General features: G+C 41.1%; 7 protein-coding genes across 8 annotated transcripts; 6 read left to right on the top strand and 1 right to left on the bottom strand.

Moving 5' to 3' along the window:
* Positions 1–9,109: 9,109 nt before the first annotated feature.
* Positions 9,110–12,294, top strand: penkb (proenkephalin b). The gene is made up of 3 exons (XM_038996972.1): positions 9,110–9,246; positions 9,562–9,702; positions 11,206–12,294. The coding sequence occupies exons 2-3, from the start codon at positions 9,565–9,567 to the stop codon at positions 11,830–11,832; spliced, it is 765 nt and encodes a 254-aa protein (XP_038852900.1). The 5' UTR covers positions 9,110–9,246; positions 9,562–9,564; the 3' UTR covers positions 11,833–12,294.
* Positions 12,295–16,540: 4,246 nt separating this feature from the next.
* sdr16c5b (short chain dehydrogenase/reductase family 16C, member 5b) lies at positions 16,541–27,939 on the top strand. 2 transcript variants are annotated; one of them, XM_038997760.1, is made up of 7 exons: positions 16,541–16,669; positions 17,359–17,699; positions 21,599–21,730; positions 22,997–23,096; positions 23,259–23,403; positions 24,424–24,549; positions 26,986–27,939. In XM_038997760.1, the coding sequence occupies exons 2-7, from the start codon at positions 17,379–17,381 to the stop codon at positions 27,077–27,079; spliced, it is 918 nt and encodes a 305-aa protein (XP_038853688.1). In that variant the 5' UTR covers positions 16,541–16,669; positions 17,359–17,378; the 3' UTR covers positions 27,080–27,939. The 2 variants fall into 2 exon arrangements, with proteins under 2 accessions (XP_038853688.1, XP_038853689.1); XM_038997761.1 differs by lacking the exon at positions 16,541–16,669 and adding an exon at positions 16,858–16,991.
* A 1,053-nt stretch (positions 27,940–28,992) lies between these two features.
* chchd7 (coiled-coil-helix-coiled-coil-helix domain containing 7) lies at positions 28,993–33,095 on the bottom strand. The gene is made up of 4 exons (XM_038996971.1): positions 33,013–33,095; positions 32,012–32,079; positions 31,788–31,886; positions 28,993–30,589 (listed from the first exon to the last, which is right to left on the bottom strand). The coding sequence occupies exons 2-4, from the start codon at positions 32,063–32,065 to the stop codon at positions 30,485–30,487; spliced, it is 258 nt and encodes an 85-aa protein (XP_038852899.1). The 5' UTR covers positions 32,066–32,079; positions 33,013–33,095; the 3' UTR covers positions 28,993–30,484.
* Positions 33,096–33,463: 368 nt separating this feature from the next.
* plag1 (pleiomorphic adenoma gene 1) lies at positions 33,464–42,549 on the top strand. The gene is made up of 3 exons (XM_038997759.1): positions 33,464–33,591; positions 38,077–38,439; positions 38,667–42,549. The coding sequence occupies exons 2-3, from the start codon at positions 38,189–38,191 to the stop codon at positions 39,883–39,885; spliced, it is 1,470 nt and encodes a 489-aa protein (XP_038853687.1). The 5' UTR covers positions 33,464–33,591; positions 38,077–38,188; the 3' UTR covers positions 39,886–42,549.
* Positions 42,550–46,198: 3,649 nt separating this feature from the next.
* Positions 46,199–47,206, top strand: mos (v-mos Moloney murine sarcoma viral oncogene homolog). The gene has a single exon (XM_038996970.1). The coding sequence runs from the start codon at positions 46,199–46,201 to the stop codon at positions 47,204–47,206; it is 1,008 nt and encodes a 335-aa protein (XP_038852898.1).
* Positions 47,207–48,456: 1,250 nt separating this feature from the next.
* Positions 48,457–50,368, top strand: rps20 (ribosomal protein S20). Its single transcript, XM_038996969.1, has 4 exons — positions 48,457–48,587; positions 49,407–49,506; positions 49,706–49,779; positions 50,147–50,368. The coding sequence occupies exons 1-4, from the start codon at positions 48,585–48,587 to the stop codon at positions 50,327–50,329; spliced, it is 360 nt and encodes a 119-aa protein (XP_038852897.1). The 5' UTR covers positions 48,457–48,584; the 3' UTR covers positions 50,330–50,368.
* Positions 50,369–51,813: 1,445 nt separating this feature from the next.
* Positions 51,814–58,539, top strand: zgc:56231 (uncharacterized protein LOC406257 homolog). The gene is made up of 18 exons (XM_038997245.1): positions 51,814–51,945; positions 52,377–52,487; positions 52,690–52,809; positions 52,952–53,090; positions 53,806–53,990; positions 54,112–54,199; positions 54,309–54,488; positions 54,637–54,748; positions 54,840–54,902; positions 55,592–55,738; positions 55,951–56,116; positions 56,453–56,629; positions 56,772–56,911; positions 57,172–57,337; positions 57,555–57,699; positions 57,894–57,970; positions 58,096–58,215; positions 58,312–58,539. The coding sequence occupies exons 1-18, from the start codon at positions 51,814–51,816 to the stop codon at positions 58,537–58,539; spliced, it is 2,496 nt and encodes an 831-aa protein (XP_038853173.1).
* Positions 58,540–61,414: the final 2,875 nt, after the last annotated feature.

Here is a 61,414-nt window from a genome sequence, read left to right as displayed (position 1 = left end):
CTCTTTATAGGGACTGGTGAACTAAAGGCCGGAATCAGCAATGTATAGCCTGCATGAAGCCCGGCCCCCTTACAGGAACAAGGGGCTCTGGCAATGGCTGACGTAGTACCCTGTTTGGCCATAACCAAATGTGGGGACACTGTTGTCACAGTAATGTTTTTGTGGAGGGGCGCATTGGCCACTTAGACCCGTGCTAAGGCCCCTCAATCCGGGGGTTACCCGAGCCAAGTGCTCGCTTCCTCAACTCCCTCCAACTGGAATTGGAAATAGGAATGGGGTTGCATTAACGCTGTGGGAAAGCTAGTAAGCTTAATTCGCTGGAAGTTATGCAGGGGGTGTCCCCAACGAACCTGGGTGAACCTGGTCGCACTCTCTCTTTGAGTAGCCTCCCGTAACCGGCGGTAGAGTACACAAGAGCCAGGTTGAGCACAGGCAGCTACTGCTTAAACCAAGCCCAGGCAGACAAGACATTTGCTTCGACCAAAGACCCAATCCATTTCTGCATCCCGTAACTCAGACGAGGTATGGGCACCCGGGAGAGGAAGTCACTATCAGAAACACCAAGCCCCCTCAAGAATTATACACGATTGTTAAGAAAACCTGCGCCATGGACTTGGGGAACAGTGCCAGCCGCGGGCATGTCACTGAAACTGCCACCGTCCCCTAGTCCCGAGCACAAACTGATTCAAGCGAGGGCAGTCAGAGCACTGAGCCGAGACATACAACACAACAAGCCTAAGTATCTTTTCATTCATTTGGGCATGGTCGTAAACCCAAACCCAGCTTGTTAGTCTTCGTTGTTTCGGTCGCGTTAGCCATCTTGCTCATTGCTACAACCAGGGCAAGCAATCCAAAGAATAACTAAGTGGTTTGTGGTTAGGAAATAATGAAGAAACTCCAGCACACAACGTCAAGGGGTGAGCACGCTTTACCACAATTGAACAGTTTATTCAGTGCAACGTCAGATGTTTGTTTTTGGCGTGAATCATTCCTGCTCACATTGAGGTGAAGAGTGGAAGAATTGAAGGAATGAATCCAAAGCTCACGGTTCCATTGTGGCGCGGATTTCATTGGCCTTGTCAGGCGTGATTTTAATTTTTCAATCGAAGTTGCGAGAGTGCGACTCCCCCTTAGCTGTGTTGTACCGAGAGTACGGACTTAAAGGGAACCACAACCTCCCCAGGAATATCAAACTGATCTGTAATTATGGTCATAAAAATTGGATTCGCTGTTGCTTTTAACCCTGGTGGTCACTGACTCGTGAATAGAGTAAACAGAGCTCTACTTTTGTGATTTCTGAGGTTGTTTTATGCAGAAAATGAAAACACCGGCAATTGTATGACATAAGAGAGTTCGAGACACTGCGATTATTCAAAGATAAATAATCAGTTGTGGCATTTGATGTACAATGAGCTTGTTCTTTGCTCCTGTACTGAAATACATATTTTCAGCCCTATTGTCCTTGCCTAGAAGGAATTGAAGCATGTAGATGAATCTATCTACTCTCTCGTACCATCATTCAAAGTGTTAACATTAAGGTTATAGTTTGAGTCACTGGAGCCTACATACAATGGAGTTTGCATCAATTGCAGTGCATTGTATTGCACACCTTTTAAAACGGCATCTTAAATCAATATGGCATCTGAGTGGTCTATTATTTTCTCAGTGGTTGCTCTGACTGCAGGCTTTACTTCAGATGAGATTGATTTGGCGACATAAATGACTGCTCTATTACTAGAGGCTGGGCCATGTGACGATGGCACTATCCACTCCGCGAACCACTATCTACCGTCATTGGTCATTTCAACTCCATCTACCCATGCACCAAGAAATCAACAAACTTTTAGGGGACCTCTGTGGGCTGTAACGAGACCTAGAGGCTCAAGATATGCAGCTCAGATGATCCACAGGGATGATTCTATCTGTCTATCCTCAGTCTACGTCCTCATCTCAGTATTCATAGTAAAAAAATACAGTTTCAGCATTAATCTACTTAATATGCTTTCTTTATCGAGATAAATTGAAGACATGTTTAATTAAAAGAGGCCTGTGTTAGAATTGGAGATTGTAATCGGATGCTGAGATAATAGCTTTGCCCTACAGGAGTACAGTCACTGACATCTACTTCCTGTCTGAGAGGACAGGTCAATATCCCTTATAGCGAAATGGCATGGAATTACTAATATTCATGTTATTACCCATTTTAAATTAGTCTGTGCATCACTGCTGTTTTGTCATATGTGTCACATTGGGAGATGCTATCTGCGCTGGGATAAAAAAATATTCTGATATGGTCAGGCATTACAGTGAACATTTACACATTGGTAGTTGTCCTAGGGGAGATATACCACAGTATAGTCATAGACATAACTGGTTAGGCAAGTATTAAGCTAGACCGTGTTTGAGATGTGCTGAAGTAAAAATTGGTTGTATTTCAACAAATTAAAGGACACTGACGGGAAAACAAATTAACCAATGATTTGTAATTGGATAATTCAGTACATCAATAAGCAGCATATAGACTGTTCACCAATTCATTTTACAGTAGTAGAACATCAACTCTTAATAAATGTGAGTACATGAACGTGATGCACCTTCTTATGGAGTTTGACATTTTACACATACAGCGAAATGTTGCTCCCTCTTTGGATCATCAAGTATTTCTGTTGGTTAATCAATCAATGTTCTCACCTTTTACCGTGAGCTTACTTTTTGTCCCAAAGGGGCTCTTGTACTGCCTGTTGTGTCTCCTCAACAAACACAACAGCAATCTCCCGCTGAGCCAAACAAACTCTGTATTGCGCGAGCAGAATGCATTTGGAAATAGTTATTTCAATCCACCCTACAGGAGTGTCTAGGTGGGATGTTGGAAATGTAGGCTGGACCAGGAGCACCTTACTTAGTCTGAAAGTGTGTGTGTGTGTGTGTGTGTGTGTGTGTGTGTGTGTGTGTGTGTGTGTGTGTGTGTGTGTGTGTGTGTGTGTGTGTGTGTGTGTGTGTGTGTGTGTGTGTGAAGCCTTACAAAGTAATTTTTTTATGACTTTGTAAAGCATCACCTATAGAAGGTGTATAGAAAGTATTTGCAAACACAGTGTAGTATGTTTCCAACTTTATTAGTCCTGCCATTTTTTTTAACATGCTGCGCGATGCTCCTCGGCGCGGGAACAAAAAGTATAACCACGGTCCCAATGGGCACACACTAGTTGAATCAACGTTGTTTCCATGTAATTTCAATGAAATTAAGTTGAACCAACGCCAGTGGCACTGTTTCCCCTACTGGCGTTTTGTTGCATTACAACCTGTAATTTCAATTGATTTTTATTTGGATTTCATGTAATGGACATACACAAAATAGTCCAAATTGGTGAAGTGAAATTAAAAAAAAAATACTTGTTTCAAAAAATTAGAACAAATAAAAAATGGAAAAGTGGTGCGTGCATATGTATTCCCCCCCTTTGCTATGAAGCCCCTAAATAAGATCTTGTGCAACCAATTATCTTCAGAAGTCACATAATCAGTTAAATAAAGTCCACCTGTGTGCAATCTAAGTGTCACATTATCTGTCACATGATATCAGTATATATACACCTGTTCTGAAAGGCCCCCAGAGTCTGCAACACCACCAAGCACGCGGCACTATGAAGACCAAGGAGCTCTCCAAACAGGTCAGGGACAAAGTTATGGAGAAGTACTGATCAGGGTTGGGTTATAAAAAAAGATCTGAAACTTTAAACATCCCACGGAGCACCATTAAATCCATTATTAAAAAATGGAAAGAATATGGCACCACAACAAACCTGCCAAGAGACGGCCGCCCACCAAAACTCATGGACCAGGCAAAGAGGGCATTGTGTACAGTGTCTTCAGAAAGTATTTACACCCCTTGACTTTTTCCATATTTTGTTGTGTTACAGCCTAAATTTAAAATGAAAACAACAAAATTGGTCACTGGCCTACACTCGATACCCCATAATGTCAAAGTAGAATTATGTTTATTGAATTTTTTACAAATTAAATAAGTATTCAACACCTTTTTTATGGCAAGCCTAAATAAGTTCAGGAGTAAAAACTTGCTAAAAAAGTTGCATGGACTCACTCTGTGTGCAATAACAGTGTTTAACATCGTTTTTAAATGACTACCTCATCTATGTACCCCACACATACAATTATCTGTAAGGTCCCTCAGTTGAGAAGTGAAGTTCAAACACAGATTCAACCACAAAGACCAGGGAGGTTTTTCAATGACTCACAAAATAGGGCACCTATTGGTAGATGGCAAAAAAATAAAAATAATCAGACACTGAATATCCCTTAGAGCATGGTGAAGTTATTACATTATTACACAGCACCCTCTAGATTGGGTGTAATAAGCACTGAGACAACCAACCTGAGAGACAACCAACCCCGGTCTCCCTTTACTGTACATACTGAACAGATTCAAATACTGTAGCCATAATACCTTGCTTTACAAGTCCTTGTTACATTTCTAAGCAAAATGCCAGGTAAACATGGTGATATCTGAACAATTTTTACTTGGAAGGCAACGGGGACTGCATGGGCCCTTTTCATATCCATACAAATCAAGTACTGGTTTAAAATTGACTAAAGTGGGGGTGAGTGCAACTCGACATTTAAAAGCATCCCCCCTCTTCGAGTGGTACTTGCTCCATGGCTGTGATTTCTATAAATTCCAAACAGCAATATTGATTTCTTTGCTCTCCTACAGTACATGCTCTAAAGCATTTTGTAGATTTCATAAATAGCTTTTATAATATATCAGCAGGGAATTCAGCAAGGAAAGGAAACCCCCCCACCCCAACGACTTACAAAAAATATAAATTGTAAAGCCTACTTTGGTAATGTATAAGTTTGAGCCTTGAGTTCTGTTTGTTCGGACCATAATGGTGATAAGAATTACAATCTACAGTACAGTACATTTGTTTAGTAAGCAGACCGTTGGTGATGCTTTGCATAGAGTGGTTTTGGAAACACTACAACAATCATGATCTTATGCTTCTAAAGCTGCTTTTAAATTGCTTACAGTAGCTTAATGTATTTTCTTTTTAGCATGGTTCAGCACTAGCATGCTTCAGGTTGCTATTTCTACATCTAATATTGAGTGACAATGCAGAATAGGGAGTTAATGATAAAATAATCAGAATTATCATCCACATTGGTATACAGTCCCTTCAGAAAGTATTCATACCCATTGACCAATTCCCACATTTTGTTGTGTTACAGCCTGAATTCAAAATGAATTAAATAGATAATGTTGCTCACCCATCTACACACAATACCCCATAAGGACAAAGTGTAAATATGTTTTTAGACATTTTTGTAAATTCATTGAAAATGAAATTAAAATATTTTCACATCCCTGAGTCAATTCATGTTAGAATCACCATTGGCAGCGATTACAGCTGTGAGTCTTTCTGGGTTAGTGTCTAAGAGCTTTGCATACCTGGATTGTACAATATTTTCACATTATTTCTTTTATATTATTCTGTTAAGTTGGTTGTTGATCATGCAGGTTGGTTGCTAGACAGCCATTTCAAGGATTGTCATAGATTTTCAAGCCGATTTAAGTCAAACTGTAAAGTGGCCACTCAGGAGCATTCAATTGCCGTCTTGGTAAGCAACTCATGTAACGGTAGTCCTCTTCCTCTTCATCCGAAGAGGAGGAGCATGGATTGAACCAAAACGCAGCTTCTGAAGTTGACATATTTATTTACAGAAAAGACGAAAACACGAACTTCACTATAACCTAACAAAACAACAAAACGGAGTAGACAAACCTGGACATGCGAACTTACATACAACGCAGAACTCACGAACAGGAAAATGACTACACAAAAGACCGAACGTACAAACAAACCGAGAACAGTCCCGTGTGGCGTAACATACAAACACTGACACAGGAGACAACCACCCACAACAAACAGTGTGAAAACACCTACCTTAATATGACTCTCAATCAGAGGAAATGAAAACACCTGCCTCTAATTGAGAGCCATACCAGGCAACCCAAAACCAACATAGAAACAGAAAACATAGACTGCCCACCCAAACTCACGTCCTGACCAGCTAACACATACAAAACTAACAGAAAACAGGTCAGGAACGTGACAACTCACGTGTATATTTGGCCTTGTGTTTAAGGTTATTGTCCTGCTGAAAAGTGAATTTGCAAACTGAAAGCAGACTGAACCATGTTTTCCTCCAGGATTTTGTCTGTGCTTAGCTCTATTACAAAAAAAGGTATCCCCAAAAACTCCCTAGTCCTTGCCGATGACAAGCATACCCATAACAGGATGCAGCCACCACCATGCTTGAAAATATGAAGAGTGGTACTCAGTGATGTGTTGTGTTTGATTTTGCCCAAACATTACGCTTTGTATTCAGGACATAAAGTACATTTCTTTGCCAGATTTTTTTCAGTTTTACTTTAGTGCCTTATTGCAAACAAGATGCATGTTTTGGAATGTTTTTATTCTGTACAGGCTTCCTTCTTTTCACTCTGTCATTTAGGTTAGTATTGTAGAATAACTACAATGTTGTTGATCCATCCTAAGATTTTTTTCCTATCACAGCCATTAAACTCTGTAACTGTTTAAATTCCCCATTGGCCTCATGGTGAATTTCCTGAGCGGTTTCCTTCCTCTCCAGCAACTGAGTTAGGAAGGATGCCTGTATCTTTGTAGTGACTGGGTGTATTGATGATACACCATCCAAAGGGTAATTAATAACTTCACCATATTCAATGTCTGTTTTTTTAAAAGTTTTTTTTTTACCCATCTATACTCTTTCAAAACAGGTGCTAAGTTGAACCATACAGGGTTCTTTGGTTTGTCCCCATAGGGTAACCCTTTTTGGTGCTGGGTAGAACCCTTTGCAGAGAACCCTTTTACTTAGGAGGGTTCTTCCTAGAACCCTTTATGACCAGTTCCACCAGCCTTTTTAGCCTTTAAAATCTAATTACTCATGACAATACATTACATATATCATAAGGCCTTTATTTGAGGGCCTAATTATACCTTAAACAGTGGTGTTAGGAATCTCCTGGTTTACAGGCCACATCAGGCATGTAAGTCACATTATGCTGCCTTGCAAAGTGATCTGTAATTCCTATTGGAATCCAGCCAGAATTAGGCTGTCCAACAAGTGGAATTGTTAATCACTTGCAACCTGTATTCAGAATGACTGACAGGGTAGGGTGGATTGAACACTGAGACTACCTCAATCAAATAAACTGGAACAACCATCTCAGTAACAGGTGCAATATATCCAATTACTAACAGATTGGATTATAGAAAACTGTATGTTATTTATCTTGTGTAGCATAACAATCAACCAATCAATGTACATGCAAAAACACAGTCATTACAGTAAAACAAACAATTCTGAAAATCTCCCTGCAATAGAGCATGCTGGGAAACATTATATATGGTTCTATGTTTAACCCTTCTTGCCTTACAAATAATCATTCTTTCCTTCCAAAGAATCATCAAAGAACCCTTTCTTCCAAAAACGGTTCTTAGGTTGTTAAAGGTTCTAGGTAAAACCCTTTGCGTTACAAAGAACCTGTTTCTTCCAAAAAGGGTTCTTCTGATCAAAACAGTTATTGGTAGAACCCTATCCCTCCCCAAAGAGCCCTTTTGGAACCATTTTTTTCTAAGAGTCTACCAATAGATGCCCTTTTTTGCAAGGCTTTGGAAAACCTCCCTGGTCTTTGTGGTTGAATCTGTGTTTAAAATTCACTACTCGACTGGGGGACCTTACAGATAATTGTATGTGTGGGGGTACAGAGATGAGGTAGTCATTCAAAAATCATGTTAAACACTATTATTGCAACACATTTTCACTCCTGAACTTATTTAGGCTTGCCATAACAAAGGGGTTGAATAATTACTAACTCAAGCCATTTCAGCTTTTCATTATTTATTAATTTGTAGAAATTTAAAAAAGCATAATTCCACTTTGATATTATGGGGTATTGTGTGTAGGCCAGTGACACAAAATCAAAATGTAATCCATTGTAATTGTTGGCTGTAACACAGCAAAATGTGGAAAAAGTCAAGGGGTGTGAATACTTTCTGAAGGCACTGTAAGTAGTATGGTTATGTGGAATTTGCATCGTTCCCTGCTGCTGATAGCTAATCCAGGTAACTCCTAGGCCCTGACATTTTAGAAAGAGTTGATTCTGCTGCTCTGTATTGTAAATCAAATCAATGCATTGTCACAGCACATGTTGCTGTCCAGGCATCACTAGGCTATGGTGTGGAGAGGTGATTCAGTCAACTTCGTGTCGTGACTTAGTCACTGGTGGCCGATGGCGCAAAAGTAGGCCTAAACAAACAAGCTGAGATTCAGCACCACTGATGCAGACAGCGACTGAATCGGGATTCGAAAGTTCAGCACCACATGACAGTGAACATAGCGACCGTCTCAGGTCACTCCAATGACTCCACACTGTGAGAATCGCTGGAAAGAAATCATCCAGGGGATTAAGGCCTAAACCTACTCTATGGATATTATGGATGGTTTACATTGGCTGAGGCTTAGATCAGTTAGTGGTTAAATACAAGAACAAGTAACTGGCACTTTTGGAAACTAAACTCATGGACTGTGTTTATAAACACAAGTATCCATTGATATGGCAATTAAAAATTATCGCCTACTAAGCCTGTAGGCCTACAGTATTGTGTAATCTGTCACAACTACATCACATCTATAAACATACAATGCAATATAAGTGGGAGATCCCACTCACCTTGTGATATTAGTTCCAGTACTTATCTACATAAATGTTACTTACCATTATGCTGAGCACCTCACCTGATGTTGTGTGCGTCATTTATTATACGTCAGGAGGAGCTTTCCCTTGACGATGAGGGATCACTTCACTGTTGTTGGCCGGTCTCCTATAGTACGGCATTTAAGGGGTGTCTGGTCGCTCAAGCACGACAGAGAAGTCCGCGCATTTATAACAAGCCCACATTGAAACGTTTCGATGCTCCCATAGTGACTGAAGTGGCAGGTGCTTTCCCTGCGTTCTCTTCCAAGATTCGAACTCAGAAATTAAAGTGATAAAGTTTGTTTTAGGGCTAAACTAGCCACGCAGTGACTGACTATATAGTAGTTCGCTACATCCAACAGTTTTTTTCCCTCGATACAACTGCAACAGAAGAACTTGGAACATCAGCATTATTTTTGAATTAGTAGGAGGCTACACGACAAACGAGAAAGGTGAGTTAATAATTGTATTCATTTTATTTTGTCTCTGAGCCAGAACAGTCTAATGTTGGACTTGTAAGATACTTCCATTAATGTGTCTAATATGTCCATTCATTTGTCTAATATGTTCATATGCCTAATTTGTTTAGGCTAGTTCATGTCTAATGTCTAACACAACTAGAAGAAGAAGAACAAAACTCATTTGTGTATCAGGCTAATATATTCTACATTTAGTTTAAATTCATATAAGCCAACATAGTTTAGACGCGCAAACTTCATGATTTGGAAAGCATCGATCATTTAATTGCTCACTCTCTTGTTTCGCAGCCCATGGCGGTATCAATGCGTTCCTTCTGGACGCTGGCTTTAAGCGCGTGCCTTGTGTTGACGGTGAGTGCGGACTGCGGAGCAGACTGCGCGTATTGTATTCACCACCTACAACTTCAACAGACAGACATCAACTCTTTCGTAAGTAGGCCTACAACTAAAACACAATATTTTTTTCATTTTCAGAACATAACGTTTGTATTAATAGGGAATTACTGAATGTCCTCACTATTAGGCTATCTGCACGCGGGTTTCTCAGAACCTTTTTCGTAGAGCTGCTTAGATTTCCAAGAATTGGCTACCTACCACACAATAGATTTCAAACCATAGATGAATGTACATCACAATCATTCGCTGGTTTTGTGATCAGGCTATTTCCACTGTATTGATTACTTGGAAATTGAATAAATAGACGTATGATTTAATTATGACACCTACAATCTATAAGTTAATTAATTAAATGACATTAATTATGGGAATCAGCTGTAAAATAGATTGTGGGTGCAATACACTAACTAGAGCGAGTCAAAAGCAGTGGGCAAGGACTTGTTAGGAATAAACGACTTGAACCACAAACCACCATTGACTCTAAACATTTGACAAATTGTGTTTCAGCTGATAGCATTGATGGCTATTATTTTTGTAGCATACAAAGAAATACATTGTTTTGTAAATGCATATTTATTTGCCAAGGGAATCTTGGCATGCCAATAATTATTTTGGAAACAATGCAAGTCTGTTAAGTTAACATTTAGGAAAATGTTGATTTAAAAACAGTATGGCTACTGTAAGTGTACAGAGCAACCTAAATCATATGCTTAATTTTTGTTCAATTATTTGGATCTAAATTGTGCCAAGAATGACATGCAAACCGGCATGATTTCTCAAGACTAACCCTAATCCATTTGAATAGGAGAGTATGGACAGCCTAGTTTGAAATAGTGTACTTTCTATTTTCCACCACTAGATTGCAGTTAAGTATCATCCTTCACATGAATATGGCTCACTTTGACTGACTCTGTAGAACTATCATCTGCATTATGTCATAATGTTGTTTTCAATTTACCAAAGTAGAATTATAGCAGATGGGGCATGCCCCCCCCCCCCAATCGCCTCCTAAAGCTTTGCCTGAGGCAAAGGAGGAGGTTGATGGTGGAGAGAAGCAATGTCACAGACCATTAGAGATTGAGCTTAATAGATGCTCAGGATTGATTTGCTTCTGCTAAATGTACTACGTGGAATGGTGGAACACTCAAGGCACTGTGGTGTTTGTGTGGAGCCCCCAGCCTCCCAACTCCCATGACCAATGGCACTGTGCTGGGGGATTTAGAGTGACATTTATCACCCAACAGAGAGCACTTAACGTCTGATTGGCTGTGATCATTGGGTATCTCTCCATCAACCGTACTGTAGTTCTACCGCAAACCTGAGCACTGTGCTTTTCAAGTGGATAATGAGATTTATGGGTTATTGGAAAGGAGAACCACAAAGAGACAAAGATTTCAAGGGTGGACAGTTGAAATATTGGATAGAGGAATAACCGGATTTATCATCCTATGTGATCAAGTTAAATGTAAAGAAAAGAGTTTCAAAACACTGATCATTTTATTGCCTTATGACTTCTGATCTCGATCTCTCCCCCAGACATGTACGTTAGAGTGTGAAGGAGCTCTCAGCCCCAAGAAGTCCTGGGAACTGTGTGAGGATGTCCTGCAGGCTAGAAATGGCGACAGTCCAACAGAGGGAGACAAGGCTACCACAGAGACCTCCAAGCTGGACAACAATGACCCACATCAACTAGTAAAGAAGTATGGCGGCTTCATGAAACGCTACGGGGGATTCATGAAGAAAACAGCAGAACTGTACGGTCCTGAACCCGACGATGTCGACCACGGCAGGGAGATCCTGTTCAAACGCTACGGTGGGTTCATGAAGAAGAGTGGTGAGCCAGAAGACACACTGAGTCTGCTCCGGGAACTGGTGAGGAACGTGGATGGCGGCGTGGAGAAACGCTACGGAGGCTTTCTGAGGAGCGCCAGACAAAGCTCTGACTTGGAGAACGGTATCCGAGAGCTGCAGAAGCGCTACGGCGGCTTCATGAGGAGGGTGGGCAGGCCCGAGTGGAGGGAGGAGCAGAAACGCTATGGAGGCTTCCTCAACAAGCGAGCCTGGGGGGAGGAAGAGGAGGACGAGATGGAAAAGGAACGCGTCGAGTTGGAAGATGTTCCTGATGTGGTAGAGAAGAGATATGGAGGATTCCTGGGATACTGACCTTCCTAAATACCTGCCACTGCTCAGTCATGTTCTATTTTCTTGTCTTGCCTGCATTTTTACAGGTTTCTGTATGTGATTGGCTGTAGTAAACATACTGAAGCCTACATGGTTATTTTAGTGGTGTGACATACTGTAGTATTCACTCTCCATCTCTAAGAGACTTCCCTAAGCACTTCTCTGACCTCTGACCTCTGTGTGCAGTAGGCTTTGTGAGACTCACTATTTTCTCATTGTAGTGACTGATGTGCCCAAAATAAAAAGCTTCTCAGACTTATCAAACCGAATAAATAGCCTACAGTCAGAATAAGATATTTGCTAGACTGGAATACTTTTTCACACATCTTGCTTTACTGTGGTTAACGGCTGTCGATTTTCTAGATGCATCTATTTATTTCATTTTATTGAAATCCTTGTAACCGCCTGCTTATCTGTATGTAGAAAAAATAAATTGCTCTAACTGCAGAATAATGTGTTTGTCATGAATAAATATGTCTTATTACTCTGAATCGATGTCAATTTATTTACTTAACAGTAAAGATTTAAGGCCAATTTATGTGGTTGTTCCAAAATTCATTACAAGTAAACATTTCAAATCAATTTGGTTAAAATTCAAAACAAACAATTCAAACAATAAGTAATCAATCCAACATATGCTAATCAAATCAAAGGAAAAACAAGCAACAAAAAATCAAATGCATTCAATCACAAAACTGGTAGTAATAATCAGTCCATCAATTAGTTAGTCAGGGGCAGCAGGTAGCCTAATGGTAAGAGCGTTGGACTCGTAACCAAAAGGTTGCAAGATCGAATCCCCAAGCTGACAAGGTAAATATCTGTCGTTCTGCCTCTGAACAAGGCAGTTAACCCACCCTGTCATAGAAAATAAGAATTTGTTCTTAACTGACTTGCCTAGCTAAATAAAGGTAAAATAAAAACACCAAAAAAGTCTGTTGTGGTTGACAGTGTCTTTGTGGTGGGGGCTGGCAGTTGCTGGATGGAGGTTGTGGTTGGTTGGTGTTGGGACTGGGAAAACCTGTGTTGGAAACCAGGGTTTGATGCTGGGACTGGGGCTGGGGCAGTTGCTGGGTTGGGGTCTGTAGAAGGGAGGAAAGACAACCTGAGGAGCAGGCAGACACACAAGTGAGCCCTAAACCCAGAGGTCAATGGTGGTACTTCCCTGCGGCCTGCTAGATCTTTGGTCCTCCCTTTGCGCCTCTTCTGGTGTGGTGAAAAGTTCCTGGTTCTGGTCTGGTTCTGTTAGAGGGATAAGTGTAGAGGGTGGAGGGTATGTCCATCAGCCTGGGTTGGTGTTGGAGGAGGAGCAGGGCTGCACGCTGGAGGACAGAGGAAACTAACAGGGCCCAGAACCACTTGGCCATAGCACACTCACAAACAGATGGTAGGTGTACCTTGTGCCATCCATAGCTGGATTCCCTAGTGGGGAGGCAACCATGAAGAGCCGTCTGAGGAAAGTCTTTCTGTTCGGAGTGTGTTGTCAGGGTCATGACGGTGGGGTCCAGGTCTGATCATTTCGTTGCAGGGGTGGGGGATATTTCTGGGATGTCTTGATGCATCATGTTATGGGTATTCTTGTCATCGGCACGGACTAGGGAGTTTTTTTATAAAAAGAAACGGAATAGAGCACAGGCAAAATCCTAGAGGAAAACCTGGTTCAGTCTGTTTTACAACAGACACTGGGAGACAAATTCACCTTTCAGCAGGACAATAACCCAAAACATAAGGCCTAATATACACTGGAGTTCCTTACCAAGATGACATTGAATGTTCCTGAGTGGCCTAGTTACAGTTTTGGCTTAAAACGGCTTGAAAATCTATGGCAAGACTTGAAAATGGCTGTCTAGCCATGATCAACAACCAATTTGACAGAGCTAGAAGAATTTAAAAAAGAATCCTGTGCAAATATTGTACAATCCAGGTGTGCAAAGCTTTTAGAGATTTACAGAGAAAGACTCACAGCTGCAATTGCTGCCAAAGGTGATTCTAACATGTATTAAATGTGAATACTTATGTACATTTCAGTATTTCATTCTTCAATACATTTGCAAAAATGTCAAAAAACCTGTTTTCACTTTGTCATTTCGGGGGACTGTGTGTAGTTGGGAGAGTCTTTACAAATATTTAATCAATTTTGAATTCAGGCTGTAACACAACAAAATGTGAAATAAATCAAGAGGTATGAATACTTTCTGAAGGCACTGTATATTTGTATCAGAAAATGTATTCTAATTAAACTGTCATAAAATAGTAGTAGAATTGTATATGGTTCAGGCCAGTGAAATACAAATTACAAAATAGCTATTGAAGTATTTAAATACATATATCAAATACATGTAACAGAAATACTGCCCATCGTTGGCACCAGCTACCTGCACTGTAAACCTGCAACAGTTTACTAACCACTGTACTTCCAGTAAGGCACTGTAAATTCTAGAAATACAGTATGTTGCTGTAGTTAGGTGTTCCAGTAATATGCTGTAAAAGAATGAGTGACATCCTCGATTGAAACGCTACTAGCATGCATCACTAACGAGCTTGCTATTTCACACTGGTTACACACACACAGACACATACACAAAGGGGTAGTCATAGCAAGATTAAAAGACAAAGCCCTAATGGGGATGAATACATTGTGTCAACATTTGATGGCAGAACAGATGGCTTCTTCCTCAAATTAGCTGTTTGAGGGATTTGACATGTTCGACTCATATTGTCAAAATTGTAACAATGGAAGTTGAAAGGCAAATGTTTCTTTATTGTTGAGAACTAAATAAGCCTATTGTTGAGAACTAAAGAAGACAAAAGGAGATGATTGTGGACTACAGGAAAAAGAGGACCGAGCACGCCCCCATTCTCATCGACAGGGTTGCAGTGGAGCAGGTTGAGAGCTTCAAGTTCCTTGGTGTCCACATCACCAACAAACTAACATGTTCCCGAGCACACCAAGACAGCCGTGAAGAGGGCACAACAAAACCTATTCCCCCTCAGGAGACTGAAATGATTTGGCATGGGTCCTCAGATCCTCAAAAGGTTCTACAGCTGCACCATCGAGAGCATCCTGACTGGTTGCATCACTGCCTGGTATGGCAACTGCTTGGCCTCCGACTGCAAGGCACTACAGAGGGTAATGCGAACGGCCCAGTACATCACTGGGGCCAAGCTTCCTGCAATCCATGACCTCTATACCAGGCAGTGTTTCTCCCTTCTTTTACACCGCTGCTACTCTCTGTTGTTATCATCTATGCATAGTCACTTTAATAACTCTACCTACATGTACATATTACCTCAACTAACCGGTGCCCCCGCCCATTGACTCTGTGTCCGTACCCCCCTGTATATAGTCTCGCTATTGTTATTTTACTGCTGCTCTTTAATTACTTGTTACTTTTTTTTCTTATTCTTATCCATATTTTTTTTAACTGCATTGTTAGTTAGGGGCTCGTAAGTAGGCATTTCACTGTAAGGTCTACACCTGTTGTATTCGGCGCATGTGACTAATAAAATTTGATTTGATTTGACATGATTTTTCATCCATCCAACTTCCATTGTCCTCCAAGAGTTGTGCAGTAGTGGGAATAAATAGTCAACCAACAATCATCAACAATTATTTCATATTTTAAAAACTTAACTATGCAGTATTAGTTAACAGTTTATAAACTACTTGTAAACACCTTAACGTAAAGTGTTACCGAGGTCCCCCACAACTCCCAACACCCACTGACCTTGCATATTACCAGCACAGTTGAGTAGCCTAAACATCTAGGGCTTGAGAATACAATAGCAAGGTACGGGGAGGCCAGTCCAGCTCAACATGCAAGCAATAAATCAATAGATGTTCTCACAAAGAAACCTCAAACTACACACTAGTAAATATTATTGAATACATGGAAAATAATAAAAAACAAACCGGTCAATCTTTATTGTCCCCAAACATGGTCTAGGCTCCTGCTTTATACTAAAAGGGCACACTTTTTTCACGCCATTTCGATACAAAGTTATTTTTGTAGCAGGTTAGGAGAATATTTTTATAAACTCTTTTCCTAACCTTAACATCAGTCTCCTAACCTGCTATGTTCATCTCCTAACCTGCTGCGTAAATTCTCCTAACCTACTACAAAGGTGGCGTGAAAATAGTGTTTCCCTTATACCGTAGTCATAAATGAGAACATCAGCACAAACATCACATTGCTTCCTGTGTCATGATCATTGTCTTGGTTTTAGGATACAAATAGATCTTAATTGTCTGGGCAGTGAATATAAAAGTACTTGAATTATTCATGTTAATTGATGTAATTAATAATTCAGTTATTTTATTAGCTTTAGATGAAGAAAAAACAACTGAAGCTAAGATAGCATATGAAGTCTATATACATACATACATTCATGAGATTTGATTGATTTAGGATTATTGTCAAAGTAATTTGAATGGTAAAGTGTGTGTGTGTGCATTGTGTGTGAGAGGTGGACGGGCGATACAATTTTGCAACATGGACTAACATTGGCTACAAGATTGAGTGGACAACGGATTTGAAGTGGACGGTGGACAGCGGTTCCTTTTGACCGTAGCTATACACTGATTTTCTAATGCATGCATATTTGTTGGTCCTCAGCACAGGGCATCATCATGGGTAATTTTGCCTATGAGTCGCACCAATGAGTCGCTTGTGGTAAAATCGTCATCTCCCCACAATGCCTCTTACTAGGTCAAAGTTAATAGGTAGCCGCGACTGGCTGTGCCGATTTGGATGCGTTTAGCGCGCAGAACACAGACAAAGTGTTTGAAGAAAGTGAACCAATATTTAGCCTACAGATTAAGGTAAGTGTATCTTTATATTAAACTGAATGACAACTGATTAAACGGGCCGTTTCTAATATAGGCTGCTTCCATCAACTCATCACATAGAGAATGCTGAGCAAATGGTTCATAGGAGACGCGCCCTGCCTGTGTGCGGTTTAAAGCCATAGCCTGCGCTACGATATAGAATTGAACTTTGTCTCGAGGTAAACACGGTGTCGGTCCTTACTACCTCATTGTGCAAAGGTCGGAAAAGTAGTCCTATAATAGGATAAGCGCTATTATTTTTGTTTACTTTGATGCTCAATATAGGTTTCTAAGACTTGTTCTCGTAAGGAAAGGGGTAAGTTTAACGCTGTGTAGCCGTATTTGAAGATATCAACTGAATTAGAAAACGTAGTATTTGTTGACATGCTATCATCCTTATTAGTTTTCTTATTCTAAACCGATTCTGACATTGAAGATCGAGGGAAAGAAACCAATCAACATAGAGGGAAAGAAAGCAATCAATTGTAATGGTTTTACCTTTATTAATTCAGAATAAGGCCTATGGAAACCCATAGGCTAACAACAGACCTGACAATGCTATATCATTTTGGGAAAAGAGAGACAGTTGTTTTTCCATGAACCATACCACCAGAATAGATTATAGCCTATGTATAACGCATCATTTAAATTTTAACTCAACTTTAATTCATGCGGTTTGATAGGTACTCTACTAGTCTTTAAGATGAACTTCGCTCTGGAGACGCTACAGGTGCTGGCCTTGTCTATATATTATAACTTGGAGGCACTTGTAAAACTCGTCATCCCTTCGCGGAAGAAGAGCGTTGCGGGAGAAACTATCCTCATCACAGGGGCGGGTAGCGGCATCGGCAGGCTGATGGCGCTTGAGTTCGCCTCCATGGGCGTAACGCTGGTGCTGTGGGACATTAGCCAGGATGGCAACAAGGAAACGGTTCGACTGGTGAAGCAAAAGGGCGCTGCCAGGGTCCACTCATACATCTGTGACTGCAGCAACAAGGCAGAGGTGTACTCGGTGGCTGACCAGGTGGGTTTTATGCCACCTGGTCAGGTATATGGTCTATATACCTGGCCAGGTATGGATGTTATCATCCATGTTCTACCACTTTCCTACAGCACATAATAGTTTGAAGGTCTGTAGTATTTTTTGACAGGCTACAGTACCGTATTTTTCAAAACATACTGTACACTGATCTTCGAAGTTGTAACTTGAGCTGTTGCAAATATACCGCAAAGCTCCTTCCCGAAAGCATGCAAATGTATTTGAGTGGGAAGATATTTACATAAATAATTGATCAACCCAATGTCTATAAGGTACAACAACTCAAAGGGCCTTCATGCTCTGGGAACACATTTTGAAAGACTCCCACACATTCCATGTCTGCTCTGTTCAGGTCCAGCTCATGATTACAGCTCAGATCCCACAATATTCACATTGCTGTGATCCAGTGCATAGCTATTGGTTAGATACTGGAGATCACAGTCATACTCTGCTACACTCTCAGAAAAAAGGGTTCCAAAAGGAGTTTTTGGGGGAGGGATAGGGTTATACCTAGAACATTTAACATCCTAAAGAACCGTTTTTGGAAGAAAAGGATCTTTGATGACTCTTTGACAGGCAAGAAAGGTTATACAGTTGTCGGAAGTTTACATACACTTTAGCCAAATACATTTAAACTCAGTTTTTCACAATTCCTGAAATGTAATCCAAGTAAAAATTCCCCTGTCTTAGGTCAGTTAGGATCACCACTTTATTTTAAGAATGTGACATGTCAGAATAATAGTAGAGAATGATTTATTTCAGCTTTTATTTCTTTCATCACATTTCCAGTGGGTCAGAAGTTTACATACACTCAATTAGTATTTGGTAGCATTGCCTTTAAATTGTTTAACAGGTCAAATTTCGGGTAGCCTTCCACAAGCTTCCCACAATAAGTTGGATGAATTTTGGCCCATTCCTTCTGACATCGCTGGTGTAACTGAGTCAGGTTTGTAGGCCTCCTTGCTCGCACGCATTTTTTCAGTTCTGCCCAGAAATTTTCAATGGGATTGAGGTCAAGGCTTTGTGATGGCCACTCCAATACCTTGACTTTGTTGTCCTTAAGCCATTTTGCCACAACTTTGGAAGTATGCTTGGGGTCATTGTCCATTTGGAAGACCCATTTGTGACCAAGCTTTAACTTCCTGACTGATGTCTTGAGATGTTGCTTCAATATATCCACATCATTTTCCTTGTTAATGATGCCATCTATTTTGTGAAGTGCACCAGTCCCTCCTGCAGCAAAGCACCCCCAGAACATGATGCTGCCACCCCTGTGCTTCACAGTTGGGATGGTGTTCTTCGGCTTGCAAGCCGTTATGGCTATGTCCCCATGTGCAGTTCCAAACCGTAGTCTGGCTTTTTTATGGCGGTTTTGGAGCAGTGGCTTTTTTCTTACTGAGCAGCCTTTCAGGTTATGTTGATATAGGACTTGTTTTACTGTGGATATAGATACTTTTGTACCTGTTTCCTCCAGCATCTTCACAAGGTCTGTTGTTCTGGGATTGATTTGCACTTTTCGCACCAAAGTACGTTCATCTCTAGGAGACAGAATGCGTCTCCTTCCTGAGTGGTATGACGGCTGCGTGGTCCCATTGTAACGGCTCTCGTTTGTTGAATGAAGATTGGACCAAGGCGCAGCGTGGTAGGCGTACATCGTCTTTTTATTGATGACACCAAAACAAAATAACAAAGACAAAAAATGAAGGTCGCGAAGGAGGTCGCGAACCCGGGTGTCGACGTTGTTCCTCCCTCGCTGCCTCCGTCTGCTCCCATGGAAGGAGATCCATTCCGGCCTGGATCTCCTCCCACGTCCAGGATTCTTTCCCGTCTAAGATGTCCTCCCATGTCCAGTCCTCCTGGCCACGCTGCTTGGTCTGTTTTTGGTGGGATCTTCTGTAACGGCTCTCGTTTGTAGAATGACCGGACCAAGGCGCAGTGTGGTAGGCGTACATTGTATCTTTTTATTGATGACACCGAAACAAAATAGCAAAGACAAAAAATGAAAGCGAACAGTTCTGTCAGGCACAGACACTAAACAGAAAACAAGATCCCACAAAACCCAAAAGGAAAAATGACAACTTATATATGATCCCCAATCAGAGACAACGATAGACAGCTGCCTCTGATTGGGAACCACACTCGGCCAAAAACAAAAAAATAGAAAACATAGACTTTCCCACCCCAGTCACACCCTGATCTAACCAAACATAGAGAATAATAAGGATCTCTAAGGTCAGGGCGTGACACCCATGGTGTTTATACTTGCGTACTATTGTTTGTACAGATGAACGTGATACCTTCAGGCGTTTGGAAATTGCTCCCAAGGATGAACCAGACTTGTGGAGGTCTACAATTTTCTTTCTGAGGTCTTGGCTGATTTCTTTAGATTTTCCCATGATGTCAAGCAAAGAGGCACTGAGTTTGAAGGTAGGCCTTGAAATACATCCACAAGTACACCTCCAATTGACTCAAATTATGTCAATTAGCCTATCAGATGCTTCTAAAGCCAAGACATAATTTTCTGGAATTTTCCAAGCTGTCAACTTAGTGTATGTAAACTTCTGACCCACTGGAATTGTGATACTGTGAAATATAAGTGAAATAATCTGTCTGTAAACAATTGTTGTAAAAATGACTTGTGTCATGCACAAAGTAGATGTCTTAACCGACTTGCCAAAACTATAGTTTGTTATCAAGAAATTTGTGGTGGTTGAAAAACGAGTTTTAATGACTCCAGCCTAACTGTATGTAAACTTCCGACTTCAACTGTACATACAACCATATATAATATTTCCCAGCATGCTCTATTGCAGGGAGATTTTCAGAATCGTTTGTTTTACTGTAATATCTGTGTTTTTGCATGTACATTGCTTGGTTGATAAATGTTATGCTACACAAAGAAACATAACATACAGTTTTCTATAATCCAATCTGTTAGTAATTGGATGTATTTCATCCGTTACTGAGATGGTTGTTCCAGTTTGGATTATTGAGGTAGTCTCAATATTCAATCTTCCCTACCTTGGCAGTCATTCTGAATGCAGGTTGCAGGTGATTAACAATTCCACAATTGGATATCCTAACTCTGGCTGGATTGCAATAGGAATTACAGATAATTTTGCAAACCAGCATAATGTGATTTGCAGGCTGATGTGTCTTGTAAACCAGGAGAATCCTAACACCACTATGTTAGGGTATAATTAGGCCTCAAATAAAGGCCTTATGATATATGTAATGTATTGTCATAAATAATTACATTTTAAAGTCTAATAAGGCTGGTGGAACCATTCATAGAGAATTCTAGGAAGAACCCTCCAAAGATAAAATGTTTCTCGGCAGAACCCTTCACAGACGGTTCTAGGAAGAACCTTTAGATTATAAAATGTCTCTAGGTAGAACCATATACAAGGGGTTCTTTGAAGAACCCTACATAGATAGGGCTCCTGAGTGGCGCAGTGCTAGAGGCGTCACTACAGACCTTGGTTCGATCCTGGGCTGTATCACAACCGGCTGTGATTGGGAGTCCCATAGGGCGGTGCACAATTGGCCCAGCGTTGTCTGGGTTAGGGGAAGATTTGGCCGGTGTAGGCTGTCATTGTAAAATAAGAATTTGTTCTGACCTCACTTGCCTAGTTAAATAAAGCTTACATTAAAAAAATATATTAAATAAAGAACCCTCTGCAAAGGGTTCTACCCAGCACCAAAAAGGGTTCCCCTATGGGAACAAACCAAAGAACCCTGTGTGGTTCTACTTAGCACCTTTTTTCTCTCAGAGATTAGTGGTAATCTGTGTGATCTATGTGTGGTAGATTTAGGCCCAGTTCCATTTATGTTCTTATCCTGTTACTTCTATACAGCATGCTATATTATGTGTTGATTGCCAGGTGAAAAGGGAAGTGGGAGACGTGACAATCCTGATAAACAATGCAGGCATTGTCACAGGGACGAAGTTCATGAATGCCCCCGACAGCCTGATTGAGAAGTCTATGGAGGTCAACTCCAATGCTCACTTCTGGGTGAGTTGGAATTTTATCATGAACATTTTGTATTTTTCTACGACAAGTCAAATCAAAATCAAATCTAATCTAATTTAATTTATCAAATGCCTCATATACAACAGGTGTAGATTAACAGTGAAATGGTTAAGGGTCCTTTTCCAACCATGCAGAGTTAAAGATATGATATAAGAAATAGAAAATAGGAATAGTGACACGAAGAATAGCACACAGTGAATAATGAAAAACAATAACATGGCTATATACAGCGAGTACCAGTACCGAGTCGATATGCAGGGATACGAGGCAATTGAGGTAGCTATGTACATATGGTAGGGGTAAAGTGACATAGATAATAGACTGAGCTGTAGCAGCAGCGTATGTGGAGCAGTAGAAGCAGCGTATGTGGTGTGTGTGTGTGTGTGTGTGTGTGTGTGTGTGTGTGTGTGTGTGTGTGTGTGTGTGTGTGTGTGTGTGTGTGTGTGTGTGTGTGTGTGTGTGTGTGTGGCGTCAGTATGCATGTGTGTGCATTTTATGTGTTTGTGGGCATAGTGCGTGTATGTGTGTGTTGGGGTGTCAGTGTAAGTATGTGTGAGTGTGGTTATAGACCAGTGTGTGTGCATAGAGTCAGTGCAAGAGAGTTAGTTAAAAAAGGGCCAATGCAGGTAGTCCGGGTAGGGTTAGGGTTGGGAGGCTTGGGTGTTGAAGGTGTTCAGGGTCCTGTTGGTTCCAGACTTGGTGCACTGGTACCGCTTGCCATGCAGTAGCAGAGAGAACAGTCTATGGCTTGGGTGGCTGGAGTCTTTGAAAATATTTTGGGCCTGACACCGCCTGGTATAGAGGTCCTGGATGGCAGGGAGCTTGGCCCAGCGATGTACTGTGCCGTACTCACCACCCTCTGTAGCACCTTGCGGAATGGGTGCTTTGCAGTTGCCGTAACAAGCGCTGATGCAGCCAGTCAGATGCTCTCAATGGTGCAGCTGTAGAACGTTTTGCGGATCTGCAGTGCCATCTTTTCAAGTCTAAGCGTAAAAGGATAGCATAGAGAATGATAGATGGCCTAAGCCCGCAGGATGTGCCAGAACAGCCTATGGAAATAACGCTAAACGTAACACAACATGCTCATATCAATATAGGTGTAAGATAAACATAAAATTAAAAAATACTTAGACAAGGAGAGACAAAGAACATGTCCAAATATCAGTGCGCATGGGGTATTTTTGTATTATATGCATAGCATTTCGCCAGCAAAGTAATTCTCAACCATGATCATCTGTTTTCCCCCAGACTTACAAGGCATTTCTCCCTGCAATGATAGCCAGTAACCATGGTCACCTGGTGAGCATCGCCAGCTCCGCTGGACTGATTGGAGTCAACGGCCTGGCAGGTTAGATATACTCATCTCACTCACTACCCCTCTAAAGTGGGATATAAATATTTTACCCAACATCACATACCCATGTACTGGTTAGTTTGTGTTAACAAAAAGTGTGAGTGTGAACACTCAGAGTAATGCATTCCCATTCCTCTACTCTCTGTCTGTGCTCAGATTACTGTGCCAGTAAGTTTGCGGCTGTGGGCTTTGCTGAGTCTGTGGCGCTGGAGCTGCTAGCGACAAAGAAAAACGGAGTGAAGACCACCATCGTGTGTCCCTTCTTCATTAACACGGGGATGTTTGACGGCGCTATCACCAAGTGGGTCCACCGTTCTGACACACACACACACATACCCAGAACACGTTTTGCTACCATAAGCTCTATTAGAGGAAGTGCTGCGACTGTAGACACAATATGGAAATGTGTACAATGTTGCACTGCGCTATGTGTAGTAGCAGTGTGTAGCTAAGCAATAAAATGCTTGCTCTGCTTCACTTTGCTAGGAGGTGAAATTCTACTTTGTAACTGTCTTGAGCAGTAAATGTATAAGATTTAGACCAGGGAGTGAAAATACAATTATTGTCTAGGCCGGGGCCTCGCCCTACTAGTTATGTGACACCACCATAGATGCCATGGAGCCAGCTCTACCTGGACTGCCTAGGGCCATGTCCTTAGATGTCGCTAGTGATCATGGCCGTTTGAGTGGTGTGTGTGTGTGTGATGTCAGAATGAGTTACAAAAATGCCAGCGTCCCTCAGTCTTGCTCTTAAGCTCTTTGGGCCCTTCCATTTTCTCACTTTATTATTCATGCTGCTTGGTTCAGCTTTTTACTGGCCACAGAGCAGAACAATGCCTACCACATCCTGTTACTCAGACACTCAGACACACACACTGTAACATTTCTGAACAAAAATCAGGACCTAATCACGATGAGATTTGAATGAGATTGTAATGCTCTGATGTTGAAAGTCCCCACACAAAAGTCCTGTTTTTATCAAGTTGCTACAATGGTTTTTAAAAAATGTATGGGTTCCTTTGAAAAAGTAACAGCCCTTGATTTCCAAAGAGATATTTGTTCTCCAAAGTGTATGGGTTTTATGTCTTTTAAGGAATAGACTGAAGGCAGAAACTGATTACAAAGTACAACGTTCATCGTGGCATAACATTTTGAAGGATTTGAAGTGAAATGATAAAGGGGCTTAGACAATCATTTTTGAAGGCGTCAGTGCATGCAGTGTGTTTTTAGATGTAGATTCACACTAGAGAGTGCCAGCCCATTACTTTGAACTGTTGATCAGTGAGAGAAATTATTTGTTTGGTTTTGGGTGCTTCCTGCAGATGGCCCGTTCTCATGCCCATCCTGGAACCTGACTATGTGGCCAAAAGGATCGTCTGTGCTATCCAAACTGACCAAGTGTACCTGTATATGCCTCGGATCCTCTACCTCGTCCTCGCCCTCAAGAAGTAAGAACTGTACCAAACACTATGCAGGATTTACAAAATGGACCCCCAGGCCCTAGCCGCTACCTCCCCAGCCTCAGTTGTCTTTTAGGTTTAGATGTAATCAAACAGGTTTTCTATATCTTTGTTTACACAACCACAGCAGTCATGTGTCATATAAAAAAAAAATCAGCATCTACCTGTGGAGGGGGTCTAGCTGCTACTAGTACCCAAAAGCATTCTGCATGTTCGACTACCGGGTAAAACAGATACATTCCATTCTACTTGAAATATACTAATTGAAAGGGGGATACCCAGTCAGTTGTACAACTGAATGCATTCAACTGAAATGTGTCTTAAAAGTGTATTTATTTGTATTTATTAAGGCATTATTATGATCCACCCAACACTGCCTTTCAAACCTTTGTAATCAGCAATGACCTAGATTGTTGACACAACAAAAATGTATGGAGAGGACGCAACAGATAAAACTGTTGACACTGTGGACTGAGAACAGTGGTGTAGTGAAGGGTGAACTCACGTTAACGCAGTTCACGCACATTTTTTATTTTGACAAGCGGATACCCAACCTTTGTGCAAAAAATGCATTGAAAGTATAGGGAGCGTTACTTTACTTACCGGGCTCAATTAACCAAATCCACATTGCAGTATTTTTACATCAAAATAGAAACATGGTGGTTAAATAAAACAGCAGAATGGTTTAGGGACCTATGTGTGCGCAGAAGCAAGAGTTGGGTCAATAAAGCCATTGCATGCATAAACATTGTTGTTTGTCCCTAAACTGGACAGACACCAACCAGATTGATCCGGTACGAACGCAGATGAGCAAGCCTTCCTTGTGTCAAATGGTGTGGGGGCTATAAGCAAAAGTGCAAATATTTCTATCACAGGGACTGAGATTGAGAGTGGAGTGAGAGAAATTGAGAGCTGGAACACGTTGTTTGTGGTGGTGCTTGTCTAAACACTAGAAATTGCTCTAGAGATCTGAGTGATTAATGCAGGCCTGCCACAGAGGATACTTGACCTGACAGCTGCCTAGGTGGAAAGGTGCATGTGTAAACAAAGAGTGGAGAGGAGGTTGCGTGAGAGACAGGCGGGTAGCGGGCAAAAAACGCACACGCAAACACACAAATAAGTGCACACACGCATCACACACATACTTACAGTACACTCGACCGCACGCACATACAACTTTCCGACATGTACATGAACTCGCATACACCCATCCATGTGTACTTATTTCACACAATAAACATGAACACGCTCACAGAAACAAGGTGACATACACCACACGATTACATGTCAAAATAACTGTCTATGTACCTGTAGCCATTATGTCATGTTTATTTAGTGTTTAAGGATGTGCTACGAATGCTTTGGATAGTAGTTCATGTTAATAATTTATATCAAACACTATAAACACAGGCATTGGGTTCAGAGGTGGTAGGGGAAGGTCATAACACGTGAGTGATTACAACACAGCCCAGACAGGAACTGAGAATGTAGACAGGCATTTTCTCTATCACAGACTGCTTCTCTGCTGTAACATTGGGACAGAGTTGAACTTTTTAGTAGGACTATGACCCCATTGCAAGAGGGGAATAATATTTCAACACACCCCCACACACACTTGCTAATCTGAGCACACTGTTTTATCTAAGGATTCACTGACATTAATTCTAAACTGCATCTGGGCCCTTCAGTACCTTCATACAGGCGTAAAACTCCCACTCTTAATGGTGCATTTTTTAAGAAATCCTATTGCTAATTACCTATTGGAACTAATTTAATGAAAATGTATTCCTTGAATTTGATTGAAGTGCCAAAAATGCATAAATTGGAGAGATGATTAACTCACAAAAGAACCTGGATTCTAAGGTGGACATTTAGTCAGTTGGGCTTTAGCTGGAAAGCCCTCCATGAATGAGAGCACCTCAGAGAGAGAGAGAGAGGGAGAGAGAGAGGGAGATAGGAGAGAAAGAGAGAGAGCAAGAGAGAGAGATGACAGAGAGAGATGACTCACCTCCTATTCCTCCTGTATCAATTGTAATCAAGCTCTACTTCCGTATGGAAATCTGTATGGAAATCTGCACACTGCCACAAAGCCTTTGATGGTTCCTATTGTAATTTTTTCCGAAAAATGATTGTAAAAGTTAATGTGGTGCATGATCATATGGAGTCCCTAGCATTTATGTCAGTCATAAAGGCATTTTATGTTTGATTATTGATGTTTGAAGTGCAGCAGTTCTTCACAGAATGGCTTTACTGCACATATACATGACGTACAGTATATGTACATGACTATTCAATTATTTTGTTCGGTATTTATTGGGTTTTGTGCGTTTGGAGAGAAAAAAAATAGGTCAATAATTCACAGCTGCTGTGAAGGTGAATAAATAACCCCTGTCTCTTTTCATCACGTGTGTTCTCTTTTCACAGCATTTTGCCCACTAAGATGGGGCTCCTCTTGGGAGACTACCTGGGGGCATTCAATTTCATGGATGCATTCAAAGGCCATGGGAAAAAGGACTGAAGCATTCAATAAGTGCTCAGGGGGGGGGGGGTCTCAATCCATTTCCCGCATGAAGTGCTACAGTTTACAACCCTTTGTGAATCTAGACTACATTTTAATAAGCTTTTCTGGCTTTTATAATGGAAGTAATATGCATATCCTACATACCAGTGGCTAACTGCCTATACATGTACATATATGAAATTCACTGTAGAATTGAATTGTTAGTGCACAAATAATTATCGCCTATGAAGGATGTTTTAAAGAGCCATTGACAGTATACAGAGATGATGCACTCGTATGAAACTATGGTTACTAATTCTACCATATATGTTGGTACCTTTTGTTTTACTATTGTGTGGGAATACAGTATGAAGTAAATGTCTGTTCTTTTACGTCCAATGAGATTTCTGTCCTGAGAGTCACTTGAAATGTATTCATTTACAAAAGCTACTGCTTTAAAGTGGTTGTTGAATGATTTCTTGCTTTATGTATTTTAATCGAAGTATATGCATTGTTAGCCTTAATTATATTATAGTCTTATTATGTAGCTTGTTCAAAAGTATCCGCATCAAAAATGTAGTTGGGATATATTGCCATGGCAGTAAAGCTGCTAAGAAACTTTAATAATATGCCAAAGTACACTTTGAAGGTTGCTGATGTTTCAACTCGTTATTTGATAGTATGAAATTATGGACATATCATCATTATTCATTTACAGGTGCAGCCATGGTTATCTTTTCAGATAATCACAATCGTATATCATGTCTTAATGATTTACCATGTATACCTCATATTAATCTTTGCTTGCTGGAAAGTTAAATGTTTGGAAAGCTTTACAACTGTCTGATCGCATAATAAAATACATGATCTCAAATTAACATACATGGTTTATCTTCTTTATGCCATTGAAAAAAAGTAGGACATCTGTTCAAAGTAATAGATTGGCACTGAGTAAGAGACATTCTTTGCTTGATTGCTTGTTCGATAATGAGTGCAACTTAATCGGTATTCTGAGAGCCACAATGTTGTAGTGCACATCTGCTGTGTGCAGGGGATTGTTGATTATAGGCATCATCTCAACATTTGCCATGGAAAAACACACTCTAGGAATCAGCAGATCAGGTGGATCCTCACAGTCTGACAGTGGTCAGTCACCATTAAAACATTAAACAACCGTACTTATCATTCGCCGTTTCGAGGGGAAACCAACATTGCTGTAGACCTCTATAGCCAGATTTGAGAAGGCAGGGTAATGTGTGGGTGGCTCCGTCAGTAAAGCAACAGCACCACCTAGTGTAAATGGCTCTGAAACACTAATGCAAAACAATAGCACTGGCATACAACCGACACTACATGACATGATGAAAATGTGTCGGAATACAATACAACTGAAGCTTTTCAAATGTGTTTTATTGTATCAAGTCATAGGCTATTACCTTACATAATGCATGCACTTGAAACAATCAAACAAAGTTAAATATTTTCCCTAAATTAGCCTGGTCCCAGATCTGCATGTGCCCTCAGAGTATGTGATTCAAAATAATTGCCAACTGAGATTCCAAGGGATTTAGCTAACAGCATATACTGTATGTGATGGTGTAAACACTGCGGCAACATGGATTATTGAATCAGAATATGACCCACTTTACTCCTGGCACTCATCTATTTAAGCCTGCCCAACAGAGTAGACGTTTACATTGCAAGACTGTTTAGCATAACAGCGAATCAGATCTTGGCCAAAGCACATTTGGGACTCCCGAGTGGCGTAGTGCTAGAGGCATCACTACAGACCCGGTTTTTAATTCCAGGCTGTATCATAACCGGCTGTGATTGGGAGTCCCATAGGGCGGCGCACAATTGGCCCAGCATCGTGCCGGGTAGGCCGTTATTGTAAATAAGAATGTGTTCTTAACTGACTTGCCTAGTTAAATAAATAAAAAACAATACAGATCTGCGATCAGGCATGGTGCCAGTATGTTATGGTTTTTCTCAATCGTGTACAAGCAATTTTTGGATCCGTGTTGAAACGTATCATTAGCAGGTCAGCTGCGATCAAATGCATGTACTAACGTTATGATCATTTTCTTGTCTTTGTACCTGACTTGCATATCTTATACCACCTTTTGCAAAACTTTAAATACAAATGTTATCAGTGAATACAAAATTAATTGTAGTCTTCATTTCACAGAATATTAACAAACAAAAAAATTCATCCGAAGAGAAATGTGTACAGTTGCGTTAACTGTTTCCGGCAATGAGTAAATACAACCCCATCAGTGTCATACCATGTACAATATCGGGAAAGATCTAAGTAATGGGGACTAACTTGTATGATTTTGTACAATATTGCTGACATGCAGAGTGAAGTTGGGTTACTTCTAAGTAAATCGTCACCAACATTGTCACCTTCCATTATAGAGCTTTGGTGTGGTTTGAGGCTATACATTCATATCAGTGGTGTTCCTCCAATGTATTCGCCTGATTGCCTATTAAGTGCACCAATGGAAAGTCTACAAAACTATGAGCAAACCAGCCTATGCATTGAATACAAAGAATTCGATTGTGATGATACCAATGACTGAATCCTGCACACAATGTGCTTATTTTAAAAACATTTAATGTGTATGAAATATGCATAAAAGGAGTAATCACACATAATTCTGCACCTTTCAATGGTTGTAGGCTAGTACCAATTTTAATCATGACTTAGTGACTGCAAATAAAGACTAACTTTCTGTTTTGTCTGCTTGTACTCCAGAGATAAATATGGTTGCATTAATGTCTTTGCAGGCAGTCCTCATTTTTAAAATAAATGTAATTGACTGTATCATAGTTAAGAATGTATTAAGAAAGCAATTACATTTACTGTTTTGCAAAAAGGCCAGAGTTGTCTTGTGGACTGTTGTAAAAATCGACAACATTGTTCCAAAAAATACTGTTACGAGATTGTGAAAAAAGTATACTAAATAAATAACTTTTTACAAATACACACTCAGTTTATTTTCAGAGATGCTGGCAAGGCTTGCAAATAAAGTTGAGTAAGTCCATAGTCTTTCCAGTTCTTTCTTTAAAGACTTAAAACACTTGATTCATCAAGGCAACTTGCATCTTGAAGTGCTTTTCTATATAGCTCAACTCATACTAACCAGCTATGCACATTCATTGCCAGATTTCAGCATACTGTAGTGATTTGATCATTGACATTGGTATTTGACACAGGTTTCAACGCCACCATCAACCTTTAGTGGCAAGCAGCACACAGTGCGGCAGAGGCACCTCTTGGGACACGGTCAGCATCATAATGGTGAGGTGTGTGAAGGAACTCTCAGACCTTCATAAAGAAGGTGTCTGTCCCAGAACTTTACTGGAAAGTATGGTCTACACCCCACTCCAGTGTTTCCTTCTGCTGGTCTTGCCACTGCCTCAATAGGGCTTGCCTCCAATGGCAGCTAGTATCTCTTGGCGCTCCTCTGCAGTGGGCATGTCAGGCTTCACGCCATCTCGTCTCCTATTCACCATGATGTTGTGCTGAAAAAAAACAGAAAACACTGGAGTCATGTCGATTTAAGTCCATAGGCCCTGTGATATGCACTGATTTGGGACTGTTAGGGGCGGCACGCAGCCTAGCGGTTAGCAGTTCAAATCCCAACTGATGAAAAAATAAAAACATAATTGGGTGCCTGACTTTTGCCCTTAAACGAGTCACCTAACCCCTTACAATTGCTTCAAGGGCGCTGCACCCTCAGGGTGCTTGTGTGTCTCCTGGGGGGTGTGAACATAAAAAGGAGTATTTCCAATCTCTGAAAGTTAATGGACAATGAAGTACATATTATAATGCAGATGGATAGATGAACAAAACCAGAACATTACCAATTATTTTGTAGGGCAGCTCCGTGCAAATGGCTACTTTCCCAAGACTGCAAACACAGCCACTGCAAATCCCCATCTCAACCCAGTTGCCGTAGACAGAGGCTCATTAAGGGGTGGGCTCTTGCCATAGACCGCTGCGCCACTCGGGAGGCATTGCATCACAGTGCTAGAGTCACCACAGATCCAGGTTTGATCCCGGGCTGTATCACAACCGACTGTGATCAGGAGTCCCATAGGGTAGCGCACAATTGGCCCAGTGTCTTTCGGGTTAGGTGATGGTTTGGCCGGAGGGTCTTTACTTGGCTGATCACGCTCTAGCGACTCCTTGTGGCGGGCCAGGTGCCCGCAGGCTGACCTCTAGTCAGTTGAACAGTGTTTCCTTCGACACATTGGTGCGGCTGGCTTCCGGGTTAAGCGGGCGGGTGTTAAGAACTGCGGTTTGGCAGGTCATGTCACGGAGGACGCATGACTCAACCTTCACCTCCCGAGGCCTTTGGGGAAATGCAACGATGAGACAAGATCAAAATTGGGGGTAAAATTCAACAAAAAAAGTGGCCTCTTCAGCAGGTGCTAATCAATTAAGCTGATTCCATAGTTTAAAGACTAACACAGAATAACTCAACAGGGAGCGAGCTTTGAATGCAGTGAGTCATTCTGCTGGTCCTTCCAATTTTAGTTTGAGGTGTGTATGTTTTAGTTTTAGCATTAAACATTCCCTTTGGACAACCTGTAAATTTGAATTCTTCATATTTGCCTCATGTTGGCCTACATGCAATACTTAATATCTATTTTAGAACTCTCACTGCATTAGGCTACATTAGATTGGCACTCATGGATTGCGCCAATGCATACTCACCCAGTATTTTCTGCAGTTTTTGTATCTCAGAAAATATGCAGAACACATGTTCTTATCATAGTTATTGGCATCCAAACATTTCTGAGAGCCATCACTTTCCTGTAAAATAATAAAGTCATGTGGTTGAATTAGACAGAAGTGACATTAACATTCAAACCAGTATAGATCTCAAATGTAGTAGGCATAATCTTATTCAAGCATGTAGCCTGCAAACTAATACATACTTCAATGCATGGGTTTATATCTTTACTTCGAAGCTTGCGCACGTTTTTGTCCATTTCTTGCTGCTTCGCTGAAAAAAAACAAATGTGCAATACATTGAAGTCGATACATTCATTGTCTCGTGCAATCAAACAATTTATATGATCACGGTTGGCTACAATAAAACATACAAGGTCAGGGATGGACCCATTGACCTATGTATTCTCAAGAGCGGCAACAATGACTGGATAAATATCAGGTAAAATTTTTTTATCATAATTTCAGGAACAGCAAACTCATAGTTGCACCTTATAACGTTGTTGCTACAGCTCGAGCTACATGAATGAACGTCAGAGAAGGCGAAGCGAGAGTGTTGACGCCGCTCAAAATCTGTCCACGAAAGACCACGAAGTAATTTTTTTGTATGGGAGTCAGTGTCGAATTTGTCTAACAAAAAAAATGTCATCGCTAATTTCCTACTTGAGGCTTATTTGATCTGATAGAAGTTATGTAATGGTTATGTTGTTACGAATGCACTGACAGTGAACGCACGTGGCATTTTGGCAAAAAAAACCGACTAAATCGGAGCTCTCTAATTGGCTGGAATGGTCCCACCTGATCTCGCCTACCTTCCATCTTTGTGGACATATTTCCATTGTTACAGCCGTCACTCGACTATCTTGTCAATATAATAGATCATCTTTGTCATTGACCTTCGAATGAGTGAGCTAGCTACTGCAACTATAGCAACTAACTAATAAAAAAATAATCCCGCAAGAGGGCTAACGACGCTTTCTGCTAACCGACGTCACAAAAGCGACACTGCAAAAGCAAAATGTTACCTCAAAAGTTGTGCATGACTCTCCGCCAAGTTGTCTGATAGTGCCGCAGCTAGCATAGCTAGCCAGCCAGGAAGTCGAATTGTTTGATAATGATATTTTCACGCGACAGCGAACCTTTCGCAAATCACTGCGCTTCGAGTTTGGTCAAATCTAAATGACTGCCCACCGCGTGCCGCACTTACTTTTCTTGATGTTTTGTGGAAATCTTGGTTGAATGCGTGTGCATCTATTCCCTCATGTCAGTTCGAACGTCATTTAATAACATCGCACTACGATGTTCATGACGTCTGCAACAAACGGACAGCAAAATTGACCAACAGGACAAAATACAGAAACGACGACAGGGTACTTTTCAGTAAACTGACAGGTCGATAAGCCAATAGGACGGTTCTAATGACATCCTTAGTCCACCTATTGTTATAAATAAAACCAAAACGAAGTCAATGCGATTGACAGTATCACTAGCGAGTCCGAAAATTGAACTTTATTAAAAGGGACAAACAATGACACTGAAATATAAAAGTGACAAGACGTTACACAAATCAAAAATAAGAGGTGGGAGGGATATTGAGTAGGCGTGGCCAAAATGTATGTTTGGTTGCATCGCAGCGCATACACAATGGCTGCTGGAAAGAGGGGAAAGCAAACAATTTTCAGGCCCGCCGCGTCTAGCAAAAAATATGAGAAAAAAATTATAAAAAATTCGGAAAATAGTTGAAAGTCAAGAAAAACTCCGTAGAAAGGATGTTAAGGCTCCTGGGGTGAGTTTGGCGTAATTTAAGTAAATTGTTACGGAGTTCTTGAATTAAAATATCGGGGTTATTCAAATTATGAGAGAGGGGTGAGCTAGGGAAAAAAGTTTGTGTTAATCAGCACCCAGTTTGGGACCTCAGAGGAAACCAAAGGAAGACAGAAATATTAAGAAAATTTAAATAAATTGTGTCATTAGTGCTAGGCATGTTACGTTGCGTGATAGTGAATGTCAACAACCATGGGAAACAGTTGAGTTGAGAAAAGTTAAGAAAAGTTTAGCAATTTTGTTTCGTTTAAGTTTTTCCTGAATATAATAACAACAGTGCTGCGAGGACAGCCGACGGGAACACACGCGCACTTAAATATATCAAAATTATTTAAAAATGCATGCTGTGCGCATACTGTTTTTAATTTTACTCACATGAAGGCTACACCAGAAAACACTGTAAACATGCCCTTATCGATAGAAGCATTTTGCCGAAACTTGAAAATACGAAATTTAATATGTGAATTATGATTTTATTATCACTGTATTATGTCATTTTTTCATCCAGAATGTAGGCCCTATAGACAGAACACGTCTTTGACTAAAATCAGAGATGACAGTGCAACTTTGAGTTAGTTTAAATAGACAAGTATCGAAGAGAAGAAGTTGCTTGTCAATACCATAAACAACCAAAATGGAGGGAGAACTGCGGGCAAACTAATTAGGCGATGCTAAACATTTGCTTATGCATGTGTTCATGTCCGTCTATTTTGTACAGAGAGTTATACTAAGTTTAACAACATGCATTGGATGATGTTACAAGCTGCTGCTATGTTACATCAAAATCACGTCCCATTGACTTTAATGCGATTAATTAAAATGTTTATATTTGCAGGTTGCTTATATTATCAAATTCAGATTGGACATGATGATCAGTAGCATTGCATGTATGATGCACTGATATAGTAGGCTATCTGTTTTTTTGTGTCGTGTATAAAGCTATTCCCAGGTTATTGTTAGCCATAGCATTGAGCCCCTGCTATCCGACTGGTGCTGCTCATGGCTATAGGACGCACGAGGAGCCTATAGCAACATGGCAGAACCTCTACAAGTGAACTCGAGATGGGTTCACAATGCTGTTTGGCTTGGGTTTTACAGTCATGTAGGCTATTTGCCGTTTTGGGGAGGTTTCTCTTGAATGGCACAATTGCGCTATGGATTTCTTATTGTGCATGTTCAGCCAATATGTTGATGTTGTCTCCTATGTAATAACTATTTGGCTGATATGGTGGATAGCAAGATGCAAAAAACCTTGCTTTTGAAGTGTGTGCTTTGCTCTCCTAAATTGGTTTTCACATGGTGACAAGTTTTTCATCTTAAAGAGAAAGGCTTTCCCCTGCCTTCTCCTTGTTTTATCATTTTATGAACGGGTTCGGTTGGCATTTACATGACGAAACATGTCAGATGCATCTGTAAAAAAAACAACTTTAAATGAAATGCTAAATATATATTGTTACGTAATGTCACTGAAGTGTGTGCAAATCACTGCATTCTTATAATCTGAGTTAGGCTAACTGGGGTCCACATATTTTGCTATTCATAATGTAATAACTTGACTATATTCATTCATTTTGGGGTGCATTATATTGTATTGCAGATAAAACTTTTGTTTATTTTATGTATTTTAATAAAGTTTTTATTCTAGAAGCATTTGCACCAGAAGATGAGGAGGAAAAAAGTAACTTTGTTTCTATAACATTTAACATGTGAAATGTATCTAAATAAGATGAATCTGTTGCATTAAAACACTTGTTTGTTGCATTGAAACACTTGCAACTTTTATATGTCTTAGATTTTGGGATAATACTAGTTTTTGATTAGATCTTTTAAAACTGTACAGTTACATTAAACAAATTAGGTTACATTTTCTTATTGGTATAAGGTCGAATGGAATCAACAATTGAAGAGTTTCATTCTAAAATGCTACATATCAATTTTCAGAAATGTTGGTTAAATTAGCTTTCATTGTTTAACTAAATTGAAGAGATTGGTATGTTTTTTTCATAATCTAATCATGGCATAGGGTTGTTCAATGACAGACATGTTTTGTTTCTTCTCAAATCTATCACTTGATGGTTTCATTTCAGAGAGACAAATAGTCATGTTTGTTTGCAAAATGCCAAATATCCACCTCACTCTCAGAGAAATAGGTAGTAGCCTACTGTGAGGTTTTACACTGTCAAATGTAACAAATAGCTCATTTTTTTAGTAAAGAACTGAACAAATGATACTTTTGTGATATCAATATTTAAAAAAATTATAATTCATTACAGTAATATGATATCTGTATGTAAAACATTTACATTTGACATTTTAGTCATTTAGCAGATGCTTTTATGCAGAGCGACTTACAGTAAGTGCATTCATCTTAAGATAGCTAGGTGAGACAACCACACGTCACAGTCGAATATACAGGATATGAACATCCCATTCCAGCTCAACAATGGATATATAGCGTTTTGCCCAAAAAATAAAACATCTTTATAAACATCTCAAATCTATTATACAAAATCTGAGATCAGTAATATTTTACACACACATGGAGGTACCCATAAGCAATAATTTCTGATGAAAAAACTAAAATATGAAAAATTGGTGGATATAGCGTTTTGGAAATAAATTATTCAATTGGCTTTAAAGTTTTAATATTCATAGAGCATTTGATATACTTTATATCTTTACATTATTGATGTAGTGCCTTTTTCATCTGTTCACATCAGAAGACAAAAAAAAAGTCAAATTTTAATTGACCTATTCCAGTAATCCAGTCTCTTTTGGAATGCTGTCTTTTTCAAGGCAGATGGCCTCTGGTATTGTCTAGGTTTTATGTAAAATGTCATATTTTACACTTTAATCATTGGTTCATGTTTGAATTTGGAGTACTCCAATGGGGCTACAGCTGAAAGGCTCACCAATGTAAGGTGTATCAAATACAATTGGATGATGTATTTTCAGATGTTTTTTCTGTGTATGAATATCCAGAGAATAGTGTCAGAGATACAGTCATTCTGTTACCAAACTTTGCATCTGCATTGTTCCTCAAGTAAATGTGGAAATTGTTCAAATAAGTCCTTGTGCATAGAGTTGTATGGTTAATTTAACTCTGTAATCATTGGTTTTTGTTTGATATACATTTTAAAGTGTCACTCTGCTACAGTGGAATTGCCCGTATCTAACATAAATGATCGAATATATGTCTATAAAGTAATGTTGGTAGACAGATAGTGAGAGGGTTGAGAAAGAGACAAATGTTTGTTTTAATGTTACATTAAGAATGACGTTTTGTCTTAACGAGAAGCATGGTCATGTTGAGAGGATTTGCAGTTCTAATCAATCCAGACATCAATGTGTAAACCCTGTTGAAATTCTAAATACCTGATTTGAACTGCTTTAATTTGTCAGTTTATAGAATTGTGCATTGTGAATACAGATCATCAGCAATGGTTTTTATAATCATTAGATCAGAAAGTGTTTTTATTTTTTATTTTGTAACATTTTAAAGATTAAGGTTAACGGCCAGAAAACCTCAATTTTTTTCAATAGCATTATGATACATGTTTATGTGACTACATGTATCGCAACCATATCACTTTTCAGTATGATTTGCTCACCTTATCATTAATTGTATAAGGCTGCTCAGACTGTTGTCCAAACAAAGATGGTTTAATGTGCAGCCTCGAGAGTTTTTAAGAAAGGCTCCAGAGCGGTGACCTTACAAGGCCGTTACCATACATATAGCTTTAGAAAAATCCCCTTCACACAACATGACCTATGTATTGTAATAGCGTAGAGCAAGGAAAAGGGATAGTTATGTCTTTAGATAAAGCATTAGCTCTATCTAAAGACATAACTATCAAGCTATGGATGCCTTCCTTAACACGCCTGAGCTTGGCATTAATAACCCCCTCCAATAATTGTGTACATTACAAAACATGTATGCTCTCCCCATAGTCTTTACTGAGAGCTCCTGTGCACTTCCTTTACACCCTGTTTCCTGCACACTTCCCTTCCCGGCTTGCATCGGGAGTCAGGACTAGTTGCTCCGGGATGATCCAGCTTGAGAGGACATGGATAATTAGCCATGCGGGTTTGGCAGAAGCTGCGTTCCTGTTGTTGCGGGAATGTTACACTGGAAATCTTTTGAATCATGTCCCGATAGTGGAGAAATATAGGATCAAGAAAGATTGAATGCCATATTTAAACACAATGGCTTGATTACATTTTTCTATGACTGGATTTGATCTGGATTGATCTGGATCTGGATCTCATAAATGTAATCTATGAATGGCCCGTACAGGGTTTCTCATAAATACTGGTCTGTAATACAATTTATAAATGTATTCCCCTAGTTGTAGAATGATATGGAATTGCAGTAGAACTCTTCTTACGCTTTTGAATGAGAACATGAACCTTTTCCCCTCCCCCTCTCTCTCACACACATCTTCAGGCGCCTGAGTCCTGGCGGTGTTGAGCACATAAAACTGGAGAGAGAACAAGCGTCGTTGACAGTAGGTGGGCACCGCGTCCTTGTCCAACCAGCCGCGCTGCCCTAGGGTGCCATGGCCACGGGAACCCAGGGGCACTTAGACCACGTTCCGGATAAAGCCAGGCTCGCGGCGGCCACAGGGAGGCGCAAGAGAGCGGAGGGGGGCAAGCCCAGGAAGAACTTCCCCTGTCAGCTGTGCGAGAAGGCTTTCAACAGCGTGGAGAAGCTAAAGGTGCACTCCTACTCACACACAGGAGAGAGACCGTACCGGTGCTCCCATCAGGACTGCACCAAGGCCTTTGTCTCCAAATACAAGCTGCAACGGTAACAGAACAAGCACCTGTTATCTTCTAGTAGGCCATACTGTATTCATATGTACAACACTTACTGTAATATGTAGTTGTTATCTTTAGTAGTCTGTCATTGTATACATTCATGTATTATTTAAGTTTTAAAATCACACGTATGTGTCCTGACTAGCATGCCTACATAAGCACTAAGAGTTATTGCTGAAATATAAAGTGTTGATGGATTGTCATCTGTGTTCAAAGGCATATGGCAACACACTCGTCAGAGAAAACCCACAAGTGTACGTACTGTGAGAAAATGTTCCACCGCAAGGATCACTTGAAGAACCACCTGCACACTCACGACCCCAACAAGGAGGCCTTCGCCTGCCAGGAGTGCGGCAAGAGCTACAACACCAAGCTGGGCTTCAAGCGTCACCTGGCCCTTCATGCGGCCAACAGCGGAGACCTCACCTGCCAGGTGTGCCTTCAGCCATTCGCCAGCACCGGCCTTCTCCTGGAGCACCTTAAGACCCACGCCGGCAAGTCCTCGGGCGGCACCAAAGAGAAGAAGCATCGGTGCGAGCACTGCGAGCGCCGCTTCTACACACGCAAGGACGTGCGCCGCCACATGGTGGTGCACACAGGCCGCAAGGACTTCCTGTGCCAGTACTGCGCCCAGCGCTTTGGCAGGAAGGACCACCTGACGCGCCACATGAAGAAGAGCCACGCCCGTGAGCTGCTGAGGGTCAAGACGGAGCCGGCCGATTCGCTGGACTCACCCTTCTCCTGTGGGCTAGCCGGAGGCGTCAAGGGCGAGCTGGCCACCATGTCGACGCCGCACAGGCAGCTCCAGCTCAACCTGTACGGTGGCCCTCTGCTGCCCCAGCACCACTGCCCCACCATGCCCCCCCTGGACACAGAGCCCAACCCCCCACACCCCTTCCCCCTAAAGTACCAGCTGGGCTCTAACCTTACCTCATACTCCGTCTCCACTCTGGAGAGGGAGCAACATCTAAAGGGAGAACTGGAGACGTATCTGATGGAACTGCAGAGCGGCATGCCGTCCTCCTCGGCCGAGGGGGCTCAGCTATCCTCCGCCTCCAAACTGGAGTTAGACTCCCAGGTGGGCTCGTTGGACGAGACCTCGTCTGACGAGGCATCTCTGTCCAAAATCTCGGCGGCAGCGGGCGAGTCGCTGGCCTCCTCCTCGTTGCTCGACTTCTCACAGCTCTTCAACTTCCTGCCCTTGAACAGCCCTCCTTATGGGCACCAGGTGACAGGCGGTGGGGGTCTAGGTGGGGTCCCCTTCCCGCCAGAGGAGGCGCTGTCTCTCGTCCAGCTTCCGCCCCAGCCCCTTGATTCTCACGAGGTGACAGGGAGCGGGGAGGATGTAAGCCCCCTCCACAGCCTCTCCTCCTCCTACAGCTCTAACCTGAGCACAACCACCACACTGCCCCGCTTTCACCAGGCCTTCCAGTGACACAACACACACGCATGCACACACACTTACACACGTACAGTAAACACACACAGGCTGATAAAAAATTATATTCTGCAAATTATTATTTTCATGCCAGTAACACATTTTTGAATATGTCTGCACAAAACTACAACGTAATAGCACTTCTGTTCAACAGTTATGGGATTCTACACATACAGATACTGACACAGTATATTAGATGTATGGGTGAGTATCAGCACTGACACATACCACATACACAAGTCGTTTGGCTCAACCACATAGCTCAAGCCATGGGATAATGGTTGACATTTCATGTGGTTAGTGTCAACAATACTATATCTTCACCGCCCTTGCAAATTCACCACTATAATGTTGATGACCAACACAGTCCATTTTAGTTCAAACAACAGTTAAACATAACTAGGGTTTTGGAGTTTTACATAGAGGAATTTATTTAGGAATGTGATTGCAGTGATGTATTTCTACCCATCTATATTCTTAACTCCCTTTACCTTGGAGTAGATTGAACCTAGTATGTAGATTTAACCATATTTTCATATAGAACTTTGTACTTTTGTGTGATGTTGAATGTCCTCACCGCTAACCATTTTTTAAATGTCTATCTCTTTGTTTTGTTTTAAGATTTATAGCAATGCAATCATATGTTTTTAGACATAAGGTACTGAAAAGCCCCTTGTGGAATGTAGTGTGAGAATCATCCTTGTTCCCCATCAAAACCAAAGTCAACCAAATATCGATTGAGTTGTCAGGCAGAATAGTGTCATGGTATCGCTGATGGTTGTAAATGTTGCTGCTGCTTAGTAGTTCCCCTATAGGCCGATGGGATAACTCAGCTATAGATAGACTAAGTTGTTCTTCCTCATTTCATTTTATTTCATATAAAAGGGACAAGATAATATACACATTTTATGGCAAGAATGTAATCGTAGGCCTGATTCCATTTCGGCCCCTAGCCCTTCGCTGCTTCATACCCCTTGGTCAAAATTGCTAAAGGACCGAAATGGAACCAGACAGTAGAAACAACATTAAAGCACTGCCACATAACTGGGGTCAATTTGTCTTTCCTCATTCTACCGGTTTTAGTACCGGATATGAGGTTAGAAATAGTTTGGGGAGCTTTAACTCAATCATTGCCTGGCTACCCAAACGCCGAGCTCCAGCCAAACGCTATTGGCCTGAGCACCTCCCCGACGATTTCTAGAACGCAAACTTATTCTAACTGTTCTGATTGGTCCCAGAAACGGATGGGTTGGGCCAGAGCCAGAACACACGTGGGTAAAGCGGCGTTTAGAAAATTGGTCATTGGCTTTGATACTCTGATTGGTTAAAGATGATCCAATTGCTGATGATTTTGTTTTGTACAACAGCCCTCATTTTGATGTCACCACAAACAACTTCAACGATGGCAGTCTCAATCTGAAGTATGTGGCGAACATAGAGCAGCGGAAGAATTCCATTTGAGTCGTCAGGCAAACCCAATCATGCATCAAATCAAGGATAATGTTAGCAATATTTAATCCGCAGGAAACAGTGTAGTAGAATCACCAGTTAAAAAAGAAAAATATGTCCAGTGTGCAGTTTGAAGAGCTAGATGGGTATCTTTAAACAGGTATCTGGACACTTTGTATCAGTATGCTAAGGTTTGTGTGAGCCTACATCACGTGTTTGTGTTTCCAGCCAAGGGCTAGTATGTGATTGCAGAGGTGAGGACCCTCACGTAGAAAATCTGGGAGGCTGTGTAGAGCGGTCAGAACAGAACTGCCTGTTACAACTCATCTAGGTGGTGTGATGGATTAGTAATGTCTGAATGTGTGAATGGGAGATTTGTGCCTCACACATGCAGACATTCAGAGTAGTGAATGCAAAAGCACTTTTAATGTAATATGTGACACATTGTTCATTCACTCAGAGCAAAGGGATGTCCCAATTTTACATTTCAAGTCAGTATCCAGTAATCCAAGATTATCTTCAAGGCCCATAAAACAATTACAATATTTTGGTTTTTATTTATTTTATTTTGTGTTTTTTTATTAACAGGTAAATACAATATTACAGCCAGCCAGATTCCTCTTGTTATACTATTCACAAAGAAGGAACCCTCTCAAATATAAGTATTCCGACCAATGGCAACCAGCATATCAGCTCAGTACAGAAAATGCTTCTCTACAAATGCTGAGACAGAAACACAGCTACTTTATCTTACCAGTCCCTGAAGTAGCCCCTTAACGCCAATTTAAACAGTTGTTTTGACATTGTATGTAAGGTTTAGATAAAGTACTGTATTCTACACCTCTGCATGATATGAACTTGGCTGGAGTTCATACTTGGCCGCCACGGTTGAAGAGTGTTCATGAAGGATTTGGTTTTTAGTGTCTCTAAATGATCTTGTCAATTTTGTACGATGTGTTGTATAGTGCTGTATGATATAGAAACTAGAGGAAAATCCCAGCAATGATGAAATATGGATGACAGGTCTGGTCTGGTCAAGAAGTGACAGTCCCAGAATTGTCTCTGAGCGAGATGCTGTAACACTGTGCTGAGAGACACTGACCCTGCTGCTGTCAAACAGTTCCTGAACAACTACAGTACAAGTCAAAAGTTTGGGCACACCTACTCATTCAAGGGTTTTTCGATGGAGTGCTGCATCAGATGACCTGGCCTCCACAATCACCCAACCTCAACCCAATTGGGATGGTTTGGGATGAGTTGGAACGCAGAGTGAAGGAAAAGCAGACAACAAGGGATCAGCATATGTGGGAACTCCTTCAAGACTGTTGGAAAAGAATTCCAGGTGAAACTGGTTGAGAGAATGCCAAGAGTGTGCAAAGCTGTCATCAAGGCAAAGGGTGGCTACTTTGAAGAATCTCAAATGTAAAATATATGTTGATTTGTTTAACACTTTTTTGGTTACTACATTATTCCATATGTGTTATTTCATAGTTTTGATGTCTTCACTATTATTCTACAATGTAGAAAATAGTAGAAATTAAGAAAAACCCTTGAATGAGTAGGTGTGTCCAAACTTTTGACTGGTACTGTATGTAAGATGAAACAGCTTAGGTCACTGCCAGAATAATGTCAGTCTTTAGGAACTTGTGTACTTGGCACTGTGTGCTTGTGCATGTATGCGTGCATGTGCATCTGTAAATCTAAACGCCTATGTTTCTGCTTTGTTCAGTGATAGTGTATGGAAGATGTTTTCAGTTACAACTTAGATCTTAGTAGCCAGATCAATTCAATCCCATCATCGAAGGAATGATATTGATATCCCTGGGATGTAATGCTATGATGATAGAGGTTTGGCTTCAGGTAAAAGTCAACCTTTGGCCTTAATGGATATCTATTACAGTATTTTTTACCCTCGTTCGAGACGTGCCATTTATAGGTGTCTTTGCCTCACTCAAAGGGAGATGAGGACCTCACAGACACCTTTCAACCACGTTAATTTCAGTACAGCAGGGCCGATTACATGCAAGTGTGCAAATGTGCCTATAGCGTTCTGAACAATAGCAGCAACGTACTGCATATCCATTTGAATTAATCAAGTTTTACTATTTCATTCTCTCATGTAAACCATAATCAGTTTTATAAATAGATCCCATTGAAATAATTATATATTATATTAAAAACATTAGTGGGGGAACTGTTTTGATATATTTCTACTAAATCTTTAATGCTCACATAGACCAACTCTGTAAGTTCATGTAACCTATGGGAGTGGATATTAATTTGATTGATTTCTAATGACTGAAAAAGTACAGTAGCTGGGCTGTTCATTTACAGTGAGGTCCACTTTAGGTTGCAACTTCAGCTTTATCTCCAACTTGTATGTTTCAAAAAAGACTATGCTCAGTTTGGACTGTATATCACAACCTTTCAAATTGTGTGAATGTACAATTGGTATACAGTGTTTACTTAGCTCATGCATTTTACATAATACAGACTCCAGCAGTGTTTTCCCTTGGAGCAAAAAATGTGCAACCTCACATTGTTTTACTCTGTTAAAAATAACCATTAAGGCAAAACACTTATTTGAATCCTCCATGTTCCTTAAACATTTCTTGAATGAAAACAATATCACTTTAGTTAGGGCCACGGGATGTCATTGAAAGGGGAAGCTGAATGCCTGTGTAATGTTTTCAAGTGTTATGGGGTTGAGTGCTATCAATGTATCTTGAAGGTTTGTGGTTTTACATAAAATGTTTGGTAAGCCTCTATATAGGGCAGATTCTTCTATAATCGTAGCACTTTCGGAAAATGTTATGCCTTTGTTTCCTCCAGTACTTTTTTTCTTGTTTAAAATTCCTTTATTACAAAGTATAGATGTCATATTTAGCTCTTTAGAAAAAGTTAACGTGTAAATACAATATTAAATGTTTTATTTTTTACAGGTACAATTTTTACAGTGTTTTACTATCATTAAGTGTCATTTGCTTTACTTGCACAAATGTTCTGTGTGTCTCATTGAGGGATCTATCTGTCGGATAGTAAAGACTCTATTTTCACATCATTGCTGCCATTTCAAATATGCCACATTTCTTACCATCTATATCTATGCTGGCAATTTGTTTGGCTTTTAACCCTTGATAAAGTATTCAGAGAGCTAGTGTATGTAGCTATCCCAGTATTTACACTTAAACACACTTTGTTGCCTTAAACATGATTTTTTAATTGACAGGTTGGACTAAAGGTATTGGAGTAACTTATAAGGCTCAAGTGCTTGGGGACACTGATATTTTCATATACTTTTTTATCCCCAATATTTTACACTTTTATTGTTCCCTGATGGATGACTGAATATCTGGTTGGAGGGGTTTCTTCAGTGAGAGACACAGACCTTTAGCAATTCATGTCAACCTTCATTATAAGCTTCAGTGGTGCCAGTGAACCATGTTGAATGTGTATGTAAGAAACACTGCAATATTGCAATATTTTGGTATTGGATCAAGCTGCTAATGGATACTTCTAAAGCTCCTTAAGGTGCTACAGACCTCTTTTCTAGTTCTTTGTTTTGTTTTTACAAAAATATAAAATTGAGTTGTATGGTCGGCATGTGTGTGCCTGGTTGTTTTCATATACATATATTTTTTGTACTGTGACTATTTGTGGCCTTGTATGGACTTGCCTGAAATGTCACATGCTTCTCTCCTTCACTTTGTATGGCGGTGTGATGGGGGAACCTTTGTCATCCTGGTGATTGACATGAAAGGGCTTGGGAGAGTGTTCACTTGTTGCCTCAGTATAAAATCAGGCTGAGATTACCTTGATGAAGATGATGATGAAGAAGATAATGACTCCACGATAGGGGACACGTTTTTTTAAAGGACTAGTAGTACTTATAGCGAGGGATTTGTTCAGAGGCAAACTGCATTCCAGCCATGTTGGTTTTGTTGTTCATTGCAATGCCATCCTGTGAGAATGGACTCATGTTGCTAATCATGTATATTTTACTTAAAATCTATTTTACAAACTACTGTTGTACTTGTATAAATATAGGCAAAATAATTCATATATTTGTGTATAAGTTGTGTAAAATAGAAATTAACGCTGCAGCTTTTTATAAATTTTCTAACATTGACATCATCCAAAGAGACAGATTATTTATTATCTGGCTGAGTAACCTGATTTGTTTTCATACTACCTTGCTGCTATGAGAGAGAAGAGCTGCAGTCTTCAACTCCACTGTTATTACACAGTGTAATGAAAGCTCAATAAACATAAAAGAAGGATTCATGCAAAAGTCCACAGTTGTTGGTTCATTTTTTTAAGTGTGTGTCAGTATGTGTGTAAAATGAGTGCTGATTTGTTTTTTTATATATAGTGAAACAAGTGCATGAGAATTGTCCTGGAGTTTTAATTATTTAATCATATTTTAATTGACTTTCTTGGTCATATTCAAGGTCTTCAAGACAAAAATCATGTATAATTAATACATTTTACTGGAAGATAAGCCTATGCATATTGATCCAATTTGTGCTTTTAGCCACTGGTTCTGTTAGATGTGCAGATCAACAAAGAAGGTTACTGACAAAAAAATGTATTCATCCAATGACATTTTTACATGCAGCACTTGATTTCTAGTATATACAGTGCTCAAGGAATGACATTCAATGAGAGCAAGATTTACCTTTTCAAACATGATTGAAGTCTCTCCCATAAAAAAACGTGACTGTGACTTTAAATCAGAGGCAACTCCTCATTAGGGCTACCTCTTGGTCCAGCAATCAACTGATCTAATGACAGCTGTGTGAATAGACAGGCAACACGCGCAAGCTCTCGTTTTACAGCAAGCGCACAAGGTGGTCCGAACATGCCATCCCCAATTCCCCTGACACGCTTGTTGCCTAAAGACCTTTATCCATCTCTCGATTTTGGAGCTTGCAGCAGTCCACTGGCAAAGTATTCCAACGATTCCACCCTACGAATTCCAACTCAACGGTTCCATGGGAAGGTCGCAACCAGGCTATGGTCATCCACCATTGATTGGAAGGAACTGCAATCCATGCAGCCCATCGGATCTGGGGGGTTTGGGTCCGTTTACAGAAGTGTGTACTTTGGGGAGACTGTCGCTGTCAAAAAAGTGAAGAAGTGCGTCAAGAATAAGCTCGCCTCCAGGCAAAGTTTTTGGGCTGAGCTAAATGCAGCTCACTTACGCCATAAGAACATTGTGCGAATTATAGCAGCTACCACGTGCATACCGGAGAATTTAGAAAACGGGGACAACATTGGCACAATAGTGATGGAATACGCAGGTGAACGAACTCTCCACCAGGTCATCTACGGTTGCGCGGAGACGCTCGAAGTGGACAGGTGGATTACGTTTTCCAAAAACATTGCGCATGGTCTTCAGTTCTTGCATTCTCATGGTATTGTTCATTTGGATATCAAACCTGCCAATGTATTGGTTTCGAGGGAGGATGTGTGTAAGATTGTTGACTTTGGCTGTTCACTGAAATTGGAGCTCGGGGGGGATCGGTCCAGCCCACAAATGAGTCATGGCGGGGGCACCTACACCCACCGAGCGCCTGAGCTGTTGAAGGGGGAAGACGTGTCTCCAAAATCCGACATCTACTCCCTTGGCATCACTCTTTGGCAAATGATCACCAGAGAGCAGCCCTATACAGGCGACAGGCAATATGTTTTATACGCAGTAGTTGCATACGATTTACGCCCCTCGGTCACTGATGAGTCCTTCAAGTCACACCATGGGGGCCTTTGCCGATCCATTGTGTCCAAGTGCTGGAGCGGTGAGCCAAGCTGGAGACCAAGCGCTCAAGATGTCATCACAGATCTGGACAAGATCCGGTCCGAACATTAACCTTTTTATTTGTCATTTTCAAGCCAGCCGATTCATGGTATGATCCGTCAGTTGTGTCCATACATTTTTACAGATTTTTAAATTTACGCACAGCCAGTTATAGACTCCCATGTTGTCTTACTGAATGTAAGTGAATTGTGAAAGGCAAGCCCCAATGGGACACCACAGATTAGTTTGATGCTGTCATTCTTCTGCCAATTCTGCTTAAGTGTATTTCTAACGCATGCTACCTAATCTACTCATTTTTTAAAACGCAGAACCTCTTGAACGATTTACATTTCTGATACTGAAGTTGGTTTTGATCTGTGGACTAGATTGTTTTACTTGTTTACTTGATTTATAAGGATTTAATAATGTTTCAATGTCAAATAAATGTTAATGTCAGCAGCAGTCTGTGCATGTAACACACTTAATGTATGTAAAGTTTAGATATTTGAGATTTCATTAAACGTCCTTGATTCGTAGTGGAATGGTGTTTTCTAGTATTGTAACTGCATTAGAGTGGGATGACTTCTACAGCATCAACAGAAACAGCTTAACCTGTTTTGCTCATGTTGAAATAATTTGTTTGGTAATTGTGTGTTTAGGCTTACACTTAGAAACTAACTTAAGCTGACTAATCTATGGCCTAACCTTCAACAAAATGTATACAATGGGTGTGTCTTGTCTCAGAAGAAAATGGAACCATTTGTATTTTCATAAGGGAAAAAATATCAACATTGCTGCAAATTTACCTGATTTTAGGCTATGAAATTGCTAGTTGAAGGTGGTTAAAACAGCAGCACATAAAAGCAAGAACAGCCCTACATAGCAGACAGCAACACAGGCAATAATCACATTTCAGACAAGGCAGAAAAGTTTACCCATGTTGGCCACAGCACCATACTCAACACAACAGAGAAACTACAGGCTTCTTCAGGTGGAAGGTAGAAAGCTAGGTCCCTTGGAAGAACTGATTGATTTTATTTGAAACCAAAAAAATACACACAGTACGTTTTAACATTTTTACAGGGATAACAAAAAGTCAAGTATTTGCATTGTGGTCCAGTGCGTTACATTACATAGAAACATACATGACATTACTCCGTAGAAAACACGGATAATAAAGTCTTGTATATTCAAGTCTTCAAGGGAGTAGAGGAGGACGGGTGCCCTTTCGAAATATTCGAACTGGGCCTTTAGGGGTGATTTGGTTCAGATACGCCTCCTTGGTGTTCAGGCTATTCTATTGGCACAAAGGTCACGTGGTGCCCGGATGTAGTGCGTATATATACGGAAGCAGGCCTCTTTCCTTCCCTTTCGCGAAGAACTAACGTTCCTGACTCACCGCTGTTCGCTTGGAACTTACGAATAAGTCGGTCAGGAATATAAAGAGAAAATGGTAACGTTTCATTTCTTCAACTATACGCAAATATCTCCATATAGCTAGCTCGCAATGCGGAGACTAGATAGATGGACAGTCTGTTGACGTTAGTCGCTCTGAATCCGGGCAGTTGCACGTGTAGTTGCTAGCTAGCTAACTAGCCAGTGAAGATGGCTGGGTAGGTAGCTATTCATTTTGGATGGCTTTCTGCCAATTTAATGGGTCGAATCAGATAACGTTGAACTAGTTCTGAGTTGTCTTGATGTGAAGAGGTATAGTTGGTTTGTTTTTAAATGAGTCGAGTAACTGAAGTCTGACCCAATTCCTGATTTTTGGCTTTACCTTGTTGGCTAATTAACGAACTAACATTAGCTTATTAGCCAACCGGATATTTCCCTCCCTTTTCATTATTGCTTCCCCATATGCCAAACAGTTTGATACGAATGTTTGGTTAACGTACTTTAAAGCCTTAAGTGTAGATGGTTAACGTTACTACATCTTGACACCAAACCATGACAATGTAGCTGCAAGTTAATATTTCAGTGAACGTTAGAATCAATAGCTAACTACCAGATGCTGCAATTGCTGATATTCTCGTTCATCGCTCGCTTCATTTCTGGAGCTTGGATTTAGAACCGTCAGAATTGGCTACAATACATGCATTAATTACTTACACACCAATGGCTATGAGGATAACATCTTGCTATGACATAGCTAAAGCTATGACAAATTCTGATTCATAATACGCTATTCTGAGCCATGACTACACATTTGAAGCACACTTTCAACTTAGTTGCCCTCTGTTTTTTAATGCGTGATTCTTTCCTTGCACTGTAGGCGTTCAAGGACACCGGTAAAGCCCCTGTTGAGGCTGAGGTTGCCATCCATCGCATCCGTATCACCCTTACCAGCCGCAACGTCAAGTCTCTGGAGAAGGGTACCTTCACTTTAAATACTTTAACATTGTCAACATCTTTGGCTATGAGGATAAAAAAAACTTGATATGACATAGCTGAAGCTATGATAAATTCTGATTCATAATACGCTATTCTGAGCTATGTGGACCCATTGATGGCATGTTGAAGTGCATGATGTCACCTTTTTTGACATGCAGCCCTTTTACTTAATATTCTTAGTGTGTGCGGACCTTATCCGTGGGGCTAAGGAGAAGAACCTCAAGGTGAAGGGACCAGTCCGTATGCCCACCAAGGTATGTACACCAGATATATACAATGGTCTTTCCTGCATCCTTGACAGCCTGGGACTCCCATCTGTGGTCTACCCTGGGTCTCTATAGAGGTGATGCCAAATCAACGACCCTTCGCTTTCTGCCCACTCCCCAGTGGTGGCTCAGATTGAATAGGGGACGACATTACAATTTTTTCAAATAAAATGATCACTAAGGCTAAGTAAGTTGAGGGGAAATGGTAGTTTGTTTTCCACCAGGTGGCATTAGGCTCCAGGGAAAGGTGTTGAAGTTGTGCTGTTGTGTTCACTTGGTCAAAATATTTAATGACACTTCACCTCACCATTTGATGGGTGGTATCCTGTTTTATTTTGTTGTCATCTCCTTTCAGACTCTGCGCATCACCACCAGAAAGACACCCTGTGGAGAAGGCTCCAAGACCTGGGATCGTTTCCAAATGCGGATCCACAAGCGTTTGATCGACCTGCACAGTCCCTCTGAGATTGTCAAGCAGATCACCTCAATCAGCATTGAGCCTGGTGTAGAGGTTGAGGTCACCATCGCTGATGCATAAGCTGTTTTGTACCCAATGCAATAAAAGCTTCAAACATAATTGCGTGGATATTTTGGCTCATTCAATGTTGAGGGATATTAAATGTTGCCGGGGTTGCAGGTACTAACTATGAGTGGTGCTTTTATTGGTAAGTTTATTCTATGAAACTGGCTCAGTCAATATAGGACTATTTTATCAACACTACAATTGCCTTTCTCAACTTGGCTGAGCCTGGTGTGGGCTTGCAGTACAGGATGTTTATCAATGGTGAATGGACTTTTAAGACCACTGAATGGTTATGGTGTTTATGCAAATTTGTTGATTGTGAAAACGAGAACCTTCAAATGCTACCACTGAAAGGGGAATTTTTATTGGGTTGGTTATTGGTCATTGATTGTGTTCCTTTTCCTACCTGTAATAGTGCAAAATATTTTGCGTCACACGGTCTTTAGGTGAGGATGGGAGAGGAATCGAGTACGGGTATATCTCAATAGTTAGGTGGTCTAGATATGGAAATAGGCTAGTATGCCAGCTGGGGAGTTGCTTTCAACTGTCCACTTATTGTCTAATCAGAAAAAGAAAGGAATTTTTTACTGGGTGCCACCTAGTGGCTGGATTAAGTCTCACATGTTATAGACAAGGCATGCCTTGTATAGTCAATATAGCGTGAATGAAATGGATTTGAAGCCCCCACCCTGGACACATGCGGATCTCTGGAAGGCATGGATAGGTATATACAGTATGGCTGACATTCTACATAGCATATCAGAGGGCAAGGTGGAGCTATTACCACGCTAACTCAATGGCTTTTGCCAAATTATAAATCTGGTTTTCAGGGAAACGGGTAACTCAATCTAGCTTCCCTTTCTGCTGATAACTGGGTGTGAACTACGCTCAGGCATTTTCTTTTACGCCAGGTACATTAGGTTAGTTTAAGCCAAACCAATCCTTTAAAGCCCCATTGCAGACAAATCCTGTTTTTTCATGTGTCACATTGCACAACATCTGATTGAATGAACACGAAGTGTAAAATAATACAAGCGCTGGTTAAAAATAAAATCTAAACCGAACCTTCACAGCATGTTTGAATGGGTGGGTATTTCGGCTTGCCTAATGACATCAGCAATTGGGGAATGGACCTATAGTGATAGTAGGGGCCAATTTGAGATTGTGCAAACCTTCTGAAAAGTGATTGGTTAACCCAGGATTCCACCTGTTCTCAATTAAGTACTGATTTTAACCTGAAGTTGTTTGGTCTTATGTGGAGTTTGTTGCTTACTGATATTGGAAATTCTGACTGCAAGTTATCCTGTGTTTAGGTTCATATACAATACTTCTATTTTTTTAATCAACATTTGTTGGAGAGTATTTTTCCTTGCTTGTAAACAAGCAATCTATTTCATTCAACACTATGGCTTCTTCCGGTCGTAAGTCAATGTGAAATACAGCAAAATTATTGGTTCTCACATACATTTGAATCCTTAACATCTGTTTCTTGCTTAGTCATGACAACAATCATTGATTTGACCCATGATGGCACAGTACTTGATGCAATGGAATCTACATGTAATGATCTCCATGCATGGAATCCCCATCGAGATGTGCTCTCAGAACTCTCCTCTATTGCTTCCATGCAGGTACTCCCAAGGTTTAAAACATTTTTTTTTTTTACATGTAACCTTTTTAACTAGGCAAGTCAGTTAAGAACAAATTCTTATTAACAATGACGGCCTACCCCGGCCAAACCTGGATGACGCTGGGCCAATTGTGTGCCACCCTATGGGACTCCCAATCACGGCTGGATGTGATACAGCCTGGATTGGAACCAGGGACTGTAGTGATGCCTCTTGCACTGAGATGCAGTGTCATAGATTGCTGCGCCACTCGGGAGCCCACAATGTTGAAGTTCTGATAATGTTACAATGGCCTATTGACTGACAGTTTGAGTAATTTGTTGTATGGCTCCCTATATAGTGCACTACTTTTGACCACTACATAGAGAATAGGGTTCCATTAAGGATGCAACACATGATTGTATTGACTTAATGAATGTTTTTCCCCTGGCCAGAGTGAGGTGTTGGACACTGCAGAACAGCAGCAGCAGAAACACCAGCAGTTGAGGGTCTACCTAAGGGTGAGGCCCTTTTCCAAGGATGAGATCTCCAGCAATGAGGACCAGGTATGTGGCAATGGGACCATTTTAAAAAAATGCTGATCCTAATCTAAACAGTAATATTTTAGAGTATATGGTCAGGTTTCAAATGTACCATATGTCATTGTCTTGACTCCAGGTTTTTATTTAAAGTTTACAAAATATTTGAATCCTGTAAACTATCTTCCCTGATCCACACCTCTCCCACGATCTTCTCGTCTCTCTGCAGGGTTGTGTGGTTCTTGAGAATGCCAGGACCGTAATGCTGCATGCGCCCAAAGGCTCTGCTACCATGAAGAGCAGTGAGAAGGGCGTTGGCCAGGCGATACACACATTCTCATTCTCTCAGGTTAGGCTTACGTATGTGATTAATGCCTTGTTTTGGAACAATTGGGTGGTTCCTGATCCTGACTGTAAGTCGCTCTGGATAAGAGTGCCTCTTAAATGACTGAAATGTAATGTTCTTGGTCTCATGTTTTAATTTCACTCAGATCTTTGGGCCCGAGACGAAGCAGGCAGATCTCTTCGAAGGCACCATCAAAAGCCAAGTTCACGATTATCTGGAGGGGAAGAATGCTCTAGTCTTCAGCTATGGTGTGACCAATGCAGGCAAGACCCACACAATTCAAGGTAAGTCTGCTAGTAAGTAACCTCCCTGCTCATTGTAATCTTCCTACTAATCAAAGGTAATTATGCCACCCAACTTCTGTTTGGATAGGATCTGCTGTGTTGGTGTGTGTTAAGTTTCTTGCATTTGGTATGTTGGAGGACAAGGGAGAGACCCTCACACTTAACACACCATTTTTGCCCCATATCCCATTTGACAGACTGTACGTCTCTATCCTTGAGTTTACCTGATGAAACCAATGATGATTATTCTATGTGTTGGCCAATTAGAGGCTTTGAAGCCACCCAATGCAATACTGGTGGTACTCAGAAGCAGTCCTCCATAGGAATGCATGGGATTCTACAGCATTTCAATTAAATGTTTCAAGGACAAAATTGTGTTTCTTAGTATTTCTTTGTAGTGGGGACCATAGCATTAGTACTCCCCCAAAAAGTTAAGGAATGTTATTTTTTTAATGAATGTGTTCTGATCACATAATGATTTAATAGAAAATGACTGTAGACATTAATACAAGCATTTCTATAGCTTCCAAAAGTCTTTACAATGGAGTACCACAATGGCTGTGCAGTGGCTTCAATACATCGCCCCCTCTCGGTCATCCAGGGTTTCTACACTTTGGTTGAAACCAATACAGCTGGCTGTGACTGATACTAGTCAATGAAGGACTGGCTGCAAGGGACAGACATTCTGTATTTTGTTGTTGTTGCTATGTTGCAGGATCCCAGAAAGACCCTGGTATTCTCCCCCAGGCGTTGGATGTCATCTTCAGACACATCAAAGGGAGACAGTATGAGAACATGGATCTGAAGCCGTACCTCGGTAGCGCTGCTCAGTACCTAGGGCCTGACCAGGTCCAACAGGAACGAAACACCAAAGCAGCTATATTTGCTCTACTCAAAGAGGTGAACACGGACACATAATGTGGAGTAGCCTAATTAGTTGATGGGTCATGTGAAGTTGTCTTACGGTTTTGTTTGTTACCCTGATCTTTTATAACCACCTTCATTCTTCACCCCCACATAGGAAAATGAACCCCCACGCGTCAGTGGCGTTTCATCCCACACGTCCTCTACTGGAAGCCTCTCCTTCTCAGTCTCCTACGATAACACAGGTACATCACATCTGTAAGCCCATCTCTGTTGAAGTCAAACATCTGTATTCTGGAATGGCTATTGATAGAAATGCCTAAACGGGATCATTTGTGGTTCTCTGCATCCTAGTTGAGTTTGTGGCTGCGCCTGGCGATCGGGACCGGAGCCAGTTCGCCCTGTGGGTGTCCTTCTACGAGATCTACAACGAGAGCGTGTATGACCTGCTGCAGGCGTCGCCCACCTCCAAGACAAAGAGACGCACAGCCCTCCGTGTGTGTGAGGACAGTGCGGGAAACTCGTATGTCAGAGGTGTGTGTGTGTAGGCAGGCAGTGGGATGTCGTGCCCATTGAAACAAAGTGCCCACAAGTTCCCTTCAGTTTTATTCAATGGTTGCTTTGATGCAGACCATAGCTCATGTAGTATTGAAATGGATGTAATCCTATTTTTCCTTTTCAGATCTAAGGTGGATCAATGTTCACAACTCCGAGGAGGCATGCAAAATTCTCAGAGTTGGAAATAAAAACCGAAGTGCTGCTTCCACTAAGATGAACCATTCATCAAGCAGAAGGCATGTTCACTCACTTTTGTTTTATACTCTTATGTGGATTGCTGAGATGCATAAAATAATTGTTGTCTTTACATTTTTCCCCTTGTCACAGCCACAGCATATTTACCATAAAATTACTGAGAATTGATGGAACTGAGGTTCAAGCGATGTCAGAGTGAGTTGACTTTCATCCATATTGTACCTGGTGTTAGGTTCTAAACAGAGTTAAAAACTCAAACCAAGTTTATTCACCCACTGGGTCAAACGGCAGCATAGAAATGTTTCCACAAGCACATATATTTATAACTTCCTACTAGGAGTCGCCTCCCTGCACAGCTAGCTAGCAACAGATCTCTGTTGCTACTCAAACTTCATTGGTTCCTCTCACGAGTGTAGTCTTGGCCCCGCCTCCTACTAGAACATTTGTGGGCATGTGTGTAACTGGTATGTTCCTCATGTCATCTGACCTTGAGCTGAATTCCTCACTCCTCCCTAATCCACGGCTGTCCTACCGTATCAGTGACTAAAAGCATACTGTTGCCCTTTGCCTGCCTCCATAGGCTCAACTGAATAACTTTGCATACACATTTAAAGTAATCAATATGTTTTAATATGGTAACATGAATAAGTGTTTTTCAAGCTAGAATCCAACACTGGCACACAATACTTGTTGCTCTAAGTGCTTTAAACACAAAATCCAACCAATGGTTTACTCACCTAACTGCAGTTAGCAGAAATCGACTCCTCCGTTATCCTTAATTTGTCAGCTTCATTGTTTGAGTAAATTCATAATGCAGTTTTAGGATTAATTACAATGCTGTGCTGCAACTTGCTCAAGAGTCCACGCTTTCTTTTCCACCCCAGACTCTCTCTGTGTGACCTGGCTGGCTCGGAAAGATGCGGAAAAACTAAGACATTTGGGGAAAGGCTGAAGGAAGCAGGGAACATCAACAACTCTCTGCTCATCCTGGGGAAATGCATCGCTGCCCTGCGCAGCAATCAGAGTGACAGGTAAAGAACAAGTACCACTGCCATTGATTACCAGAATGACTGTATAAACACCACTGCTTCAAAACCACCTCGACAAATTTGACCAAATGCTGCACACAAACCTGATTTGTCAGGTAAATAAAAATGCATGTTTCCAAACCCTGAATGAAACTGATTGGAAAGCTGCTATTTGATGAATTCAAGAGTCGTCATCCTTTCATCCCCTCTCTTAGGATGAAAAACGGCTATATTCCCTTCAGGGAGAGCAAACTGACCCGTATCTTCCAGTCCATCTTCTGTGGGAAGGGCCGAGCCTCCATGATTGTGAACATCAATCAGTGTGCATCCACATATGATGAAACTCTCCATGTCATGAAGTTTTCTGCCATCGCTAAGCAGGTTGGTCTCTCGCCCACCCTGTCAACATTCTACTCCATCTAGGTTTAGAGTTGACTCTATGAATTTCTCACTTTGGTTGAAAAATGTAGTGGTCAGTTGCAATGCCCTTAATCCACCTATAGGTGTCACGGTCAAATTCCATTTGTTGAAATGTCTAGCCACAAAGTGTACTTCACTCTCCCGCATTGATAAGGATTAGTGTGAGAATTATGGTATGTGGAGTTAACAAGTACCACACCCTAAACTGAAGTACTAGAAGTGTTCTAAATGGCTCCCTATATAGTGTACTATTTTTGGCCAGAACCCTATTGGTACTAATCACCTTTGTTGTCCTAGGTGGTCCAGCTGATCCCAACAAAGTGTCTAGAGTCTCTGACCCCGCGGCTGGTGGGGCGTGATGGGAAGCCTCTACTGAAGAACGGGGTCATCGACGACCAGGCTCTAGAGAACTACCTGTCTGAAGAAGAGCTGCTGGATGAGGATGAAGCAGACATGTCTATTTTACCCCAGGAGGTATTTTCCATCCAAACGGTCTAAAAGATTTTGCCGGTGTTCTGCTGTTTCTGATTTTATTTCATAGGGATGGATGCAATATCATGTTAATTTACAGAATCAATGGTGTCTGATTACTTTATGAACTGCTGCTGTCTTCTAGGATCTCATGAATGTAATCGAGAATCTCAGGACCAAGCTCCTGGCTGAGCGACGGAAGAACTTGGTCCAGGAGATTGACATCCGCAAGGAGATGGGAGACGCCATGCTGCAGCAACTCATGGAAAGCGAAGAACTCAGGAAGTGAGTGTTCCCCGAGCGTCAAATGGGGCACGATCACGCCTTCCCCCTTTCCACTATGTTAGTGTTCTCATGCAGTGCTACACATTGGTGGTGGATGCGGTGCATTGCTGCACCATAGTGTGCAATTCATTTAAGATCTAATGAATAGCATTTGTGTAGTTTTCACTTAATTTTACAATTCCACTGTTTGTGCGTTTGTCCACACCCATAAACTGTCTTCCAAATTATCTTCTAAAAGGATGGTGTAAATGTTTCTCTAGTCGTCAGGTGGCTGAGCTGAAGGAGAGCTACCAGGAGAAGCTGGAGAACACATTTGAGATGTACAAGGATGCCCTGAAGGACCATGCCTACCAGAGGGCGCTGGAGCGCGTAGAGGATGATTACGTACCCCTTGAGGAGTTCATCGCTGAGCAGGAGAAAGTAGAGGTACTAGACACTCACTTTAGGTGACTGACAAGGTCCTGCCACAACCACCTCATCAAATTGTCATATGAATTCTGTCAATTTAGGGTCAGATCTTCCAAGTGTTTGTGCCGGTTAAATTTTTCCCCTGAGGGGAAATACGTTTCCTGTTTTTCCTCTGGGAAGTAAAAAACTAGTAGTTGGTGCAAAGGTTTGGTAAATATGGACTCAATCTCTATAGGCACTAGAACAGAAGCTGTCTGAGATGGAGCACAAGCTGTCAGGTTCCACAATGGGTTCATCTATGGTTCCAACCAAAGAGAACTCGAGCCAGACAGAGAGCATCTCACAACCACCACCTGTGGCTATGCAGGAAGGGTTAACGGGTCAGTACACCATCTCCCTCAGTGTTGAATCTATTTAATTAACAAACTGTAAATCTGATTGTACAGTAAGCCTATATTCTATACCTTAAACTACAAATCACTGTGCACAATAAGCCTATATCAATTTAAAGGAAAGGCTAATTATTTATATCTACCTATTGATTTCAAAGTCTCAGCAGGGGATGTTCTCACAGCTGTTTCCAAAGATGCAGAGCAATGCAAACTCCTTTTGAAAGAAAGTGCGATGGAGAAACTCGGTGAGCAGAAAGAGGTAAGGAAACCTAGCCTGAAGGCATAACTTTTACAGTTGGTGTTTCTATAAGGGAAAGCAGTGCAATGCATTTTGAAACCCAAGTGTTGGAACTCAAACCTGGCATGTCTCTTGCTTATTTCCAGCTGATTGTGTCTTTGCAAAAAAGGATTGCAGTTCTGAATGATGCACTACATGAGGCCAGAGAACGCTTCTTTGAAAAAACGTCAGAAATAGATACTTTACATAAGAAGCTAGCTGACCAGGTATAGACTACATGAACTTGTGTGTGTACAATTTAAGCCTAGTTTGTCAGTGTCCATGTAGGAAAACCTGATGTGCAGTGTAATCTCTGTTTTCAGGCACAGGATCTGGAGAGTATAGGTAAGGGCAGTCTGGAGAAGGACAAAGAACTGGCATTGTTAAAAGAAGAGCTGGCCAAGCTATCCCAGAAGTCCCCTGTCCAGCCCAAGCGGGGTTTCATGGCCAACATTAGGGAATCTGTGACGTCGCCACGAACAAGCACCATTGCCAGGACACTGAGGAAATCTGTCCGGACCACACCCTTGCTGAAAAGGCCCTTCCACTAACTACAGTCTAACCCTGTTTTTAAAAATGTTTAGGGCTCTATTCAATCTGTCTCGTTGAAGTGTTACAGATTGCGTGAAATAAATTAATTTCCAATTGCTTTAATGTGCAGTGTTTACGGTCTCTGAAATGGAAAGGAAATGTTTCCAAATTGCAATCACAATTTAACGCTGAACTTCAGCGATGTGGATTGAATAGAGCCCTTGTTTTATTTGTTGTTGTTGTAAGTCTTAAATAAAATTCTACTGAATATAACTGATCCATTTCATTGGGAGACCATATCTGAAAGACTATGACAATTTTTATATGGCTTTCAACTGTAATTTTAACTTCTCACGGAATGCATAAGTACATTGTAGCTCTTTCGCTATGTTTGAAGTTGGTTCGTCAAAGTGGAGAAAGCTGGACATCACGTTGACATTCAGGTGCCATACAAATGGTCTTTAGTCACAAGTTCTCTTCATCTAGTACCTTTGGTCCAGGGCCTTGCACAGACCTTTGTGCTTAAACTTAATAATGGGCACCCCAATTTTTTTTTATTTTTACGGAAGTCAATCTCGTTGAGCAATTACAAGGGGGGAAAGCAGCACAACTACTTTGAACTGAAATAAATGCTGCACCTTAATGACAACACAATTCCAGTCAAAATAGAGCCCCACAGTAGTTATATCCATACAGCCTAGCTATCAAACAGGGTAATGGTTCCAGTTTTTTCCACCATTCATTGTTCCCATAAGGGATTTTAGAAACACTTAAAATAAGATGTTTCATGTAGGCTGGCGTGATAACATGTAAATCTCTCGGACAAGGGGACTTTAATCAAAGAAATTCCACAAATTAAGGCACTCTTAATTGAAATGCATTCCAGGTGACTACCTCAAATGCCAAGAGTGAGCAAAGGGTGGCTACTTTGACTTGTTTACCACTGTGTGGGGGTTACTACTTGATTCCATGTTTTATTTCAGTTTATCTACACTATTCTACAATGAAAAAAAAGAAACCCTGGAATGGGAGGTGTAAACTTTTGACTTGTACTGTATATAAAAAGTTTATAGATCTGACTTAGATATGTAACTTTTCTAAAATGTACCTCAATCATTTTGTTCGAGTGAAAAAGTTGATTTAGTTGCAAGACTAGGCATCCAGGGAAAATGTTTAGAGAAAAACAGGTGACCGTTTCCGTGAGAATTACAGGAGGGGGCGTTTACCCCCAAGTTAACCTATACAGTGCCGTCAAAGTATTCACACCCCTTGACTTAATACATCTGAATTCAAAATGGAATGTCTTTTCTCACCCATCTACAACCAATACCCCATAATGACAGTGAAAACATGTTTTAAAGTCCCCTTTGGCCTCGTGAAATCCCTGAGCGGTTTCCTTCCTATCTGGCAACTGAGTTAGGACGCCTGTATCTTTGTAGTGACTGGGTGTATTGACACACCATTCAAAGTGTAATTAATAACCACCATACTCAAAGATATATTCAATGTCTGCTTTTTATTTTATTACCCATCTACCGATAGGTGCCCTTTGCGGTTGAATCTGTTTCAAATAAAATTTTATTTGCCACATACACATGGTTAGCAGATGTTAATGCGAGTGTAGCGAAATGCTTGTGCTTCTAGTTCCGACAATGCAGTAATAACATCAATTCCACAACGACTACCTTATACACAAGTGTAAAGGGATAAAGAATATGTACATAAAGATATATGAATGAGTGATGTTACAGAACGGCATAGGCAAGATGCAGTAGATGGTATCGAGTACAGTATATACATATGAGATGAGTAATGTAGGGTATGTAAACATAAAAGTGGCATAGTTTAAAGTGGCTAGTGATACATGTATTACATAAAGATGGCAAGATGCAGTAGATGATATAGAGTACAGTATATACATATACATTATATTAAGTGGCATTGTTTAAAGTGGCTAGTGATACATTTTTGATCAATTTCCATTATTAAAGTGGGCTGGAGTTGAGTCAGTATGTTGGCAGCAGCCACTCAATGTTAGTGGTGGCTGTTTAACAGTCTGATGGCCTTGAGATAGAAGCTGTTTTTCAGTCTCTCGGTCCCTGCTTTGATGCACCTGTACTGACCTCGCCTTCTGGATGATAGCGGGGTGAACAGGCAGTGGCTCGGGTGGTTGTTGTCCTTGATGATCTTTATGGCCTTCCTGTGACATCGGGTGGTGTAGGTGTCCTGGAGGGCAGGTAGTTTGCCCCCAGTGATGCGTTGTGCAGACCTCACTACCCTCTGGAGAGCCTTACGGTTGTGGGCGGAGCAGTTGCCGTACCAGGCGGTGATACAGCCCGACAGGATGCTCTCGATTGTGCATCTGTAGAAGTTTGTGAGTGCTTTTGGTGACAAGCCGAATTTCTTCAGCCTCCTGAGGTTGAAGAGGCGCTACTGCGCCTTCTTCACAACGCTGTCTGTGTGGGTGGACCAATTCAGTTTGTCCGTGATGTGTACGCCGAGGAACTTAAAACTTACTACCCTCTCCACTACTGTCCCGTCAATGTGGATAGTGGGGTGCTCCCTCTGCTGTTTCCTGAAGTCCACAATCATCTCCTTTGTTTTGTTGACGTTGAGTGTGAGGTTATTTTCCTGACACCACACTCCGAGGGCCCTCACCTCCTCCCTGTAGGCCGTCTCGTCGTTGTTGGTAATCAAGCCTACCACTGTAGTGTCGTCCGCAAACTTGATGATTGAGTTGGAGGCGTGCATGGCCACGCAGTCGTGGGTGAACAGGGAGTACAGGAGAGGGCTCAGAACGCACCCGTGTGGGGCCCCAGTGTTGAGGATCAGCGGGGTGGAGATGTTACCTATCCTCACCACCTGGGGGCGGCCCGTCAGGAAGTCCAGTACCCA

This window comes from Salvelinus namaycush, chromosome 7 (genome assembly GCF_016432855.1).
Source record: "Salvelinus namaycush isolate Seneca chromosome 7, SaNama_1.0, whole genome shotgun sequence".
In the NCBI taxonomy this organism is placed as follows: Eukaryota; Metazoa; Chordata; class Actinopteri; order Salmoniformes; family Salmonidae; genus Salvelinus; species Salvelinus namaycush.
Note: the sequence above shows the minus strand (reverse complement) of the source record. Positions and strands in the feature narration are given on the sequence as shown.

Excerpts from the sequence above, each read along its gene's own strand:
- penkb (XM_038996972.1), top strand. The coding sequence starts at position 9,565 with ATGGCGGTATCAATGCGTTCCTTCTGGACGCTGGCTTTAAGCGCGTGC. Across the intron at positions 9,703-11,205 it reads AGACAGACATCAACTCTTTC|ACATGTACGTTAGAGTGTGA; the intron begins GTAAGTAGGCCT and ends TCTCTCCCCCAG.
- sdr16c5b (XM_038997760.1), top strand. The coding sequence starts at position 17,379 with ATGAACTTCGCTCTGGAGACGCTACAGGTGCTGGCCTTGTCTATATAT. Across the intron at positions 21,731-22,996 it reads ACTCCAATGCTCACTTCTGG|ACTTACAAGGCATTTCTCCC; the intron begins GTGAGTTGGAAT and ends GTTTTCCCCCAG. Across the intron at positions 23,097-23,258 it reads TGGAGTCAACGGCCTGGCAG|ATTACTGTGCCAGTAAGTTT; the intron begins GTTAGATATACT and ends GTCTGTGCTCAG.
- chchd7 (XM_038996971.1), bottom strand. The coding sequence starts at position 32,065 with ATGGACAAAAACGTGCGCAAGCTTCGAAGTAAAGATATAAACCCATGC. Across the intron at positions 31,887-32,011 it reads ATATAAACCCATGCATTGAA|GAAAGTGATGGCTCTCAGAA; the intron begins GTATGTATTAGT and ends ATTATTTTACAG. Across the intron at positions 30,590-31,787 it reads AAAACTGCAGAAAATACTGG|CACAACATCATGGTGAATAG; the intron begins GTGAGTATGCAT and ends GTTTTTTTTCAG.
- plag1 (XM_038997759.1), top strand. The coding sequence starts at position 38,189 with ATGGCCACGGGAACCCAGGGGCACTTAGACCACGTTCCGGATAAAGCC. Across the intron at positions 38,440-38,666 it reads TCCAAATACAAGCTGCAACG|GCATATGGCAACACACTCGT; the intron begins GTAACAGAACAA and ends CTGTGTTCAAAG.
- mos (XM_038996970.1), top strand. The coding sequence starts at position 46,199 with ATGCCATCCCCAATTCCCCTGACACGCTTGTTGCCTAAAGACCTTTAT.
- rps20 (XM_038996969.1), top strand. Across the intron at positions 49,507-49,705 it reads CGTCAAGTCTCTGGAGAAGG|TGTGTGCGGACCTTATCCGT; the intron begins GTACCTTCACTT and ends TAATATTCTTAG. Across the intron at positions 49,780-50,146 it reads CAGTCCGTATGCCCACCAAG|ACTCTGCGCATCACCACCAG; the intron begins GTATGTACACCA and ends ATCTCCTTTCAG.
- zgc:56231 (XM_038997245.1), top strand. The coding sequence starts at position 51,814 with ATGACAACAATCATTGATTTGACCCATGATGGCACAGTACTTGATGCA. Across the intron at positions 54,200-54,308 it reads AGTCTCCTACGATAACACAG|TTGAGTTTGTGGCTGCGCCT; the intron begins GTACATCACATC and ends TCTGCATCCTAG. Across the intron at positions 56,117-56,452 it reads TTTCTGCCATCGCTAAGCAG|GTGGTCCAGCTGATCCCAAC; the intron begins GTTGGTCTCTCG and ends TTGTTGTCCTAG.